Consider the following 72089-nt stretch of genomic DNA (forward strand, 5'->3'; position numbering starts at 1 on the left):
GAAAGAATTTGATCTTGATGGTAATCGGGTAAGAGTTGAGTACTAATATGTAAGCAGTCTTTTGTTTGTATTAGTTTGTATTTTATTGGGAAAATTAGCAACATGTGAAATATGTTTTGCTTGATGGATTAGTTCTTATAGGCAGCATTTGGAAGTTGCAAGTCTTGAACATCAAGTTGGTCCTGAAATAATCTTGTGATCTTATAGGTAAATCAAGGATTGACTGTCTATGGAAACAAAGGGAGCACAGATCAGCATGCGTGAGTTTCCATTCTCTAAAAACAAAAATTGGTCACTTCTGCCTTGATGTATACTCTATTCTCAGCCAGATAGTAACTGTTCTTTCCTGCAGCTACATACAACAACTGAGAGATGGTGTGCACAATTTTTTTGTGACTTTCATTGAGGTGCTAAGAGATAGGCCCCCTGGTCATGACTGGGAGCTTGAACCAGGTGTTACATGTGGTGACTACCTTTTTGGAATGCTACAGGTTATATTTTATTATAAAACACTGTCATTCCTTTTTTTTTTTTTTGCCTGCTAATTGCTATGCTTTTTCTTTCATTTAGTAGTAACTCACACACACTGAATCCTCTACAGGGCACAAGATCAGCTCTATATGCCAATGATCGGGAATCAATCACGGTTACTGTACAAGAAGTGACACCTAGAACTGTAGGTGCCCTAGTAGCTCTCTATGAAAGAGCAGTAGGAATATATGCCTCAGTTGTCAACATTAATGCGTACCACCAACCTGGTTAGTATCCATGATTTCAGTTGTTGTAGATATTGAGTCTTGAGTGTGAAATAGGGATTTTGTTCTCTAGCATCATAAATTTAGTAACTGATGTTTTAATTTGAAAATTATTTTGTGTTACATCCTCATTCACCTCATTGTGTTTAATTGATTTCTCAGGTGTGGAAGCTGGGAAGAAGGCAGCCGGAGAAGTGTTGGCTCTTCAGAAGCGGGTTTTGGCAGTACTTAATGAGGCCAGGTACGATGTCAAATTTTGTCCTTACGATGAAGCGACGCAGTTGCGTCATGCCAAAGCATGAGATTACAGTGTGAGAAACATTTTTAAAAACCAGAAATCTTGCTCCATTGTTGAAACTAAGCTTTCTTTCTTTAAATGATTCAGCTGTAAAGAGCCTGTGGAGCCGTTGACTTTGGACCAAGTTGCCGAACGTTGCCACGCTCCTGAAGATGTACGTATACATATGTACTTTTTTTTCTTTTACTCTTTTATCTTGCTCTTCGTACGGTTTAGTTTTGTATTGCAATGAAAATATATGTGCTAAAAATCATGACATGGGAAAAGAGGGGTTCAAGGATTGGATGTTTTTCTAACTTTTTTATAACTTAAATTGTGGCAGATCGAAATGATTTACAAGATTATTGCCCATATAGCTGCAAATGACAGAGCACTAATCGCGGAAGGCACCTGTGGTTCGCCGCGGGGCTTCAAAGTTTTTCTTGGGGAGTGTAATGTGGATGAGTTGTATGCTTAAATTCATTTCTATTTGGTATGCATGCCATCGGGCCTTAATTCGGAAAATAATAACAAAGAGTAGTAATTTGGTCGTCTTTAATCCCTTTTCCTTTCTCACATTTGTTTGAACTCGTGGATTTTTTTAAATTAAGTTGAAAATAAAATTCAATTCAAGCTTTATTTGATATGTAGTTTATGAAACCTGATTCCAGATGGTTTGTACACAAATAAAATCCAAGATAAATGATTTAGAATTGCTTTTGTTCTGCTGTCTTATTTGCTAGTAATTTTTGTGCTAATATTATGATTTTGTTCCAAACACCCATATTGGTCATAAGACACACAAATCTCTGGATATTGATACTGACATTGGTCAATGCAAACCATTGTAGAATTCTTCTGATGTGTTTGAACCACTGAAACATTGTTTGTTTAGTTTTTATTATTTCCATCATAACTATTGTAAAATTGGATAATATTTTGATAAATAGGGAAATTTGACATTTATTAAATTGTGTGATTTGGTTACTGAATTTTATAACCGAATCTCATGTTGTTCCACGGGCAGAAGAGGGCTTGGGTAGCAGAGAGGTGACGAAAAGAATGTGTTCATCCGATTCAATCCGTACTTTTTTGGTCAAACAACATCCAATCCGCACTAAGTGCGGATTTCATATTTTGGATCCAATCCGATCCGCATAAGAGTTTAAATCCAATCCAATCCAATCTGCAATAGTGCGGATTGGATCGGTTATTTTTTTAATAATAGTTTATTTAATATTTCATAGAAAAAGAATTTTTTTAAAAAAAAAACTATTGTTTCTTAATCTCCAATAATAATCTATTTTCATCTCTATTTATATACAAATTAAACCAATACACATATATATCAATATATGTATACTTATCTTTAGATTTACACTAAAATATATATGTATCTATTACAAAAATAAATAAGTTAGTATATACATATTTAAACTTTATGTGTATGTCTCTATGTGAAGAAGAATTATTTTTCTTGTGTTTTTTATTACAAAATAAATAAAATGCACCAACTCAATATATTACTAAAAAAAAATTAAGAAATTAGAAGTTTGTATCTTTTTTTAATTAATATATATTATATATTATAATTTTTTAAAAATATATATAATTAAGTGCGGATTGGATTGGATCGGTTACTTTTTGAGGTCAAACAACATCCAATCCGCACAAGTGCGGATTTTAGATTTTTCAATCCAATCCAATCCGCACAAGTGCGGATATCCGCATTTTGCGGATTGGATTGGATTGGATCGTGCAGATTGGATTGGATCGGATACTTTGTGAACACCCCTAGTGGAGGCATTGACGGAGGGAGTATTATTGTGGGGCATAAGAGCAACTCCAACCATAAACACTATAATTGTGTTAGTTTAATACAAAAATGATGTCGTTTTAGCATCATATTATTTTTCTACTCAAACCATCAATACTAAAAGTTACACAAAAAAATTTTTTGTTATACATATTAATAATTATGTGGATGCCCAAATCTTTTATTTATTACCATTAATTGTAATCAACATTCCTCTTTTCCTTAGTTTCCCTTTTTCTTAGTTTCTTAATATCTCACTCTTGTATTTGTATAAATAGGGGTTCACCCCATTAGAATAAACAACTCAGAAATTCTCATTCACTTTCTCTTTCTCTTTTCATCTTCTACTTCTTTCTTCTCATCTACTTTATATTATTTTATATTATTTTATAACACGTTATCAGCACGAGTCCCTGCCCAAGTTTCAAGCATGAGTCTCTGTCCAAGCTTCAAGCATGAGTCTCTGCCCAAGCTTCAAGCATGAGTCTCTGCCCAAGTCCCAATGTAAGTATCTTGTTAAAGTTCTTGAATTGTTTCAAAGTCAAAATACACTAAATATATATTTATATATATACTCATCTGACTGAAACAATTTCAAGAATCATTTGGTTTCCTTTTCCTTTTTATCTATATATCTATATATTATATATGTATGTATATGTTTTTATATATTTATTATTGATTTCATATATATTTATATATTATGTTCTTATCATTCATAATATTTACAATATATGTGTGCCTATGATATGATAGAGAAAATCTATATAAATTATACATATATCCAGAAGATTATGTATCATCGATAAAACATTGCATATATCCTAAAGATTATGCATCATCGATAAAATATTGCATATATCCTGAAGATTATGCATCATCGATAAAATATTGCATATATCCTGAAGATTATGCATCCTCGATAAAATATTGCATATATCCTGATGATTATGCGTCCTCAATAAAATCTTGCATATATCCTGAAGATTATGCAAACGTAATATTCATTATATAGTTGATGGATATATAATGAAAGAGATGAATACATATTTATATATATGTTCTTGTATTCTTTGAGGACAATGAAAAGTAATCTAATATCGATATAGATTTTGACAAACATTTCCTGAAGTAAATGTTTTATATTTATCGGAAAAAAAAAATGATTGTATTTATGTGAATACAACTAAAGAATCATTAAAAATGATTATTATTGATGCAATTTTATAGTGGGTTTTGAATACCTAAAAAGAATATTAAGAAAATTGCATTGAAACATCAAAGTATAAGAATAACAGTGAGCATGACTAATGTTATTTAAATACATGAGACATGTATTTATTGTTCATCATTCCCTGCAGAGAATGATACGAATTGAATTCAACTACTTTTAAAGATTGTTTGTATTGGTCATGTTACTATACATTGTTATTACTTGCAATGTTGAAAATTATTGCATGTGACATATATTAAAGATCAAATTTTGCATACATCTTAGAGATTATGCAAAAATTGTATTCATATATTCTTTGAAATATTGTAAAAGAAATTGCTGAATAATTTCTTATATTTTTATGGATGAACAAGTAATAAATTTTTAAGAAATTTATAATAATGTTCTACTTGTTCAACGTCATTCCCCAAAGTGAATGTAATGATTTTAAATAATCGATGACATTATTTACCACTCAAATATTTCCAGAATAAAGTGGAAACAACCAAAAGATGAGATACCACACACAATCAAAGTGTATAAAATCTATATATCATGTGTGGAATTGAATAATAGTAGTCGCGTACCTGTAGTACGGACACACTTATAATCAAGATAAAAGTATATTTGATTATTGAATAGAATGTGAATTGTACAAACTTATTGTACATTTAGAATATTTAAATATCATTCCCTAAAGAGAATGAATAGACATGAAATTATATTTCAAAGAATATAAATTTCACATATATTGGCAATGCCAGAAGCAAATTAATATATACATATTTTATTATTTCTTGAAATCAATAGTTTCAAACTATTGTTAGTACAGGATATATATATATAGTTACTATATAATTCAGTTTGCATATTCCCAAAAGTGGATATATAATTTACTAATATTTGTTAGTGATCCAATATAATCAAAGTGATAAAGAATCACAAAATGATTATTTGAAAAGCTTCCTGAAGAAGTCTTACATACAATTGCTACTTGGAGTAGTAAAATATATTTGTATGTACCTAGATGTATAACTTTTATCTAGTTATGAAAGTGATAATAAATAACTTATTATAAGTACTTGTTGTACATTTAAATATATAATATATCAAGTCATGATAATTAGACTAATGAATAGTCTATTAATAAATTAGACGACTTGTTAAAAAGATACCAGGAAAAATGAATGATATATTATGGTTATATCTATTTGACCATTACAATAGCATGATGAAGTTGTCATGTATCTTTAAATTATACACATCATTAAATTGATGATAGTGATTCCTAAAGAAATATAAAGTTTGATAAACATAATAGTGACTCCTGAAGAGTGTATATGTTTTGGAGAATAATATAATTATATTATTCGTGTATATAAAAATGAAACTTGTAATGATTATGTTGTAATGAATTTACATTACCTTTTGAAAGTTTCATTGAAATACAAATTATAGTGAACTTGAAGTTCATGAATTGAATTATTTTGACATGATCAATCATATGTAATAAATTGTCAAATGATTTGACTAAATTTTGTTGAAGAACCAGAAGATTCTTCTCATTGCTAATTTATAAAGCTCAAAAGAAGAATGTGCATATATTTGCACATAGAAAATATTTAAATTATATTTCTTTAACAATCTTGAGCCATTGTTATATTTTTATTGCATAGTTTCTTATCGATGTGATAAGATTATATGATCATGCATTTACAAAATGTGCAAATTTATGTATTTCTTATTATACATGTGTGACTCATTCTTAGAAATGAATTAAGTTCATAAGTATTGAACTTGAACCTGAAGTTTATTGAACCTGAAGTTCAATGTCATATAGTATATATGGGTTTAAATAAATATTGATTCATTGTGATATATTGAAATCCCTACAGGTGTATTAATATTATTAGATATCACAATTTTTAAAAATTCTCTCGATCAGGGGGAGAGAAGCAGTTGGGATCGATGATAATTTTTGAAAAATGATCCTTGCACAAAGTATATAAGAACGATATAGTTCAAAATGATATATACCAACTGCAAATCAATATTACTCAAAGTTGAGATAGAATGAGTTGAAAACGCCTGAAGCGTAAATGAACAACATAGAAATTATTAGTAAATGTTCATTTGATTTGCCCTGAAGTTGTTAAATCTAGAGATACTCATGGAGATACCTTAATGTTATAAAGTATTAAAATGATAACCGTGATGAAAACGGTACTCGAAGAGACTCCCAAGAGAAGTTAGACATAACACATTTCATCATAATTGAATCCCTGAAGTGATTCGTTATAGGTACCTATAAATGATAAACATATTTGAAAATATGTAATTTAAAGAGATCTCTATAAGTTATGTCAATATGGGAGGAAATTATCATTTATTGAAATTTTTGTCGACAATAAATATTGAATGTGTGCATATGCAATAAACTAACATGAGATAGCAAGGATCATTGTATTAGATTTGTCGAGAATTATCGACATACATTTTGATTTTTGGCCAAAATATTATGACGCAATCCAAGCAAATTTACTCACATAAAGTGAAGTAAGACCTGTAGGGTGTGTAAATAAATATTTCTAATGAGAAATTTGCATATATGTATTTGTACATAATGAATTGTTGTACAAAGTTTGCATAGACATGAGATTGATTGAAGTAAGGCTTAAATATTGAGAAAATATAATCATGATTTGATTATAGCCTGGAATATATTTTATGAGGATTTATAAGCGTCACATAAATGTTGCAACAAAAGGTTATTTATTTGGAGCTCCTAATATAGTGAGAATTTGAAAGAAGCCTTATCTAAAAATTCTAGAAGAATTTAATACATGTCTTAAGTGATATAAATTCAAAGTCGCGCGCACTATATGACAAAGATCTTTGTATGAAATAAAGACATGTAAGTAAATTATTGTTTGAAAAATGCCTATGGTTGTCTATGCAATATAAATTCGTAAATTATACGTTGTGATAGACTCTTGAAGAGTTTTTGATTAATAGAAGAACAACTTTTATTTCTTTTGTATATCGAGAAATATTAAATGTATAAAGTTTGTTCATTAGTACTGAAGTCCTGAAGTACTTCATATGCATCAAGAATTATAGATATATGATCATTTGATATGGAATAAATATATGGTCTTGGAGTACCATCATTGTCACAAATAAAAATTTATATTATCATTAATATGTTATGTTCATATCTACTTGAAATGTTAAATTTTAGTATGAACAAGATTGTATATACACATGAATGATACAATTAGTTGGATAAAGATTAATGTTCCACGAACCCCTCATCTATAATTTAGAATGTTAGAAAATTAATAATATACCCAAGATCTATTTGTATATAACATAGAACACAATAATAAGATATAATAATTAGGTATGTGTACCTGATTGATCCATAGCAATTATCTCTGTTTGATCCACAGCAGTTACTCCACTTTGATAGTGCAATACTATCAACTAAGTCTTCCTCCCTAGATCTCTAAATCAGAAGCAGTTTATTTATCTGATTATCAAAAGGTATACAATTGTGATGAGACAATATGTATTTATAGAGTTAGGGAGGGGACTTAGCTACAAAACCCTAGTTGGGCTGGGCCTGCTCATCAAAGGCTTCAGTCAACTAGAAAAACCCACACTTCTGCTTCACCTAGACTTTACACACAGATGCTAAGCCCATTAACAATTGATCACCAACAACATGGGCTAACACAGCAAAGAACTATCCAATCAACCCAAGTTTTAATAAAACCAATAAAATTTAATGTAAGCCCAAATAAAAGTCTAACATTCTCCCACTTGGGCTACATTGATTTTAATACATATATATTATATATCAAAATAATTTTGTTTGAAAACGACTCATGGGTTGAACAACAGAAAAACATTTGTGGCCACTTTAAAAAATGATAGTTCTCTGATAGCATCTCAACATACCGGTCCAATTTAACCTTTGATAATGAACTATGACAATCATATTGTTTTTAACTCAACAAAAGACATTCATAATCACAAATACCAAAGTATTAAATCGACATGGTCAATAAGTCTAGTAGTGTGGTAAGGAATTATGTTCAACATGTGATCAATTTAAAATAACATAATATCCTTATCAGTCCTCAATTTCACTGATACCGTGATGCTTAATAAATAAGCCAGTGAAATTCATCATACACCACTTAAAATAAGTTAGTGTCACTAAATATGCTTAAAGAATTAAGCCAACAACATATCATTGTTATTTAGTAAATATACTTAAAATACAATGATCACAACAAGATATGAACTACATGCTTTCAATTCAATTATTCTCGAGAATATAACAAAGCCTAACTGAAAGCATAAACATCCAATAATCAAAAAATATTGGCCCACAAAGTAGTTCATAACATCAACAAGTAAATTACATATAAATGTAATCTCAAAAGATAAAGCAAGAAACTCCCACTAACCCAAAGGAGCAAAAGATTATAAAATGCCTATATCAAAAACATGTTTATCAAACAATATGGCACTTAATCCTTTGGTTAGAGGATCTGCAAACATCAACTTGGTCTTTCAATATTCTATCACAATGTCTCCTTTCTTAACCAAGTCTTTAATAGTGAGATACTTTATTTCCTTATATTTAGAAGCACTACTAATCTCATTATTCTTTGAAAAGAAAACAACAATACTATTATCACAATAGATTAGTATAGGAGAGGAAATAGAATCAACTAGCCGTATCTCTAAAATCAAATTCTTTAACCATAAAGCTTACAAAGATGCCCCATAACATGCAACAAATTTAACATACATAGTAGATGATACGATTAAAGTCTATTTAACACTTTTTCAAGAAATAGCAGCACCAACAAAAGTGAAAATATAGCCAGAAGTTGACTTTAAATCATCTACATAACCACCAAAATCTGAATCTGAATAACCAACAACTTAAAGATTGTTGACATGCTTATACACAAGCATAAAACTCTTCGTTCTATGCAAATATCTCAAAACTTTATTAGCTGCAACCCAATGATCATGGCCAGGATCAGATAAATATCTCCTAAGAACATCGACCATGAAAGCAATATCAGGTCTAGTGCAAACCTAAGCATACATCAAACTCCCTATTGCACTTGCATATGGGATATTCTTCATTGCTTCTCTTTTTAAGTCGTTCTTAGGACAATATTGCTTAGTAAATTTGTCCCTTTCAAAATAGGAACGAAACCAGCTTTACACAAATCCATGTTGAACCTTTTGAGCACACGATTATTGTAAGCTTCTTGAGGTAAGCCAAGAAATTTTCAATTCTTATCATGATAAATCTCAATCTCCAAAACTAAAGATGCCTCTCCAAGATCTTTCATATCAAAATTGGTAGATAGAAAACTTTTGGTCTCATTTAGTAATGACAAATCACTGCTGGCAAGTAAAATATCATCTACATAAAGAACAAGAAAAAATATGATGACTCCCACTGATCTTCATATAAATACACTAGTCAAACTTGTTCTCGATGAAACCCAACAGTGACACAACCTTATCAAACTTCAAGTACCACTGGTGAGATGCCTGTTTGAGACCATAAATGGATCATTTCAATTTGCAAAACAAATTGTCATTTCCATTTTCCTCGAACCCTTCAGATTGAGACATAAAAAATTTGCTCACTCAATTCTCCATTCAGAACAATAGTTTTAACATCCATTTGATGCAACTCTAAATCAAAATGCGCAACTAAGGCCATAATAATTCTGAATGAATCTTTAGTAGAAACAAGTGAGAAAGTTTCAGTGTAATCAATACCTTCTCTTTGAGTAAAGCCTTTAGCCACTAAACGCGCTTTAAACCTTTCAATCTGTCCCTTTTTATCCCTTTTAGTTCTTAAAAAATCCATTTGCAACCTATTGGTTTGAAACCATCAGGTAATAAAACTAGCTCCCATACACCATTTTTCTTCATGGAGTCGATCTCATCATCCGTAGCTTCTATCTATTTTGAAGAATGTGGACTATTAAGTGCTTCACTAAAAGTAAGAGGTTCCACAAAATGACCAAGATCACATTCACCTTCTCCAAGGTAAATAAATTTATCATCACACCTTATTGACATCTTTTGTCTTTGAGATCTCCATATAGGAGGTACTTCTGGAATAACCTCTATTTATTGACCATCATTTTGAATGACATATTCCACAATTAGATTTCTCTGATAACAAGACCCTCATCAACAACAAAACCTTCTTCAATAATAGGTTCCTCATCAATAGTAGGACCCTCGTCATCTTGGATAGTAGGAGCAATATATTCATCAGCAATGGGAGTGTTATCAACTAGAGTAAGAATAAGACTGCTATTATTATCATCTCTTGAAAAAGAGATAGGAATAAAATTTCCTTTAGATGACTCCCCCATTTCAAAAGATGGTGAAGTAATATTTTCAGCAACATCAAATTCCAGAAATTTAGTACCGAGATTCAACAATTCGCGTACCACGAGTAGGACAAAGAAAGCGATATCCTTTTGAGCGCATTGGATAACCAATGAAATAACAACGATTTGTTCTCGGATCTAACTTTTTCAAATTAGGATCATAAATCTTTACTTCAGCTGGACAACCCCATACACGAAGATGATTCAGACTAGGCTTCCGCCCAGTCCACAACTCAAAAGGGGTCTGGGAACAGATTTACTGGGAACATGATTTAAAATATAAGTTGCAGTCATAAGTGCGTCACCCCATAAAAATTCTGGAAGATTTGTTCTACTCATCATGTTTCTCACCATATCCATGAGAGTGCGATTTCTCCTTTCAGCAACGCCATTTTTCTCAGTGAACTTGACATATTGTATTGAGAAACTACACAATTTTCTGGAAAATATTCAGCAAAAGGCCTCATGTGTTGGTTAGATTCTGTATAACGACCATAATATTCTCCTCCACGATCAGAATGAACAACTTTGATGACTCTTCTTATTTCAAAAAATTTTGAATTTATCAAGGGCGTCAGATTTTTCTTTAATTAAATAGGTGAATCCATAACGAGAAAAATCATTGATAAAAGTGATAAATACTTGTTTCTGCACAACGTGGTGGAATAAGGTCCACTAATGTCAGTGTGGATAATCTCTTATAAAGAGTGACTATAGATAGCAGTCTGCTTTCTTATTTTAGTCAATTTTTCACCAGTACAATCAGCACAAGTATCACAACCAGAAACATCAACAGGAGAAAGAATTTTAGCTAGAAGTAATCGATCAATTCTTTCTTTAGAAATATGACCCGATTTATCGTGCCAGAATAATAAGGATGTTATCTTAATATAAGATTTCTTACCCACAATATTCACAGCATTGAAAAAGGAAGCTAAGGAAGTCAATGATAATTTGAAAAGAATATCAGAGTAAAAACAGTTTCCAATTATTCGGAGTCAAACATAATGTTAACACTATAATTGGCAAAAGGAAAAGAAAATTATTGTTTAACTAAAAGCGGAAGCGAAACTGAATTACTTTAAAAGTAGGAATCAATAAAGTACTGTTCAAAACAATCTGAACACTAAACTGTAATTCAAGAATTAATGTGCCAACATAAATAACGTCAACTCCAATATAAGTGTCCACTGTAAGCATTGACTCCCTCTCACTTGGCTTTCTGAGATCCCTTAGCCCCTGGTTGTGGTTGCTTCTTTTCATATTTTCTTTATCCTTTGTTGGGCTTGAGTTGAGAAACAAAGTGAGAAAATTTATTCTTCTCATTCTATTAGCTTGCTTGTTTCAGCTATATACTGAGAAATAAGGTTATTAACACTCCATATTTTACTATAAGTGTTTAGGTTGTCTTGGTAAAGCTAAAAGAAGTAAGAAGTTCATGAAGAACTTGAAGAATGGTGTAAAAGTCAGGAAGAGGAATATTATGATCTTTCAACTCGGACTGAAGAATAATAATTTTCAAAATAAAATCTAGCACTCCTTTGATTTATCAAACTGAATGGTTGTCATTTTATCCATTAGATGTCCAACTTCAGCGTTTTCACCAGTGTCATATAGTTTTTCTACAGCATTGAAAAACTCTTTGGCATTTGTGGTGTTTGGCAAACCACCAAAAGATGTTCAGGAATTGATCTTTTCATATTAAGAAGACTAAGACGACTTGACTTTTCCCATAGTGCATGATGAGTTCTTCCGGCGGTTGTCTTTGAGTCAGTAAGATCAGCAGGTTTTTCTTCTCGAAGGCATAAGTCCAAATCTATTATGCCTAAAGTAATTTTCACATCTCGTTTCCATGTCTTAAAGTTGGAAGCATTCAGAATTCAGATAAAAACGTTATTGTTGTTCGCAGAAAGGAGACCGAAAAATCCAAAAAATTAAAACTTGAATAAGCAATATGAGCAATGCATTAGAAAATATTGTAGAGTCAACTGGTCATTATAAACTCCCCTTTGGGGTGAGAATATAACACACACATGATCTACCTTCATGAAGTTAACAACAAAGAAAAAAATACATATCATTTAAGAATTTTATTACCTTTGGGCAAATAAATTTCTTAAAAATATGTATTAATTCAAGCAAAAAACTAATAATAAATTTATATATTTAAATTATTACCTTTGGGCAAATAATTAAAATATATACATTTAATATTAACTCACTTCATGGAATGTGAACTAATATATATAACTACTACCTTTGGGCAAGTAATTACACATATAGCCAACCAAAATAAATATTTTCTATAACATATGAAATTTGGTGATAAAATAATCATTAAAAATTTAATAATTTTCAACCAAATTTCTAAAAAGTTATATATAAATTGCTTGTAATATATTGATAATAAAAAAATAAAGTGTCCACCATAACACATTATTTTTACATCAAACAATCAAGTTTTAAAATTTTAGAACAACAAATAATCAAAAGATGTGAATATAAGAAAATTGGTGGAGACTACATAGTCAAAATAAATTAAATAAGATAGTGACTATGTCATATGGAACGAGAAGAAATTCAAAAAAATTTCTATGATTTACGGATTTTGAAAAATCATCAAAAATTATTTTTAATAATTTTTTAACTGCATAATTATCATTAAAATAATAATAATTATTAAATTGCGTCAAAAAATTAATTAAAAATCACCAAAAAATCAGAAATCAAATTCTAATAATGCTGGAAAAAAGAATCGTTGAAAACGGAGTCACGAAACTACCTCACTCTCTCTCACTCTCCGGCAGCCGCGAGTGGGCTTCGTCCCAGCGGGTTGTCTTCAACCTCCAGCAACCTCCATGGCTGAAAAAATGGGTTTTGTGCGACCCGGTTCAGACCCGAGCGGGTCGGGACGAAATTCCGGCCAAAAAAGTGACGAAACGGACGGGAAAAAGAGGGATTTTGATTGGTTTACAATTTCTAATAGATCTATGGTATTAATTTCATGCAACAACACATAAACTTAGTAGATCTAAATTAAAACGAATCCAAAAAACTAAAGAAGCAAAGTAACCCGAAAATTTGATCCAATTCGGAAATTAAACTTTTAGAAACCTTTTAAATCAATGATTGATGAGATATGCACAATTAATTTCAGATTATAATCAATAGAATTAAAAAACACAAAATTAATTTCATAAAGAAAATATATAAACCCTAAAAGTTTAATCTTAAAATTCTCCTAAATCACTCAATAATTTTATGCAAATAATATATCAAAAGAAAGATAATTTAATGAGGAATAAAACCCCTAAACTTTTAAGATTGAAAAATAAAAAATTCAACATAAAATAATAACGAAATTAATATGTAATTGAAGAAAAAAAAAAGTAACATATACATATTAATTGTTATATAAATTATAGGTTCTAAATCATATACAATAGGCAATCTGATACCACATGTTAGAAAATTAATAATATACCCAAGATCTATTTGTATATAACATAGAACACAATAATAAGATATAATAATTAGGTATGTGTACCTGATTGATCCATAGCAATTATCTCTGTTTGATCCACAGCAGTTACTCCACTTTGATAGTGCAATACTATCAACTAAGTCTTCCTCCCTAGATCTCTAAATCAGAAGCAGTTTATTTATCTGATTATCAAAAGGTATACAATTGTGATGAGACAATATGTATTTATAGAGTTAGGGAGGGGACTTAGCTACAAAACCCTAGTTGGGCTGGGCCTGCTCATCAAAGGCTTCAGTCAACTAGAAAAGCCCACATAGAAGTCCATACATACTCTGGAAGAGTTATAGAAAATATATGATCAAAGATTATATATGGTGATATTTTAAAAGTGATAACAATAATCTTATGAGATCTATTATCACCAAAAGAATTATGGATCATATGTGCATGAGGGGGAGACATATTTATGTTGCACTCTTTTTCCCTTAGTTCAGGTTTTGTCCCACTGGGTTTTCCCGACAAGGTTTTTAATGAGGCAACTTGCAAATAGTTAATGAATATGAAATATATATTGTACTCTTTTTCCTTAGCTCAGATTTTGTCCCACTGGGTTTTTCTGACAAGGTTTTTAAAGAGGCAACTTTAAATCATGTTAACATACTTGCATTTTATGAAGCAAGTAGAGAATGTGTGTGAGTGAGATCATTGACATAGCATATTCGGGAAACATATGGATTGCACTCAATAAAGAAGTATCAACCCAAGCAATTCTCTATGGATAATACTGCTTGCATCGCTCAACTAAAAGGATGGTACATTGAAGGAGATAGAGTTAGAACACATTTCACGAAATTCTTCTTTATACGCTTCAAGAAAACGCATATTGGTGTTCAACATATTCAATCAAGTGTCAATCTTGCAAACTTATTAACAAAGTTATTACCAACATCAATATTTGAGAACACAGTAGACAAGATGGAATTTCGTCGATTAGAAGATCTCCACAAATGCCTAAATGAGGGGGAGTTAGTTTACAATATACTCTTTTTCTTTTTGATCAAGTTTTTCAGCAAGATTTTAATGAGACAGTTATTATGGACATCCAAGGGGGAGTGTTATACATATTAATAATTATGTGGATGCCCAATCTTTTATTTATTACCATTAATTGTAATCAACATTCCTCTTTTCCTTAGTTTCCCTTTTTCTTAGTTTCTTAATATCTCACTCTTGTATTTGTATAAATAGGGGTTCACCCCATTGGAATAAACAACTCAGAAATTCTCATTCACTTTCTCTTTCTCTCTTCATCTTCTACTTCTTTCTTCTCATCTACTTTATATTATTTTATAACATTTTTTAATTAAATATAATATTTTTATATTATTATATTATTAAATATGGTCAAGAATATATATATATTTAAAAACTATAATATTATATAGGAATAAAAAAAGTAATTAATAAATGAAAAGAAGTTTTAGTGTGGTTTATAGTGCCTCACAAAATTTGATGAGATACTATAAACAATATTATATATAAGATAGGTTTTAGAGTTGGGTTGAAATGAATTTAATGCTAAATCTATACAAATTTAACATTATAGAGTTTATTTCCATTGGAGATGACCTAAATTATTAATTACTATAAATAATTATGTTTTAACTACAGCCCCTAGTCTGAAGAGTGGCTCCAAGGGGATCGGAGTGGGAGATATTTGGCTTCAATTTTTTGGATGGTATGGCTCGAAGTAATTTTTCAGATGCGTTTGTTGTTGATATTGTAAACGCAAAACTTGATGCTTTGGCTGATTTTTGTTTTTGTCTCATATTTGAGTAAAATTTATATAGTTTATTTGATGGTAAATATTATTTCGTAAAAGTTAACGATCGGATTTTTTATTTTGTTAAATAATAAATTAGATTTTATATTTTTCAAAGTAGTATAAAATAGTATCATGATTTTAATTTGCGTTAATTTTTTTTAACATAAATTACATGCAACTAATTTCTAGCATGAACACATAGAAAAATGTAATCAGTTTGGTCATAGACACCTCTAGGTTAAGTTATTATTAAGTTTTATTTCGATAAAAATTAAACTCAAGTACTATTTTGAAAATTACAAGATTCAATTTGTCATTTTACTAAACAAAAGATCCAATCCATAATTTTTGTAAAATACAAAATCCAAAACAGTTTTTACATTTTAATTGAGATTGATTGTATAGTTTAATTTGTACAATATCATTATTATAATGTCAATTTCTTCTCCAATGTAGCACTAAACTCTTCATTATTTTGATGTATATATTATAGTGCACGGCATACTATAGCACACACACCATTTTTTTTTAATTTCTTCATTATTTCATTAATATATATTTATATTATTATTTAAGTTTATAAAATTAAGAATTTAATTTAGTAAAATTTTACAACGCACTTCACTTTATGTGCTGATGTACCCCTATTTGTTTCGGAATCGGAAAGACTTTTTTAGTCTAATTTTTTCATGTTGTGAACTATAGCACACACAACACATCATACACTTATATATATACTAGTAAACAGGCCGCGCTTCGTGTGCGGCTGTTTATATAAATTTTAAATTATATATGTGAAAATTCATTGAATAATAAAATTGTATCAAATAATTTTAAATTTATTTTATGTATAATCTTAAAATATATATTTATTAAAAAAAAAATCTATATAAAGAACTCAAAAGAACTTTTTTTTAAAAAAAAAAAAAACTCAAAAATTTTCAAATGTATATTATAATGAAGAAAATTTGAAAATTAAATAATACTCACAAAAAATATAAATTTAAAACAAAAAGAAGACCATAAACTTATTAAAAACTATTTCAAAATAACTGTCATCATCGTATCTCACTTATAGTCATCATTACATTTAAAGTTAACGTCACTATCTTATGACTCAGCTTGATATAAATATATAGATAGATAAATACAGCTAACTAACTACCAAAAATTCGTACCGTAGTTGAATTCATAAATTTTTTTATATAAATTGTTTAAATAATTTTTTTGTGGCAACACCCACCACTCTTGTCCACTCAAAACAATAATAAAGACATTGTTGACTAATGTATAAATACGTTATAAGAACAATATTTGTAAATGTAATCTCTCACTAAAAAATTTAAATATCAAAGTAATATAATTGAATCTACCTAATAAAGTAGGAATAAAATAACCTTTACAATGCAAAGTAAAAAAAATAGATAAAAAAAATAACAAATTAACAATAAAATATATGAATCTACAACAATAATATTATCACGATTATATATATATATAAAAGAGATATTATACTACTATATAAATAACTATGATGATAATTTTAAATGAGATCAACATGCCGTATATTTTAGATTTTTTTTTAAAAAAAAAATAAAAGTTATTAAATTATATGTATAAATGTTTTTTTAATAAAAAATTAAAATATTTAGAGAATTAAGCTAAAAAATTAAAAAAAGTAAGAGAATTAAGTAAAGAAGAAATAGAGTTATTTAAAGTTATTTTAGAATGTCATGTCGTCGTCTCATATCTCTCATTTATATATACATATAGATTAGTAAATTCATATTTGTTAGAATAAAAAAAAAAAAAACTGGAATTTTTCTGTTGTTGTAAACGATTTGTGATTCATAATAGCAGCTGAATTTTCTAAAAAACAAAATAAAATTATTTAAACATATTAATTATTCATATTGTAAACTAATTGATTAATATATAAAAAAATAAAAGATAGTTGTTATAGATATTTATAACTATACAAGTTTTCAAAAAAAAAAAACATCTATAACTATACCAAATATACAATTGTAAATTATTTATTATAATTATTAGAAACGATCTCATTTTACCATGATAACAATCTATTTAGATTGAAATTACTTCTTCTTTATATCAGTAGATGTAGAAATCAAAAGAGGGTGAGTTCACTTACCATGAAATCTTGTTGCTCGAAACAATTAAAGGTAGAATTTCCATCCATGCCTTTAGGTAGGGATGTAAACGGGGCGGGGTGGGTGTAGGGATTGCTCCCCCACCCCCATACACGCTTCTTAAATTCACCCTCATACTCGCCCCAATACCTTTTTAAATTAAAGCGGGGCGGGACAGAGATTACCCGACGGGGGAAGGATTCCCATCAGGTACCCATTACATATATAGTTTTGAGAAAAAATGATGTCTCAAAGAGAATTAAAAAAAAAAAAATCATAAAAACTTAGTAAAACAATAAACTTAAATGGAATAGTGTGTATAGTAAAAAAAAAAGAGTATACAATAAAAAGCCGAAAGCATGAAGTTATTTTAATTGTAGTAGTTATGATTTTAAAACTTAAATATATACATACATCATATCGGGGCGGGTTCGGGGCGGGTTCGGGGCAGGTATCTATTCCTCCGCCCCCGCCCCGTTTCTGACTTGGGTATAAATCTTTAAACCCATACCCGCCCCCGCCCCCGCCCCCAAAAGTCAACCCCCATACCCGTCCCATTAGGGGCAGGTACCCGCAGGTACTCGAACCCGCGAGTATAATTGACATCCCTACCTTTAGGGAGTAGAGCCACTACTTGGTGCATTGAATCAGATCGAGATTGACTCCATGGATAGGCCTAGAAAAAAAATCATTATTAATATATAAAAAGCTATATATGTCACTTAAAAAATCTACATTATAAACACAAATAGATATATTATCAACACAAACTAATGGAGCATAAAAACATCATCAATTGTTAATATGATGATGTGTAAATAAAAGCTAAAAGTTGATTGCACTGAAAATAAAAATGATATAGATGTGAGAAAATAATTTTCCATACAAATTAAAGTGTTATGAAATTTTGAAAAAAAAAATAATAGGTAGAGTGAGAGAAAGAGATGGACGAGTGATTGATAAAAAATAATTAGATTTGACAAAAGTGAATGATAAAAAATAATAAAGTTTATGATTATGAAAATTTATCCCTACTCGGTGTAAATCATCTATAGAGGATCTTTGATCATTGGGATTAGAACGATGGTTAAATGTTTATAGCGTATGTATATCGTGGAACATATAGAGCGTTCTATATGACTGAGAGTTCATTTCCAAGTTTTATGGTGGATGCAACAAGGAATTAATAAGTTAGGGAATTTACTTAGTAAATACTAGATCTACTTATTGGAAGCTCGGTTGTATAGGCCCATGGTTCCCGTACTAGTTGAGACCATACTGGTTGTAAGACTCAGTTAATTGATTTTAATTAATCAATTATAATTCTAAAATTAAACTATGTCTAGTTTAAGAATTTTCACTAAGGGCTTAATTGTGAAGAAAAGAGATTCTAATGTTTATTTATTAATTAAGAGACTTTATTAAGTCTAATTAATAAATATATTAAATGACAATTTTATTTGATAATTAATTTTAATTATTAAATAAATAGTTTTGGAATTTAAGTGGTTGAATTGAAAAAAATTGTGTTTTTGAGAAAATAAGGAAAAATTGGAAAATGGCAAAATTGCAAAGTGGGGGCCCACATATTGTTGCGATATTTTGCACACGCAAGTGTACGTACCGTTTCAAGTAGTAAACTCACTAGGAGTGAGGTCGATCCCACAGGGAGTGCAATTAAGTATGTTAAAATTAAACCTTTACTTCTATTTGGTTGAATGAAAATTAAGAAAATAAGGAACTAGTAAGAAGCAATTATTCAAGAAAATTAACAATTAATAAAAACTAGGGCTTCAATTTCAATTGTTTCGATTGACTATGGCCTAATATGATTATTTTCTTAATATTAATTTCTATGCAATAACAGGTTTACTAAGGTAATTTATAGTCTTCTTAGATATATAAATCTCAATTACATGCAAACTTTCTACTCTCGTGATAAATTTAACATGCAACAGACATTAAACACAGAAACCCTATAAGCTATCTAAACCATATAGGTACTCTCGTCCTATATCGAAATTCAGTATTTCACTATAGCATAATTGACACTCACTTCTCAGATCTCGCATCAAAATATAGACAGTTAATTGGTGGCCAGACAATTAAAAGTAAATAAGTACGAATGAAATAAAATACATAGAAATTAGAGGGGAAATTAAATCATATTAAAACCATAGAAACAATGTTAAACAATATCCATCTAACCCTAATAAAGTGTTTAGCTACACATGTTCATGGAAGCACAATTACACATATTAACTTTAAGAAAAGAGATGAAAATAGAGAAGGGAAGAATGTTGAAATCCCTCTGCAGAATGCCTCCAGTATTGACTTATGTCTCTGAAATTTGTACTCCTTTTCCCTCTAAAATTGCTTGACTGAAATTGACTCCAGTTCACCCTTTATATAGGCTTTCAGGGACTAAAAAGATACAAAAATGCACATGTTAAATGCCTATTCGAACTAGAAAACCCCCAACACCCACGTGAGAGATAAATACGATTTTTGTGCTGTTTAGGGGGGCGGGCCGCGGCATGCTAAAGCCATGTCGCGGCCCGTGTTGGATGTGATTTTTCTACTGCGTTGACTGATAGTATTTTGGCCATAACTCTCTCGATATTGCTCGGAATTGGACGATTCAAGATGTTCTGGAAAGATAAAAGAGAGATCTAGAACGTTTATGTTTTGAATTTTTCCAAAATATAATCAGAAAATAGTCTAATTTAGGCTTAAAGTTTTAGCTTTATTTTCTTGCACAATTTTCTCTATTTTAAATATCATCTTTTTGTGAGATATTTTTATCTTTTTTCATCTTATTCCTTTGATATTTTCTAATCTTCTTTTATTTTAAATCTGCAAAAATAAAAGATAAAAGCGTAAAAATGCTCCAAACACGATTAAAACTCAATTAAAAATATACTAAACTTAATCTAAAATTAATACTAAAAATAACCTAACACATATCCATGGCCGGCCACTTACCCCTATTTTACCATTTGATTTTTTCAATATTTTAATGCCAAATAATTCTAACCTAAACCTTGGTGGGTGGTTGCCTATAAATAGATAGTGATGGCATCAAATCAAAAGATGATGAACATTCACGCCTTCAGTAAAAAGTTTGAGCCATCTATTCTATGCCATATCCGAACCTCTCTTCTCTCTTCCTCTCTTCATATTTTCAAACCCTATAGTGATAGAGTAAGTGCCCACACACATCAAGTGGTACTCAATCATAGTGTGTAAGGCTGTGAAGAATCCAAATTCAAGAGAAGGAGATTCGGGCTCAGATCTTGGTGATACTCTGCTACAGACAGGATACAAGGGTTAGAGATCTGAGTGGAAGGAGCCATTATTATTCTGATGCACCCACTGTAAGGTTTCTCAAACTTTATATGTGTTTACTTACATTGTTTTAGAGATTCATATTTAGGATGTTAAATAACATACATGGTAGTAAATCTAGATCTTGGTAAAACATATTCCAACAGTAGGGACACTATGAATTCCTAGTGATGTCCTTCAGATTAACTAATGCTTTGGCGACATTTATGGACCTGATGAACCGAGTATTCAAAGATTTTTCTAGATGATTTTGTAATTATCTTCATTGATTACATTATGATCTTCTCTGATTCAGAAGAGGCACATGAATTACATCTTCAGATGGTGTTGCAACATTTCTGGGAGCATAAGCTCTTTGCCAAATTCAAGAAATGCGAGTTCTGGCTGCCACAAGTAAGCTTCTTAGGGCATGTTGTAAACAAAGATGGCATCTTGGTGGACCCGGTGAAGATTGAGACAGTTTGGGATTAGCCTCGACCCAAGTCTGCAACCGAAGTTAGAAGTTTTCTAGGATTAGCAGGATAGTACAGAAGGTTCTTGAAGGGTTTGCCAAAATTTCTACACTCTTAACGGAATCTGTTGGAAATTATTTTACCAGGATCTTAGATCTACTCACAAGTATGTTGATTAACACCCTAAATATGAACTTTCTAAAACGATGAAATAAACACATATAAAGTTTAGGAAACCTTACATTGGTTGCAGCGGAATAATATGACTCCTTCCGTTCAGATATCTAGCCCTTGATTCCTTTCTGTAGCAGAGCATTATCAATATCTGAACCTAGATCTCTTTCTCTGAATCTTTGATGCTGAAACCTCCTTCTTGCTGAAAGTCTTTCTTCACAATCTTCCTCACTATGATTGAGGTATCACTTGCTGTGTGTGGGCACTACTCATACACTAAGTATTTCGAAATTTGAGGAAGAAGAAAGAGAGAGTGGGTTCGGCCAAAGATAGGGAGAGAGAGAGGCTCAGTTTATTCTGAATCAGAAGTGTCAAAAGAAAAGTGCTATTTTCCTGAAGCCTTCACTATCTATTTATAGCATTCCACTAGGGTTAGGTTTGAATTATTTGGCATTAAAATAATGAAAATATCAGAGGGAAAAACCCTACAAAAGTGGCCGGCCCTATACATGTGGATTTGGGCCTCACTTTTTACAATTTTGCAGTTTTATCTTTTCTGCATATGATTTTCTCAAAAACGCCAATTTTCTAATTCAACCATTTAAATGCCAATTCTAACTATTTAATAACTATAAATAATTATTAAATAATATTGTCATTTATCATATTTATTAATTGAACCATACAAAGTATCATAATTAACAAATATGCCCCTATAAACTCTTTCTTTACAATTTCGCCCTTACTTAGTGAAAAATTCACAAATAGACATAGTCTAAATTGAGAATTATAATTGATTAATCAAAACCAATTATATGAGTCTTACAAGCAATATTATCTCAACTAGTGCGGGGACCATGGGTCTATATAACCGAGCTTCCAATAAGTAGATCAAGAATTTATCACTAAAATTCACTAACTTATTAATTCTTCGTTGAATCCACGCATAGAACTTAGAATTGCACTCTCAGTTATATAGAATGCTCTATATGTTCCACCATATAGACACATCATTAGTTATCCATTGTTATAATCCTAATGTGATCACTGATCCTCTATATGAATGATCTACACTGTAAAGGGATTAAATTACCGTTACACCCTACAATGTATTTATTCCTTAAAACACTTGACTGTAACGTCCCCGCTTCAAGCCTCCATTGGGCCCTTACACCCACGGACTAATGGCTCTTATACACGAGTACGCCACTCTGGCTGCTTCCTGGATTGATGACTGACCCTACAGACCAACACAAGTGTTTCCAGCGTGCTTTGTCCTCACTCACACGCATCCTGGGAAAACTTCCCAGGAGGTCACCCATCCTTGAAATTACTCCCAGCCAAGCACGCTTAACTGTGGAGTTCTTTCAAGATGGGCTACCGAAAAACAAGATGCACCTTGTTGATATAGGTAGTACCAATCAATCCATTTAAGCTCTCTTCAACTGTGTAGTGCCATACCTACACAGTCTCAGAATCATCCCGCTTGACCTTCCCCAGGCGGTGTGGAATTGTACAGCTTACCCGGTATTTCCCCTTACGGATCACGAGACTACTGACTGTCACAATCACCCCCCCTTTCGGGGTCCGACGTCCTCGTCGACCACACTTCCGGCTGGGTCAAGGCTCTGATACCATTTGTAACGCCCTTACTTATGTAAAATAAGATGCCATAAACAAACTGGCGTTAAGATACTGATGTTGCCTTTATTAAAAAAAATAACAATTTTCAAAACATGGGTACCCAGTTGAAAATAAAGTATTACCACTTAGGGAAAAGTAATAGAAAATTTAAACGATAACATCCTCGATAAGTTTAATAAATTAAAAAAAACTTTCAGCGGAAGATGGCCAAGACCACACGCAGTTACATGATCACACGAGATACACCTCATGCTGCCCAGACTCAACTTGTCACCGAAAGCTTACAGGCTTACTTATCTGCACATAGGGGGTAAATAAGGGGTGAGCTGCAAAGCCCAGTAAGGAAAAATAATTATACTTTATACTTACTCTTTATATGGTTTGAGTACCTAGTATGACTGCTTGAATAAATTGTATTGAAACTGTGAAATGTGATAGTTTCGGTGAAATATTAGTGTTTTGTCGATGGATTGTATATGGCTGTTTAATCATGTTCCAGGTACTTGGAAGTGGTTGGAAACCACACATGTATGGTGATGTGGTAAGTGAAGCAGTGTACGTAAGGGTGCACTGGTTATTGGTACTGCGTTCCGGTTAAGAACGTAAGACACTCCAGATTTGTATGGAAGCTGGAGTGTGAGTGTGTGGTATTTCAGTATTTGTGTGGCTGCCTCTATCTATACTTATGATTAGTTTGTTGTATGTTTGATGTATATGTTAGTGCTATGATGTGTGAATGCTGGTACATGGTATTTTGTTTTTCCTTACTGGGCTTTGCAGCTCACCCCTTATTTACCCCCTATGTGCAGATAAGTAAGCCTGTAAGCTTTCGGTGACAAGTTGAGTCTGGGCAGCATGGGGTGTATCTCGTGTGATCATGTAACTGCGTGTGGTCTTGGCCATCTTCCGCTGAAAGTTTTTTTTAATTTATTAAACTTATCGAGGATGTTGTCGTTTAAATTTTCTATTACTTTTCCCTAAGTGGTAATACTTTATTTTCAACTGGGTACCCATGTTTTGAAAATTGTTATTTTTTTTAATAAAGGCAACATCAGTATCTTAACGCCAGTTTGTTTATGGCATCTTATTTTACATAAGTAAGGGCGTTACATTGACCCCGTATAAATGATATTTCAGCTTATGTGAAATGAGTACTCCACCATTTATGTTCGTTTGGTCAAGCTCGAAGGAGATCATCCTTTGCTTACTATTCGCCAGATAGAAGCTATAGATTCTATGTTTATGATAGCGCTCCCACTCAATTGCACTACCGTGTTCCCAAAATGTACGTATCACCCTGACCTAAAAGTAGGCTTAACTAACAAATCAAAGAACACGAATAGCCTCTCGAGATTGAGCCTAATCATATCAGGATTAAGATCATTTGATCTAGGATCAACTAGGCGATATTGACTTGAATAGATATTACGGTAACTTTAATAAATCTAAGTCAAAGTTCAATATTGGTCCCTTCCGATGCATACTCCATGCATCTAACCTGAGCTTTACTTTAACCAATGCCCTGGAAAGAACATAGCACTTCTCCAAATGCAAGTAAACTCTGTTGTAGATTATCATATCAGTAAAACCCTATGTCTGATAAATCTAGGAAACTTTATTCACATAGTCATGTTTACTTTCCAATGTGTTGACATCACAATAAACAGGATCAAGTATGTGAAAAGGGTTTTAGATGAATTTATACATTATGTACATATAATCATGAAATAAATCATGTGAACCATGCAACATTAAATGTTATTTCTGATCTATATTTATAAGTAAATCTGATTATATTGAAATGAGTTTTATTTAGGGCATAAAACCCAACAGAATCAACCTAAAAGAATTGTAAGTTTGTTTGGACTGACATATATGAAAGTAGCTTCTAGGAGTTAAAGCAGAGGTTAATTACTGCACCAGTGCTAACCTTGCCAATCAGTGATGAGAAAATTGTGATTTACTGTGACACTTCAAAATAAGGGTTAGGTTGTGTTTAATGCAGTTTGGTAAAGTTATTGCTTATGCGTCTAGGCAACTGAAAGAGTATGAATATCAGTATCCCACACACGATATTGAACTGGCAGCGATAGTCCTCACATACTTTTTCACTCAGAAGGATTTGAATATGAGGCAACAAAGATGGTTGGAATTAGTTAAGGACTGTGACGGTAAGATCCTCTACCATCTTGGAAAAACAAATATGGTAGTGGATGCTCTAAGTAGAAAGGGTCTGGGACAAGTATATGAACTGAAGAAAATCTCATCAAAGTTGGCGAAGGATATGACCAGAGCAAAGATTGAGTTTGTAGTTGGGAAACTAGCCAATATTACGTGACAGTCTGATTTGCTAGGAAGAATCAAGACAACCCAACAAAGTGATCCAGTGTTACAAGAGTATAAAGAGAAGTTTGAAGCTGGGTCAGTAAAGAATTTCTCAATTTCATCAGATGGGTTATTGTGGTATAAAGACCGGGTTTGTGTACCAATTGATGATAGTATTAGACAGAAGATTCTATATGAGTCTCATACCACGCCATACTCATTACATCTAGGAACAACTAAGATATATCAAGATGTGAAAGCATTGTATTGGTGGCCAAGTATGAAAGTGATATAGTGGAATACGTGTCAAAATGCATAACTTGTCAGCAAGTTAAGGCATAGCATCAGAGACCAGTGGGATTATTTCAACCTCTGAAGATTCCTAAGTGGAAATGTGAGGATATAACCATGGACTTTGTGGGTGGATTACCAAGAACGGTAGGGCTCTATGATTCCATCTGGGTAATTATGGATTGATATACAAAATCAGCTCACTTTTTACCAGTGCGGACTTCGTATACAGTGGATCAGTATGTTGATCTATATGTTAAAGAGATAATTCGACTTCATGGTGCTCCAAAGTCAATCGTCTCAGATTGAGATCCAAAGTTTATATCCAAGTTATAGGAGAGTTTACAGCGAGCAATGGGTACTAAATTAAAGTTCAGTACAACTTTTCATCCTCAGACTAATGGTCAGTCTGAAAGGACCATTCAGATACTTGAGGATATGCTACAGGCGTGTGTGATGGACTTTGAAGGTTCCTGGAACAAGTACCTTCCTCTGATTGAATTTTCATATAACAATAGTTATCAGAGTACTATTGGTATGGCACCGTATGAAATGCTATATGGAAGAAAATGTCATTTGCCCATTCATTGGGATGAAGCCGGTGAACGAAGATACCTTAGACCCGACGCAGTCCAAATAATTAGTGAGGCCATTGAGAAAATTCAAGCTCGTATGTTTGCCTCATAAAGTAGACAAAAAAGCTACGCTGATCCGAAGCATAGGGATATTGAGTTCCAAGTTAGGGACTTTGTCTTCCTTTGAATATCACCAATGAAGGGGATTCAGAGATTTGGAAAGAAAGGAAAACTATGCCCCGGGTTTATTGGTCCGTTCGAGATAATTGAAAGGGTAGGTCAAGTAGCCTATCGGCTAGCCTTACCCCCTACTTTATCTGGAGTTCACAACATGTTCCATGTCTTAATGCTTCAGAAGTATATGTCTCATACAACACATATTCTGAGTTACGAGGACATTGAACTTCAGACGGACTTATCATACAAGGAGCAACCAGTTCAGATCTTGGATAAGAAGGAGAAAGTGTTGCGGAACAAGACTATTCTGCTAGTTAAAGTGTTGTGGAGGAACAACAAGGTTAAAGAAGCGACTTAGGAGTTAGAGTCGCAGATGCGGGTGCAGTATCCCGAGTTATTTAGGTAAATTTTGAGGACAAAATTTCTGTAAAGAGGGAATAGTTGTAATATCATGAAAATTATAATTATGATAAATTAGACATATTTTATTAAATATGTAATTATATGAATAATTAAGCGTAATTTATTAATTACAGAGATTTTAGCGGATTATGTGGGTATTTTATATACTATTTTTAAAATAAAATGTTTTTGGGTTCGACGACCGTGAAAACTCGACGGATTGGTCAGAAATATTACGGAAATAAATGATGAGATATATTGGGAATATACTGGACTAGTTTAGAAAGTTAAGTTGTTAGTTTACTCGGAGTAGTTAGAGATGACAAAAATACCCTGGGCTTTATTTAACTTGAGTGTTTAATGGAGGGGCAAAATAATCATTCATTAGGTAGTATATTAGTTTGTCTTATATAGAATTATCTAGGCTGAAGTAGTGTTTTAATGTTAGGTTTATATTATTAAATTTAACATTTAGTTAGATAATTGAAGATAAACTCAACTAAGGAATATCACTTTATCTCTCTCTCTCTCTCTCTCTCTCTCTCTCTCTCTCTCTCTCTCTCTCTCTCTCTCCCCCTTCGAGCCCTAGAAACCAACTGAAGCAAAGAAGTTTTGTTCATCAAATCCACTATTTTCTAGCTAAATTAGCTAACCCTAGGTGTTGTTCAAGCTTTGAGGTAAGTTCTCCTTCTTTTTCTCATTAATTTCTTAAGGTTTAGGTTAGATTTTATTGGGTATTTCTATGGTTTTGGGTCTGTGGTGTAAATTGAGTTCAGAATATGTTTCTAGGTTTAATTTAACATTGTTTGTGAGTGAATTGGATAATTCCTTGGTTGCTAGGTCTTGAATTAGGTGAATTGAGTTTAAGAACTCAAATTTCACTCAATTATGGTGAATTGGTTATTTTGATGTGTTTTTGAATTTTGAATGTTTGGATATGTTAATTTTATGATGTTGAATTGTTCTAGAAATTTTGAATAGGTTTGAAGACGCTTTGGTTGGGTTTTGGTTCAAAAAACCAGAGTTTTTCTTTTCTGCAGCAGGAACCGATCAACCGGTTGGCCAGTAGGGGGAAAACTCTAGTTTTTTCGAAATTGGTTTTTTTTTTTTTTTTTTTCAGGGTGTTTTCAGAATGTAGTTTAGGATGTTTTATCTATGTTAGGCTGTTTCGAAACCCATAATGATTAGGGTTTGTCCAGTTGTGAAATTAGGGCTTATTTTGGGATTTGGTTAAGTTATTCACCAAGTTTTATTGTTGTGACATAAGAACCGGGATCGTCGAGCATTATTCAACTCAGGTCGACCCACACACCTAATTTTGGATTCAAGGTAAGAAAAACCAATTGCACTACTTAGCATGTCAAATGTGATACAATTATTATCGTTTGTGATTGGATTATAATCGAGGTAAAGATACGGTAATTATCGTTGTTAGAAATGAGTTATTACTCACTTTTGAAAACTGCTGATAGGTTCTTCATAAGCAACGATAGTGACATATAAAACTCGTTGGTAACGAGTGGTAAGGATACTTTATAAAGCATCAAGGTCAGTTTGTCTTATAAGACAACTAGTTGTTTATCTTTACTGCATTATGCTTGAATGAGTATTTAGTCTATATGATGCATTATTTTGAGATTATGCTTTATTGTGTTGATCATGTTTTATCTGCTTTTCTTCCTGAGTCTTCGTCACTCACGAGGTGCTCTGTGGTATAGGTAAGGGTAAAGGAAAGCTGGACCAAGCATGAGTCTGAGGTCTCTCGACAATGTACATATCAGTCGCTGCATCTTGGCTCTCAATGGACAGGATCCATCTTTTGGCTGTATTTTGAAAATATAACCTTATTTTGTAATAGCTATTTTGTTACATGGTGTAAAAGTTTATAAACAAGGGGATCCTCGAAACCAGTAGTATTTTGTAAGAAAAGTTTTAATTATGAAATTAAGTTATTTTATTAAAACTTTTAGTTAAACAAAATTTTCTTAAACTGTAAGTTTATTATTATAAATTAATTGATAAAAGCACATACGTGGCGCCTTTACGAGTTAGGGCGTTACATTGGTGATCTCTAATTTTTTTTCGTAGTGAGGTTGCAAACATTATCTTCTCTTTGTTGTTGTAGAAGTCATCTCCTAATGGTGTTTTCTCTTTGAAAATGGCTTACTGGGATTTGAACAAAACTAGATTTATGCAGTAGGATGAGATTTACTTGAAAATTTAGTCTTCTCAAATTCATGATCGATTGAAATTATTTTTGTGGAAGATGTATAAGGATTCTCTCCCTTTTGGAACACGTCTAGCTGTAATTTTGGCAATACGGTGGGATCTTGTTCCTTATGTGGAGAGGATTATAGTGATTCTGCAGAACATTTCTACACAAGTGTCCCATAACTAAAGGTATTTGGTTCTCTAGTGTGTGCAACATTCGCACTGATGAAATTCCTTTTCATTTGTGGAGAGGTTGTTAATTGGATTTTTAATTCAAGGATTCTTGATGCTAATAATATACAGGGTAACAATGATGATTTTGTGGTTTTTGCTGTTGTCCTTTACTATTATCTTTGGTACTTTAAGGATACTAATTACCATAACGGGGAGAGATGGCTTACAGGAGAGATCAAAAACAAGATCAATGTGGCTTTTCTTCGCTATAGAAAGGTTCTCATGACTAAAGGAGTCAATGGCAAAGTTACGGGCAGAATACATGACATTCGCTAGGTAAGATTGTCTCAAGCTTCAACAAGGCCTTAGGCAAAGCTTGAACAAGGCCTTAGGCGAAAATTAAATTAGACTTTTTGACAAAATTATTAATTATATCAGTTTATTAAAATTTTATTTTTAGTTAGAGATATATTAATTAATTAAATTCTTATTATTAAGATTTTAATTTTTATATTAATTTCATTTTATTCTTTACATGTTGTATTAATAATCATCGATTTTTTTTTTTTTGTCTTCATAAATGAACTTCAATTCATTTATAAGAATCTTTCATAAAAAATTAAACCAATAGTCATACAAATGATCACAATAAAATAAGTATAATTGTAAAAAAACATTATAATATTATTTAGAGGTAATTTATATATAAAATTTCTTATTAAGAAAAATTCATTAATTATTAATTGATAGTTCCAAAATTTTAGATTAATTGAAATGTAATATTCACATTTAGTAGTAAATATTAATGTTTAAATTTATTGAATTTAATTGTTTCAAAAAAAAATATTGAATTTAATGTTTATCACCTATATTTAAAAAAAAAAATGTATATTACCTTTAAAATGTAAGTCTTAAATTATGTGAGGCCTTAGGCAATTGCTTAAGTTGTCTTATGATTAAGCTTCCACTGTTGTTGAGGTATCCCTAGGTCTGTGAAAATTCGAGTTTATGTGGCTTATACTAGCAAAGCGGGTATTGAAGTTGTCGGGGTGGTGGTGCACGATTGGAATGGAGAAGTGCTGGCTTTGAGTGCTTTAAAGGTGACTATCAACTTTGCTATTCTTAGCGAATTAGCAGCGACTATTTCTGGCCTTGAATTGGCTCTTCAGTTTAATTGGGGTGACGTGAATCTTTTTACTTATAATTAAAGGATTGTAAAGGTTGTGTTAGATAAGATTCCACCTTAATGACAGTGACAAATTCAAAATTTAAAGTGAGAGAGGCGTAATTTTTTTAATAAGATAAGAGGCAAAATTAAACTTAAAAAGAAAAATAAATGCTCTTGGTGAGATTTAAATCCTTGACTTCTATAATATATGTAATTTAGCTTAACCATTATACAAAAGCTAATATTATATTTATAAATATTATCTTTTATTACAAATATATGTTGTAACTAACTAATATATATATATATGAAACACTTCTTAATGGGTATTACCAATTGATGGTTACTAAGCCATTTAATTATAAATATTAATTTTAAAAATATTAAACTATTAGATTATTATCCAATGACAAATAATAAAAGAGAAATTTAAATTTTTGTGCTTAATTTAGCTACTTAATTAAAAAAAATGTCAAAAATCATTACCATTTACACTATATTAAAAATATATTTATATAAAAATACTTAAGTCAAATTTAACTTTTTTTTTTCCGAAAAACTTTTTTTTTTTTGATTTTTTCTTAGCTAATGAAACAATCTTAACTCATATAATATAAAAATGAGAGATTTTTTTAATTAGATAGAAAACTAAGCATACAAACTCAAATTATATCTTTATATATTAAAAGTGCCTATCTAACGGCATTTCTTGGTTTAACAGAATATACTTAAAAATAAAAAGAATATTCTGTTAAATTTGATCTCCCGTTAACAAATAAACTCAATAATTAAACCCAAAAAATTAAACAATCTTTTAAATATGAGTAAATACCATTTTGGACTCTCTGTTTTACAAAAGTTACCAATTGGACCCTGTATTTTGTTAAATGACAAAATGGACCCTGTATTTTCTTAAATAGTACAGATAGGACCCTGAATTGATTTTTTGTCAAAATAAAGTTAAATTATAATCCGATCTAAAAGTGCTATGACAAAACTGTTTACATTTTTTGTATCTGTTCGTATTAAGCATTGTCTTCAAGTTGGTTGTATTAAAAAAAAATTTGTCAAAAATTAAGCTCATGGTCCTATTTTTACTATTTTAGAAAATACATGGTCTATTTTGTCATTTAACAAAACACAAATTCCAATCTGTAACTTTTGCAAAACACAGGGTCCAAAATGGTATTTACCCTTTAAATATTAATAATCTCTTTTTAAATTAAAAAAATCATCTTAACTATATCTCTCTAACAAACCTATTTTGGGAGAATATTAATAATTTTTTTTATTTATTTTTTAAAAAAATCTTTATTTTTTTTTTATTCCGATGCATAATGTGATGTTATTCTTTTTAATTGCTTTATTAATTTCTTTTCTATTCTAATGAGAAGAAATTTTTGGCAATAGAGAGTCATCAAATGTAGTCCAAGTGTTGGTGTTAATTCGGCCCGATGATTCAAGTGTCATGGTTTAGCAAAAATACCACTTCTATCTTTGTGTGATTGCAGATATACCACTTCTGTTATTGACCCACTTTTTAGCTTTATAAATGAAGATGTTCATATAATATTAACACTTTACAAAATATTTATAGATATAAACTTACATTACAATACTATGTTAAAAAAAGAACTAAATAGAATAATCTACTACTCCAATAATAAATTTATTTATAATTTTATAATTACACTAATATTATTTTTAATGCATTATTAAATAATATTTCAAATATAAATATTTAATTTTTTCAAACAAAAAATTTGAAATCTTTAAAAATAAAATATATTCAAAATCTTAAAAAGACTAAAATCTTAAATAAAACTATCAATACGTGGCTCGACACGTACATTCACCTAGTATATATATATTTCTGTTTTTTTTTTTTTTTTTTTTTTCAGGAGTGACTGTCTCGTCTCGTTTCTACGTAGGTCCATCCCTACTCAATGGGAGTTGGCTATTTTAAGCTGTTAGATTTGGTTTCTTATTTTAATTGTAATGTTGTTTGGATTTCGAGAGACCTTAATGATTCAGTTCATACTTTGATTAAGTGGAGGCTGGATGACTTTTGTAAGTTGTAATGGTCCTCTTAATTCTTGGGAGGTGAGTCCCATGTGCTCACCAGACTTCTATCTTTTGCTTAATGTAATTTTCCATGTTTCTCAGCTAAAAAAAGGAGTCATGCCTTAAATCTACAACAAAGAGCAGCAAAACGTTTGTGCATGTTCTATCTGCGCCCCAGCAAAATTTGGTGGGCGGGTGGGGGTTCATTTGTGGCCCATTTAACTTTACGAAGAAGAAGCACCCAATCACACTTCACAAACAAAACAAAAACACATTATCATAATCATATAACTAAACATATTTAATTGTACAATATCTATATTTCTTTTTTTGAAAAAGACGTTGTTCCAAACTAAAGAATCAAATTTCAAAAATATTCAAATTAAAGTAAAAGTCCCTTTGGACCCCATTTTTTCTACTCTACTCGTGATTTCTTACCAATCAACGTGCTCCAATGAGTGCATTTTATCCCATCTTTTTCAGTTATTTTAAATATTTCATATCACAACAAAATAATTAATATATATTTTTAAACTTTGGACGATATTTGCTCAAATCGGCTTCTAGAGAAGGGTATTTTAGATATTTGGTTTAAGAAACTTAAGTCGGTCACACACACTAGTAGAGGAGAAAACAAAGAAGGGATGGGCAGAGGATTTTACGTGGGACCCACCGAAACCCATGTGATTACTGATTAGAGGCAAACTAGAATAATAGCGTCTCCACTCTCCACTACAAACGTTCGACCTATTTATTTTATTCAAAAAGAATATTATTAATTTAGTATTTCAAATTTAAAAAGTAATTAATGAAAACAATTATAAAGCTTAGCCCTTGTTTGCCACGTAGACTTCCCGTTACTCTTTTCTATCTCTGGGTCAGCTACGTGTGCTTTATTCTCGGACTTTCTTTTATTATGTTACATTAATAAACAATAATTTAATAAATAGCATTGGGTTTTGCAGATTTCGATTTACAGCGATACGATGTCGTATTCAGTTATTTCTTCTCTTTCTTGACCCACGACGTCGTTTCGTGTGGGATTATTATTTGTTGACCCGATTATGTCATAATATTTCTCATTAGTTGAGAAATATTGAGAAACAAAGGAAGCTTAAATATCTGTTTCAAAAAAATAAAAAGCTTAAATATACATAAATTTCGTATTCGTATAACTCAAAAAAAAAAAAAAAAAAAGCATAGTAGAGCGAGCTGACCAAACCAGTCCTTTCACCTAAAGAAACCCCACAGATTTGTACAGGGAGATTTAAATAAATAAAAAAAAAGCTTTGTCTGATTTTTTCTCAGAGCTGAAACAAACATACTTTTGAGAGAAGCAATCCTTAGTTATTTAACTTTTATTTTTTCTTTTTCATTTTGGTTCTAAAGTTTGAGGTCTTGTTGAATGTTATATAGTAAGTACGTATATTTACTTTACAAATTTCTCGGCTTCCGGGATTGCTGTTCTTGAGCTCCTTTTTGGTACTGAAACTCAGAACTTGATTTCATATGTAAGTTGCTGCTTTTTTACACTATTTGGGTTAAAACATATGAGTGTGTTTCCTGGGTTTACGTTTTATGTTTTTTTTCCCACTTTGTTTCCTTTTCTGGGTGATTTTCCATTTTTGCTTGGAGGGTTGCTGAAATTGTTTTCTGGGTATAGGTAAAAGTAAAAGTAAAATTGTCGAGAATAATATGTTCACTGAAGGACTTGATAGAAGTGCTCTTCGTTGGGTTAGAGAGGTTAGCTATTCTCCAATCTGTTTCTATGTTTTATTTCTTGTCTATATTTTCTTTTTCTCTAAAGAAAAGAGGTATTTTAAAGTTTTAGTCATTTTTCCTCTGAAATCAGAAGGAGGAGGTTCCTTTATCCAGTTCAAATCTGAGAACCCGAGTTGATCCCATGTCTAATATTCGAAGTGGCGGAAGAGCCTTTGGATTACCTCCACCCTCGAAATTCAGAAGTGGGCATTTGCCCGCTAGTGCCATTCCGGTGTCTAGAACCATTCCTGGTGATTTGGATGCTAGTGGGTCAGGCTCTGAAAATGATATGAGTACTGATTCAGAGGAGGATGTATATGGAGGAAACTCAGTTGATTCGTCTCCCCAGATGAATAATGGTGGTGCTGTTCGTAGATATGGCAACCATTTGAAAAAGGATTCCCACTATAGCAGTGACTATACTTATTCCGATGTTGGTTCTTCCATGGAGACAGTGGTTGGACTTGGAAAGCATAGGTTTATGGCGGAAAGAGTAGTAGGAGTTGGAGGAGCTGGTAGGTACCAATCTAGGAATGGGTTTACGGAAGATGAGTCTGACGACTCCGCTGCAAGCTCGGAGTTTTCTACTACACAAGTGGGAGGAAGCATTAATGGTGGTATGAAACAACATAGATTCTCGGAAGGATATGCTTCCAGTGTTCCATCAACAGTTCAAGTGGAAAGTTCTGCTGTAAAGGTTCGTTCTTATACTTTAGAATTTATTTCAATTGCTCTTGCTAGCTCGATTGATTCTGATTGTGTAGGCTTTCTTTAATTTACATGTGCCACATAAGATGGTGGTGTTACTAGTATAGGCAATGCAGTGATTCTATTAGTGCTGTTCATGTCTTATAAATAGCTGTTCTTACTATCAACCAGAATTATGGAGCTGTTACTAAGTCTACCGACTTTTTCAGGGATTGCATTCAAGAAAGATGGAAAATGGTAAGTTCTCTGATGATGATGATGTTCCCAGTGCACCGCCAATTGGTGGCAGCTCTGCTACTCAAGAAATCAAACAAGCTGCCGACAGAAATCCAACTCCTGGGGTGCACAGTACTCCAAATGCAGCAGCTTCACCTGAAAATAAAACCACACCCAATCTTAAGCCAGAAAGCAAAAGTGGAAATGAAAAATCTGACAATTTTGTAAGGTGTGTGCTTATTGCTCCCTTTACAAAATAATAATATATATGCTGAAGTTTTCTGCTCAAATTTTTATATTATTTTACACTTGGTTTTACTTTACTGAACACAGTAACCTGAGAGGCACAATATATATGTTTATATCTATTTATATATTTTGCCCATGATGTCAATGTATTTCACATTTTCTAATCTTTCTGTTTGTAGAACTACTACTGGTTTAGAAACTACTACATCATCTAGCCTGGCTCGACTCCCAACGTTTCATGCAAGGTATTCAAACCAAACCCATGGTTGTATATGATGTAGATGATGTAAAAGATCTTTGTTTCAGTTCTTCAATTTATTGATTTACTGTGTTTGTGTAAATTATAAACCAGTGCACTAGGGCCATGGCATGCTTTTGTTGCTTATGATGCATGTGTGCGCCTTTGCCTTCATGCTTGGGCAATGGAATGCATGGAAGCACCAATGTTTTTGGAGAATGAATGTGCACTACTAAGGGAGGCATTTTGGTGAGTTCATTGTCTTTCTCTTGTTCTCAATCATGCCTAATTTCAAGATTTTGTTTTATGTTTTTGATAAATTGCACGAACGTGTTATGGAAGGGAACATCATGTGCACTCTAGGAACAAAAATAAATTGTACTTCTAACAGGGTAATATATTAAAAACACCTATGCCTCTTGGATTTAGCTTAATATATTGTAGTTTAGTACTTAGAAAAACAATTGAAAAATAAAATCAAGTCTTTTTCTTAATTCTTTCGAATTCGCACACACATTTATACATATAATATCATTTTTTTTAAATATGTATTATTTTTTAATATAAATACATGTAGTTTGGTTTGTAATATTTTTGCTGACTATTTGTCCTTGATAACTTGTCAATGAAACTTTTATGTAATAATTCTTACTGGTTTTTGTAAGATGGAATCAGACATAGATAATGTAATTTGAGTGGTATTTATACATCATAAGTTCAGGGGATGAAATAAGCATTGAGATAAAATTAGGAATAGGTGTGGTTAAGAAAATTTAAATGTGAAGTCATTATTTGTCTCCCCCACCCCCACCTCGTTTTCTCTTGGAATGTCTATTTGTTTGTAGTGTTTTCTTTTTCGCTTCTACTTAAGAGATTTAAAATCGTCTTCTTTGAACTCTAGTTTACGGCAAGTGCTTTTACAATCAGAGGAAGAACTGATGGGAAAGCAAACCTCAGAACTAGCCAGTGAGACAGCTGCACCCAAACCTAAGAAAGTTGTTGGCAAGATGAAGGTCCAAGGTAGTATTAAATGTCACCTTTACTTTCTAACACTTCAAGCATTTGGTTATTAAGTGTCACCTTTAACTTCAAAAACCTCAAGTGTTTTGTTATTAAATGCCACCTTCAACTTCAAACACCTCAAGTGTTTTGTTATTGAAGATTACTGAGTGAGTTTTCATTGCGCAGTGCGTAAAGTGAAAATGGCCCTGGACCCACCTACTGGCTGTAGTATAATTACTTACAGGCCATCAATAAAACTGGATTCCATCAAATATCGCTTCTCCAACTTGCAGTCAACGCTAACTTCAGGATGTCATGCTCTTCGAAACATTCGTGTTGCTCCTCGCATGCCTGCAAATGGTTCTTTTTCACGCCAAAGCTTGGCATACGTGCAAGCCGGCACACATTATATAAAACAAGTGTCTGGACTCTTAAAAACTGGTGTTGTAACTACTCTACGCAACAGTTCGTCATCATATGAAGTTGCGCAAGGTATGAACTATGAACCATTAAAGGATTTGATCTTCCTATTTTATGCTGTTGTGTGTGCAAGTAAAGTATATTAATATTGATTTGACATTTGATGCTGAAAAGGTAGTCCATCTTGTTTTTGTTATAGATGTCATGTGAATACATATGTGAATCTTGTGATGTATGCTTGATAGACTTGAAAAAAAGATATCCACACAATTGTGATAGTGTTATGTATGAGAACTAGAGACATACACTTTGTTTTGAAAGGTGAATTAGAGACGTACATTTATCTTATATTATTATTTGGAACTTCTCTGTTTTGATATTCTGTTTTGTTTTTGTTTGTATTTTGTGTCATTCATCTGTAGTATATCTTCCTGTCCTCAAAGCTCCTCAAAGCTTCTCTACTTTTTTGTAGATGCTTTGAAGAAGATATAAAAAAAGGAGCACTTTAATTTTATGTGTTAGAATATTAGCTGTAAAAAATTAGGCTAATTTCTATTTAGTAGTTTCCTATTTGTATTTAGTAGCTTTTATTTATCTTCTAGCTTTGTATGTACTATTATATGGAATACAATACACAATTCAATCACCATATTTTGCATGGTATGAGAGCAGATTGGGATTGGGAATTTAAAATTAGGGTTTATCACAAATTGGGGTTTTCAATTAGGGTTCTTTTTTCGGAAACCATATTTAGAGGGATCTTTTGTTCTCATCGCCCACTCAGAAGGATTGCCTAGCCGCCGATCTGCCAAACCCCAAAGTCCGATCGCCGGATTCCTCGCGCGTGTCTCACGCGTCGCTCGTTTCTTCTGCCACGTTCCCCATGCACTAACGCGTGGAGGCGCGTGTGACGGAGGTTTCGACGGCGATTCTTCTCCGATTCGTTTTTTTGGCTCCCCTTAAGCTGACTTGCATCTGTCTCAGGTTGTAGTTTGGTATTTCTCCATACTTCGTATTGGGGTGTTCTTTACTTATTTTTAATTAGTCGATGCTGCGTTGTCTCTTTCGAAATTTGTTTCTGAGATTATGGTAGAGACGAAATCAGATCCAAAACCACTAGTTGATTGGTTCGAATTATTTGGAATGGAATAAGACAATTCGACTTTATCTAAGGAGTATTGACAAAGATGATCACTTGATTGATGATCCTCCCAAAGAAAAAGACGATTCAATGAAAGTATGGTTACGTGAGGATGCTCGCTTGTTTCGTCAAATTCGAAATTCTATTGATAATGAGGTAATTAGTTTGATTAATCATTGTGAATTGGTTAAAGAACTAGTGCTTGATTGGTTTGAAATTTGAAAACAATTTTATGTTTTTGAAAACTTAAAAGGTGGGGGCCACATAAAAATACTTGATTGGTTTAGTGTTTTCAAAAACTAAATCTGAATATGATTTTGAGTTTTAAGCTTAAAAATGAAAACAACAATTTTATGTTTTCTATGTTTTCAAATCATTGAATCTGAAAACTCTTCAAATACCCTCTTACTTTTCTATTTTGAGGTTCCCAACCAATCACAAATCCAACTTTTAAAACTCAAAGACACAAAATTACACTACAACTAATCACATTTTTAGAAACAATTCTTCACATACAAAATTCAAATTTTTGTTTCCAAAACACTCTTTTGGAAAACACAATTTTTAAATATAATACCATATATAAGATGAATGGGCTATACCTCTCATTGCTCCCACACCTTTGCTCACTTTGCCATCAGTCTTACATTTATCTAATTTGTCCTTTAATTTCTTTTTGTGAGTCAACACACTTGTAATCTAAACTGTTCAATCTCATTCTTTCCCGATCATTGTTTGTTTTAAGATCTTATGACGAAGAATATTATTGGTAAAGGATATGAATCTGGCGGTCTGTATGTTCTTGATCCACTTCCACCAGCCTCTATCTATTCCTCTACTTAAGAAACTTTATCCCCAGTATAGTAAGGTGTCTTCATTACATTGTGAGTCATGTCAGTTTGTCAAACATCATCGTATTAGTTTAAGTCCTCGAGTAAATAAGCGTGCTAGTGTTCCTTTTGAGTTTACCTGGATTCAAATATTTTGTTACTTTTGTGAATGATTATTCTCGTGTAACTTGGTTATATTTAATGAAAAATAATTTTGAGTTGTTTTCTATATTTTTGTACTTTTTGTGCTGAGATTCAAAATCAATTTATTGTGTCTGTTCGTATTTTGCGAAGTGAACGCCAAAGAGTACACATCTGTTCAATTTCTATCTTACATGACCTCTAATGGCATGCTTCTTGAAACTTCTTGTGTTGATACTGCACCTCAAAATGGTGTAGCAGAACGTAAGATCAGACATCTTCTTGAAACTGCACGTGCCCTCTTGTTTCAACTGAAAGTTCCTAAACCTTTTTGGGCTGAGGCAGTTTCCACAGCATGCTTTCTTATTAATCGCATGCCATCTTCTGTACTTAATGGTGAGATCCCATTTAAAATATATGTTCTGGGTAAGTCATTGTTTCCAGTTGCTCCTTGGGTATTTCGTAGTGTTTGTTCTGCTCACGATGTCCATCGACATGTCACGAATAGGCCCCAAGGCACTAAAAGTGTCTTTCTTGATTATTCTCGTCCTCAGAAAGGGTATAGGTGTTATTGTCCTGATCTCAACAAATATCTTGTTTCTATTGATGTTACCTTTGTGAAAAATACACTTTATTTTTCATCTTCACCTACTCCTACTCTTCAGGGGGAGGATGATGATTTGTTGGTGTATTCTGTCACATCGTCTGCGCCTGATACATATTCTGACGAGTCTCTTGTTCCTTCACCTGACTCGGTTATAGCTCCCACAATGCCTACAACTCCACCACCTCCACCACCTTCACCACTTGCTAGGCCTCCTCCTATAGTGTACACTAGGCATCCACCTCATCCACCTCCCGTTTCATGTCCTGCACCTGCATCTTTGTCATCAGATTCGGACTCAAAGATGATTTTCCCATCACCTGCATCTCTTCTCTTCTTCTTACTCTTTTATTGCTTCTTTTGATTCTATCACTATTCCTGAAACTGTTCGTGAAGCAATGTCTCATTCTGGTTGGCTTGCTGCAATGATAGAAGAGCTGAATGCTTTAGTTGCAAATGATACTTGGGACTTGGTTAATTTACCTTCAGGAAAACGGGTCATAGGGTGCAAATTGGTGTTTACGGTTAAATTTAATTAAGATGGAACAATTGCTTGCTTAAAGACACGTCTTGTTGCCAATGGTCTCAAACCTTTGGAGTAGACTATTGTGATACTTTTTATCCTGTTGCTAAACTCACATCTGTTCGACTGTTAATTTCCATGGAAGCTACTCATCATTGGCCTTTATATCAGCTTGATATTGACAATGCTTTTTTTTTTTTTTCATGGAGATCTTGAGGAAGAAGTGTATATGGAGCAACCTCTTAGGTTTGTTGCTCAAGGGGAGTTAGCGTGAGTTTTTCGTCTTTACAAATCTTTATAGGGTAAATACTATTTTGGACCCTGTGTTTTGCAAAAGTTACCAATTGGATCTTCTGTTATGTTAAATGACAAAATGGACCTTGTATTTTCTAAAATTGTACAAATATGACCCTAAACTGATTTTTTGTCAAAATAAAACTTAATAATAATCTAATTTGGAGATGTTATGACAAAACTGGTTTCATTTTCTGTATTCATTCATGTTAAAAATTGTTATAAAGTTGGTTATATTAAAAAATAAAATAATTGAAAATTGAGTTCAGGGTCCTATTTTTACCATTTTGGAAAATATAAGGTACATTTTGTCATTAACAAAACAGAGAGTCTAATTGGTAACTTTTGCAAAACACAGGGTCCAAAATGGTATTTACCCATCTTTATATGGATTGAAACAAAGTCCTTGTGTTTAGTTTGGTAAATTTAGTCAGTCTGTTGAGAAATTTGGTTCGTTGAATAGTAAGTGAGATAATTTTGTGTTCTATAAAAAATCAACTGCTGGTATCATTTTGTTAGTGGTGTATGTTTTTTTTTTTTTTTTTTTTTTTTTTTTTTCTGAACATTGTTAGTGGTGTATGTTGATAACATCATTATTACTGAAAATGATACTGAAGACATCTTATCCCTTAAGTCTTTCATTCATACCCAATTTTACATGAAGGCTTTAGGGGTGCTCAAGTATTTCTTGGGTGTTGAAGTTACTTGGAGTAAACATGGTATTTTTCTGTCTCAAAGAAAGTATGTGCTTGATTTGTTAACTGGGCAGAAAAATTGGGAGCAAAATCTTGTAACGCTCCAATGAATCCAGTTGGGCATCTTACTCGTGATGGGGAACCATTTGAAGATCCTGAAAAATATCGCAGATTATTTGGAATAGTTGAATTATCTAACCGTGACTCGTCTAGCTATTGCATTCCCAGTTAGTGTAGTTAGTCAGTTTATGTCTTCTCCAACAATTCATCGTTGGGCAGCATTAGAGCAAATTTTTAAAAGGAGCACTAGGACATGGTATAGTTTACAAGAATCATGGACATACCCAGAGTGAGTGTTTCTCTGATGTAGATTGGGTAGGCTCCAAGGTAGATAGACGATCTACTTCAGGATATTGTGTATTTGTTGGGGGCAATCTAATCTCTTGGAAGATTAAGAAACAAAATGTTGTGTCTAGATCTAGTGCTAAATCAGAATATAGAGCTATGGCACAATCTGTGTGAGGTAATATGGATTTATCAACTTTTCATTGGATTCGGGTTTAAGATTTCTATTCCAGCAAAATTGCGGTGTGATAATCGTGTTACTCTTCATAATGTCTCAAATCCCGTGTTCCATGAGCAAATTAAGTACATTAAGATTGATTGTCATTTTGTTCGTGAGAAAATTCAACAAGGTCTGATCTCCACAGGATATGTGAAGACCAGAGAACAATTAGGAGATATTTTTACAAAAGATTTTAATGGAGCGTGGGTTGATTATTTTTGTAACAAGCTGGGCATGATTAACATCTATGCTCCAGCTTTTTATATAAATATATAATATTCTATGGAATACAATACACAATTCAATCACCATATTTTACATTTTGTATGCTATAATAATACAATTAGGAGATATTTTTACAAAAGATTTTAACGGAGTGTGGGTTGATTATTTTTGTAACAAGCTGGGCATGATTAACATCTATGCTCTAGCTTTTTATATAAATATATAATATTCTATGGAATACAATACACAATTCAATCACCATATTTTACATTTTGTATGCTATAATAGTACAATGCTCTGATCTGTACTATCCTCCATTATTACATAAACTTTTTGCTTATTCCAAGAGCTTTATTTTTCACATGAGTTAGTTGAGAATTTTTATCTTGCTCATACTTGGCAGCAGAAACATACTCTTGTTTATTAAGACTGAAAAGCTCACCTGAAGAAGATGCAATGAGAATGCAGCCTGGATCTGGTGAAACTCATGTTTTGTATGTTCCCTTTCTCAGTGTATTCTTTTTGTTTGTTGAATCGTTTGAGAAAGGCGCTGACCACTCTACAGCTTACCAGATAGCTTGGGAGATGATCTAATTGTTGAAATCCAAGATTCCAAGGGGAAACATTTTGGCCGTGCACTTGTTCAAGTGGCGACAATTGCTGATGATCCAGTAATATTATCTTTATCTTTTTAGCTGCCAGGTTGAATTCCTGGTAATAATTCTGGTTGATGATTCTTATTTAAATGGAAATGCAGTCTGACAAAGTACGGTGGTGGTCTATTTACCGTGAACCAGAACATGAGTTTGTTGGAAAGCTACAGATTTGTATACACTACTCAATGAGTTCTGATGATAGTAGTCATCTTAAAGTAAGTTATTCTGTGGAACCTTTAAATTTGTTTGCCACACTTTTATTTTGTTTTCCCCTAATGTCTATTGTTTTTTGACATCAATGCACCACATTATGTGTGTGTATGTGTGTTCAAGTAAATATTGTAGACTTGGATTTGTGGAGATATATTAGTTTCGTATTTGTTCAATTTTTTTAATGTTTTGGATGGAATTAGAAACATGTTAAACTATCTATATGAAGGAATAAATGCATGGTTGTTGAAGACATTTGGACAGTGTGCCTTGTAAAGTGCAATGTACCCAAGGAAAAAGAGATTATTGTTGCTAAAAGAAAATAGATAATAAGTTTTTGCAATGCATTGTTCTTGAAGAAGAATAATTGCTTGCATTTTGGGAGCAAGGAAGCCTTTTGTACTTTAGAATGTGTTACAAAGTTTTTTGATTTGATTTGCTTTTACTGGTGGGCAGTGCGGCTCTGTTGCTGAAACAGTTGCTTATGACCTGGTATTGGAGGTCGCTATGAAAGTTCAACAGTTTCGCCAAAGGAATCTATTATTGCATGGTCCTTGGAAATGGATTTTGAGGGAGTTTTCTTCTTATTATGGTGTTTCTGATATATATACGAAGCTCAGGTATTGCAATGTGGTTATGCAGTAGTAGATTTATTTTCTTTTTCATGCTCTACATTATGATTGTTGTCTAATATTCAATGGCAACAGATACCTCTCTTATGTCATGGACGTTGCAACACCAACTGAGGATTGCCTCAAATTGGTTTATGATTTGCTAATGCCAGTTCTTATGAAAGGCCATAGCAGGAGCACATTGAGTCATCAAGAAGTATGTATCAATCATTTTATGATTTCGTTTTGTATTGTTGATATGGCTTTATTGAATCCTTTGTGTTGAACTTTTCTCATCCATATTCTGTTCTTATGACATTTTTTGCTCATGTTTTATTCCCAAATCACTTCTAACACATGTGAAAAATTGCTGATATATGTATTTATTTATACATGTAGAACCGGATCTTGGGAGAAACCAAGGATCAAATTGAACAAGTGCTAGCTCTAGTTTTTGAGAACTACAAATCATTGGATGAGTCAGTACTCTCGGGTATTGTGGAGGTCTTTAAACCTGCATGTGGGCGTGCTGCACCTGCACTGGAGCCTGCCATAAAGCTTTACACTCTTCTTCATGATATCTTGTCCCCTGAGTCACAAAATACATTATGCCACTATTTCCAGGTTAGGAATTTCTCTAATTGTGATCGTGTAAGTTGGTACATATTGGCTTTTCTAAGTGTGTGATGTGCTAGGTTGCTGCAAAGAAGAGATCAAGAAGGCACTTGACAGAGACTGATGAATATATCAGCAATAACAGTGATGACACTTTGATGGATACCTTAACTATGACTACTGCTTACCAGAGGATGAAGTGTTTGTGCATAAATATTAGGAATGAAATTCGTACTGATATTGAGATTCATAATCAACATATACTTCCAAGGTATATTTTCTTAAATCATTATCTAAATGGTGAAAAGTCTAATCTATAATACTTTTGAAATTTTTCATTTTGTCTTTCATTCTATAGTAATTAAGGAGAAGTATAATCATTCTTTGTTAGACTCGCTCCCAAAAGACTAGCCTATGGGAGAAGGGTGCCCAAGTAGTTATAAACCACCCACCACCAACCAATCCCTTACTATTGCTGATGGATTTTTCCCATTAGTTATCATGTGAGTTTACGAGTTTGTACGGTAAAACGAGTTTCCTCTATTTTTCATTTGCTGTGGTTTTCATAACATAGACCATTCTTTTGTTACATTCTTCATGAATATGAAAGTGGTACATTTCGATTTTTGATATGCCCCTAATTTACTACACCTACGCTTAGGAAAGTGGTAGTGCTGGGTTCTTTTGGAAATGGGATAATTGTGGAATGTCTTAGAATCTGGTTATAATTGTCCTAGAATCAATCTAATTGTAGTTGTCAGAAGATCCAGAAGTCAATTTATTTAGAAAGTTGTAAAAATAAAAGAGAGGAGAGAGTATGTGTTGGACAGGCCAATTCTTACTGTGTATTTTGCATAGCTGTAGGAGAGAACCAGGTCTCTCAAATTGCCTGGGATTGTTAATCAAATCACTCTGTAATCTTGCTGCAATTTATGTGCTTGGGTCTGTCACATTTACAACAAGTTTTCAATGTCATCTGAACTGCAATCTCTTTTTTTTAAAGATCTGAACTGCAATCTTAAAGGAACGACTTTTATCATCATACCAAACACCATCGTGTTCCATTTTACCATCATACTTTTTCTCTCCTAAACTGCAATCAAAAGGGAACAACTTTTATCATCATGTACCAACATCATTGTGCTCCATTTTGCTTATCTGAATTGTTTCTTATGGCCATTTGTGTGGTACTCTGACATAAGATTAAAATGCTCTGCTTGTCTCTTTTTTTTTTTTTTCCCGGGGGGAACAGTTTCATAGATCTTCCAAATCTATCTTCATCAATATACAGCACTGAACTGTGCAGTAGATTGCGAGCTTTCCTCATTGCTTGCCCCCCAACAGGCCCTTCACCTCCTGTAGCAGAACTTGTTATTGCAACAGCAGATTTACAGAGGGACCTTGCAAACTGGAACATCAAGTAATGATATTTTTGTTCTAGTTTCTATTGTCAAAATACGGCAGCAGCCATAAACAAAATAGAATAGACAATTGTTCTTACAATTTTTTATGCTTATGATCTATTTTCTGCTCTTCCAGTCCTGTAAAAGGTGGAGTTGATGCAAAAGAATTGTTCCACCTTTATATCATGGTGTGGATTCAGGACAAGCGACAGTCTTTGCTTGAAACGTGCAGATTAGATAAGGTATGTTTAGTTTTGGGCATCACTTATCCATGAATATTCTTGTGCTTGTCCATTGGAGGTTCGAGGATATCATTTCCAAATTACCAAGTATTTTTCTTTTATCAGAGAACAAGATTTTTAAGCAATCTTATTTTATACATTTTTTCCATGCTCAATAGAAGTAATCATGAACTTTCAGGTAAAATGGTCAGGAGTTAAAACACAACACTCTACAACTCCATTTGTTGATGAGATGTATGATAAATTGAAGGAGACTCTGAGTGATTACGAGATCATTATATGTCGATGGCCAGAGTACACTCTTGTTCTAGAGCAAGTATGTGACTTCTTGTTTAATTTAGACTTAAATTTCTGTAATGTATGCATGATGGGCCTTTTTTTTCATCATAGAAAATCGCAGTATGGCCTGTCAATCACTTTCAAATAAGTATATATTCTAATCATGTAATTGAAAGATTGGCTGATTAATTCTTTGTTTAGAAAATATGGTTGGTTTATCCATATCAAATAGTTGTAGCTTGTAATAACCAAGCCTTTCCCGAAAAGTGCATGATGAAACCGAGATTAGAATACCTGGGTCATAATTTAGTACCAAATGTTGTACAAAATGCATAGTACATTTTTATTACATGTACAAATTTTGAATTGCAAAATTTGACAAAATAAAGACACAAATCAAATAAGAAGCTTCATCTTCATTAATCATATTAACTCCTCAACTTTTCTTGTTTGCTTTTTCTCTCTTTTTGTTTTCCTTGAAGTTGGCATTGAGCCTTAACTTTAGTTTGCACGAATCATATGTGAAATACTCTTATTTGAATCCAACATAAAGTGTTCTTTAATCATGTCAACATCCAAGCTGGGCCCTTACAACTATTGTCTTTACTGGCACGGATAACTTAAGTGATGACCAGCTTTGATGTAAATACCAGTAGACATGTAGGAGGCAATGGGCTGAATCGGTTATGAACTTATGATACAGTTTATATACTATTTGGGTCGTTCATTTGTGGTAGTCAATGGTTATATATTATTTGATTCGTTTCAAAGTACAGCATATATATTATTCCCAATAAATGCTAAATTCATGAAAAGACATTCTTATGTAGTCATCCCAGCTCTCCCTTGACTAAATATAAAAGAAATGTTGTAATGTGTAAGCCTAGAAGACAGAAATAATAAATTCATCTTCTTATTGTTAGTACCTGGTTTTTCTGTTCATAATCTTATCAAAATTTCCATGTAGTTTTAAGCTTTTCTGTATCAAAATTTCCATGTAGTTTTAAGCTTTTCTGTTTTCTGAAATCAATTGTTTGCTGTTCTATTTGAACTTAACAAACTCATAATATGTATTATTTGACATATTTAATTTTCTTTCCACCAAAGGCTGTTGCTGACATTGAGAAGGCAGTAGTGGAAGCTTTAGATAAGCAGTATGCAGATGTATTAGCACCATTGAAGGAAAACTTGGCACCTAAGAAATTTGGCCTCAAGTATATGCAAAAACTTACCAAGAGATCTGCTAGTGCCTATGTGGTCCCCGATGAGGTTTGTGTAACTTCTCATTACTTCTTGGCTCCTTGTAGGCTTGCACATTATAATGAAATTTGAATATCTCTTGTATTTCAGCTGGGCATTTTGTTGAATTCACTAAAAAGGATGCTTGACGTCCTGCGGCCTAAGATAGAAGTTCAATTCAAATCGTGGGGATCTTGCATCCCTGATGGTGGAAATGCTGTTCCTGGAGAACGTCTTAGTGAAGTAACAGTCATGCTGAGGGCGAAGTTCAGAAATTATCTTCAAGCGGTTGTAGAAAAACTGGTGGAAAATGTGGGTACCACTCTGCACATGGTGCATTTTTCATTGTGATTTATTTTTATTACATTATACCTATATGTAAACTACTCGGAAATTAAAAGGAAGATGATTTGATATTGTGACTGCCTAGTTCATGGCGAATGAAAAAGCTATTTTGTCGCACGGCATTGAGGAATTATAGAAACTATGTTTCTGTAAAACGGCAGGGCTAGTTTAAATTTTTGGAAAAATGAAAAGGAAAATGCAGGTGGAGCAGATAGGCAATCTGTACAAGTAAATGACAAAATGGGGCAACAAAGGACTAAATCACCAAGAGTACCTGAAAAATGAGAGAAAAGTAGAGAATGGTTTTGTGTATTTACTTTTGATACATAAAAGAGAACATAAATACAAATGAGTATTTATACATGAAGCTGTGTTCGAGATTTTACTTGAGACTTTTGATCTCATTGCATTATCTTCATAAATTGTTGTAGCTCGCAATCTTGCATTTAGGAGACTATTCTATTGAAAACTCATTCGCCTTTAATATTTTGCTCTTCATTGTTTTCAGGCTAAGTTGCAGAGTGCGACAAAGCTGAAAAAAATTCTCCAAGATTCAAAGGAAAGTGCGGTAGAATCAGATGTTCGAAATAGAATGCAACCTTTGAAAGACCAGCTTACTAATACAATAACCCACCTTCACTCTGTCTTTGAGACTCTTGTGTTCATTGCTATCTGTCGAGGTTACTGGGATCGAATGGGACAAGTATGTTACTTGTAAATTTGCTCAATCTGGCCCTGGCCCATAATTTTGCTTCATCTTATTTGGGGTTTATTGTTGTTGTCTTAGGATGTTCTAAGCTTCTTGGAGAACAGGAAAGAGAATAGGTCATGGTACAAGGGATCACGAATCGCTGTGTCTGTAAGTAGAAGGCTTGAAAAATTCCTAGCTATATTTCTCCTGATTTATCCACTTTGTTTTGCTACTTTTGGTGTCTGAGATATAATCATTGAGCTGATTTTGCTTGATTGAAAGTCTGATATTTGATGATTTATTTTTTGTTACATTGCACAACCTTTTGTAGCTTTAGGACCATATTGTGTGTTTGGAGGTAGAAAGTATATTATCACAGTTAAATCCCTTGTGGAATTCCTGCATGGGGACCTGATATCTTTATTAGCTTAGATTTTCCTGTCATACGGTGCTGCTTTGTTTAGATATATTGAGATTTGGCAATCATGTTCAAATAAATGATCCGTTAGGTTGATTTGTGTTCAGATCCTGGACGACACCTTTGCCTCTCAGATGCAGCAATTGTTAGGGAATGCACTACAGGAAAAAGATCTAGAGCCGCCAAGATCGATCATGGAAGTCCGATCGATACTCTGCAAGGATGCTCCGGATCTCAAGGAGAACCGCTACTACTTTTAGCTCCGGATCACGTATATATAATGAGTTGAAAAGAAAGGGAAATTTGATCATGATTTTGATAAAATGCTCTGATACAAGGAGGATGAGGAGGTGTTACCACACATTTTACCACCAACCAAGTCTACATAACAGAATGTTACTTATTTGCTATATCCAAATGTGTATAATAACATCTTATCTAATTCATATAAACGTACTACTCGTGCTGCTAATTTTGTAGAGAGAGCAAGCATCTAGCTGCTCTGGAATCCATTTAATCATTTTTTCGTAAACATTTTTGTTACCATAATATCATATCTTTATATATATTCTAGAGGAAGTTTAAATTTTATGCTTACAATTAAAACAATAATTGGGAGCTGACATACACCACTTTAAGAGATTAGAGACATTAAATTATTCAATACACAATTTAGGGTAGAGATACAACATTTTGTGTAGAACACTTTGAATCTTAAACTTAGGGAAGAATATCCTTAGGTTCATACACGATTGAGATGTGTTTTTTTATTGTCATTGTTTTTGATAAATTTCAATTATGCATATAACATTTATTGTCTTCTGTCACGGCCTTTTTTGTTTTTTGCATTTTTTTTCTTTTAGTTATCCAGTTTTTTGTAATATTTTACGATATTTAGCGATGTATTTGTAATGATAGATTAAATTTGAGATTAGGAATGAAATTTAGTGATGATTCGCGATATTTTGTATTTGTATATTTAGCGATAATATTAGCGATGTATTTGTGATATGAGACTAAAAATACACAGTTTATCGTTAAACATCGCTAATTATCGTAAAAATTTGAGTGTGACTTTGCAATATTTAGCGATGTGTTTAACGATGCTGTGAATTAGAAACATTTAGCGATGTTTCGTAATATAGCGACATTTAGTGACGTTTCGTGACATCGTCAAAACTAAAAAAAAAAACAAAAAAATGAGCGAGTTGAGAACTCCAGATGGGAAAGGATTTTGAGAGTTTCGAGGTGATTGAGCTCTTAAATTTTAGGGCTTTGGGGTGGAGACAACAAGATTTAGAGTGAGAGAGTTAGAGAGGTTTTTTTTGAAATGTAAGTATTTTTGGGAGAAAAAGAAAAGTATCCTCTTTTTAGTTGAATGGTATATTAAAAAGACTTTACATTTAAGTAGGCTAAACCAAGTTCCCCTTAAGCAATTCTCTAATTCAAACTCTAAACAATATCTTACACCCTATGAGAGTATTATATTTGGAGGTTAGTTGTAAATCAAGACTTTCTAAAAGCCCCCCAACACAGCGGGGAAAAAAGAGGCACACTGCTGCCCAACTTTTCAGATTTGTGGGGATGAGAGTTAAAACGTTACAAATCATGTCTCTAACCTCCACTCACCTATCTAATATCCAAAGGGAAATTTACATGGTAGACTAACTTTTGTCATTTTTTTACAAAAATACTGCCAGGCGGTAGTTTTTACTTTTTTACTATGTTTTTTTATAAGTTTCATACTGCAGTATACTGTGTTAAGTTTTCACTGGTGTTCTACTGGTGTTTTACTAGTGTTCTACTGTTGTTTTGAGTTGTTCTACTTTGTGTTTTACTGGTGTTTTATAAAAACACAGTATTTTTGAAAAAATTTCCGTGTGACAGTATTTTTGTAAAAGTTAACCCGAATTCTAGTATTTTTGTAAATTTCCCTATCCAAATAACCTCATAACACCTACAACCCAATGTAAGTCATAAAATTCAAAATTATGATTGTGTAACATCTTTTACCCTAACATTAGGGTGATTTTGGAGTTGCAAAATAGTAACCAGATTTTGTACACCCTAAAATAATATTACAAATTTGACCAAATCTAATTTTGTCCCATTTGATTATATTTGGTCTGTATTATATATTTTAATAAAAAAAACATAACAAAACAATTCAAATCAAACCAAAAAAATTAAATAATAGCAAAGTAGAAGAAATGTAACAAAGTAATTACATTAGTGAAGATATAAATCTTACGACTTAGTTTTGCTTCACCACAAAATTCATTGTGAAAACCAAGAACAAAGTTTACACACATAAACAGTTAAAATTATAAGATAGAACAAAGCTTACTTGAGATTATCAAGGTTAGTTTATAAATCAATAAGATAGAAAATGTAATATTTCGATAAGCCTAATGGTAAATAATTAGAGTTTGTATTTATATTATGAGTTAATCAAATAATAAGTGGGATTATAATCTTATTAATCTAATTCAATATAAATTTTTAAATTCGCTATAAGTAAGCAAATAAGCGTAATCTATAAATTACGATATAGCATTAGTGAATGTAATATGAGCTATATGTGGAATAAAAATATTTTTAGATTTGACGACTTGGAAAACTCGATCCGGAGCCAAAAATGTCATAACGAGTTTAATTGATAAAATTGGTGGAAATATTGTGATAAGTTGATAATATAAGTATTGCGATAATTAGGAGTATGTGGAATTTGACTTAGCGCCCTAAAAATTTAGATTTCTTAGCAGTTAAGAAATGATAAGATAATTATGAATAATATAATTTTTATTAATATTATTATATTAATATTAATATTATATTATTATTAATTTTAACGTATCAGTATATTATATATATAATATGTTATAAATTTATAACAATAAAATAAAATGAAACAAACCCTCGTTCTCCTCCTTGAATGAAACCCTTTCCCTTTTATATTCTTTTTTTCAATTTTCAATCTGAAACCTAGTGATCTAACTCCAGTAATAGGGGGATTGCGAATTCTCAGAGCGTGAAAGTTTAAGGTAAGGTTTAATTTTGTTTTAAGTTTAACACAATTAGTTTCATATAGGGATTTTGTGAATTAGAATAGTTATGAAGGTTCTGACCTTAAAAAATTATTCTCGGGTAGTCATGGGACTAGTTCCGATGTTTTCTTGTTGAATTTGGGGTGTTTTTGAGTTAGAAATTGAGTTTAGAACTTTTTAAAGCTTAGGTCCAAGCTTTAATGGTGTTTTCCGTTTAAGGGATCGATTTTAATTTCTGTTACGTAAGGACTGTTGTATATATGGTATATATGTGTCCTGTGAAGTTTAGAATAATTTGGATAGATTTCAGGGGTATTTCGGTAAGTGCAAAATTTGAGATTTTGGTGCCCAAAAACGGTCTACCGTTTCTAGAAATTCCAGTGAGATCTGAAATCGTATTTTTATCATAACTTTTCACCCGGGTGTCTATTTTGGACGTTCTATATACCGTTTCGAAGCTTGCGACATGCTCTACCATATGGTTTATGTTTAAGAGCCAAAATATAAGTTTTATTTTAGTGTATTTGAACTACGGAGTTTGGTAGGAAACTCTAAGTTGTCCTTTGCAACTGTTAAGCAGTGTTATGGGATAAACAATTATTGGTTTATCATTGTTATGACATAAGGCCTGAGATTATCGATCGTACTCCAAGTAGGTTGGCCAACATACCTGAACCAGAACTTGAGGTAAGAAAAGTATATTGTACTGCATATTACGTTGAATTGTAATACAATTAGTATTGTTGTGAATTGATTGATATTGAGATTAAGATATGATTATTATTGTTATATAATGAAAATATTTATTGGTTAAGTAATGATAATGTGATGATATTGTGAATGTGATATACGGGCTCACCTAATTAGGTGATGCGATACTCCTAGCGACATGTAGATACGGGCGTCAGCGACATATGAGTACCGAGCGTAAGTACGGGCTCACCTGATTAGGTGGTGTGATACTCCTGGCGATGTGTAGATACAGGCATCAGTGATATGAAAATTGTCAAGTTATGGCATAAAATGAAATTGTTGTAGGGTTTCTTCCTGGCGACGTGTAGATACAGGCGTCAGTGATATGAAAATTACCAGGTTATGGCATAGAATGAAGTCGTTGCAGGGTTTTCTCCTGGCGACGTGTAGATACAGGCGCCAGTGATATAAAAATATCTGGTTATGGCATAGATCGAAACCATTGTTGGGTTTCTTCCTGACGATGTATCAGGCATAAGTATGGACGTTGACATATGATAAGTACCGGGAGTAGGTACGGGCTCATCTAATTAGACGATGTGATATATTGGTGCCAAGTTGTGGCACGGGCTCACCTGATTAGGTGATGCAATTATGTACCGGGCGTAGGTACGGGCTCGTCTGATTAGACAATACGATATATGGGTGTCAAGCTATGGCACGGGCTTGCCTGATTAGGCAATGCAATACAGGATTATTAGACTAAAGTATCAACTTGCCTAATTAGGCAATGTGATGTGATGAAGATGGTTACTTTATGAGGTAACATATATATAATTTATGATATTAAATGAATATGATTCGTATTATTGGTAGAATAGTTTTGTATTACCAAATATTTGTATACTGATGCTTATTTATGGCAGATGCCAGTAGTAATTTGGATTTTATATTATGAACAATGCGTGATGGTTTGATTCTAATTGTGTATAAATGATTATATTCGAATACTAAACTGTATGATTATTATTATTGATTTTCTTGCTAAGTCCTTGTGACTCACGGATGCTATGTGGTGCAGGTAAGGACAATGAAAAGTTAGAGCTTCCATGAGGTGGCTACCTTCTCCAGCAATGTACATATTGACCCCACCGACCTGTGTGCTGAGTTGCAAGAGTTGTTTTGGACTGGTTGTATTTGCTGTATTTTGAATTGCTATTGTCTATAATCTTTTGGGTAAAACTTTTTATAGCAAGGATCTCCGAAATACGATTTTTATGCTGTTATAATGTCCATTTTTAGTATTTTATTTAAGTTAAGTTTTTAATATTATCACGGTTTTTAATAATTAATTATTCTATTAGTATTAAACTAGTTTATAAAATCACACATGTGGTGTCCTTATGGAATAGGACGTTACAACTTGATATCAGAGCCAAGTTAGTTTTGAAGGTCCTGAAGACTGGTCGAATATGTACATTTGCTGCGAAGACAGGTCGACTCATGGTATGGTAAGTGTTTATGTTATTCACTATTGCTTTACCTGCTTAGATAATTATAGTGTATGATGGGAAAAAAGTAGCATATTGACTATCTATACTAAGAATATGCGTATGGTATATGTATTTTAATATTAATATTTGTTTGAGTTTTAAGTGTTTGTAAGATGTGGATTAAATGTGTGATAAGTTATACAGTAAGGGCAATTGAATTGCCTGATTAGCGAGCTATCTAGGCTCAGGGTAAACGGTAAGGAAGAGAATCCTTTATTGCCGTAATACTAGAAACATGTAAATTTTACTATGCAGGATATGATAAGACAACAAGGTATAATAGATCCGAGATTTGAAAGAACAACATGCTCATCTTATGTTTGTTCTTGTACTAGCGACACTTCCTGTTGTACCAATGGATGTGGTGAAATATATGGAGTCAAATTACTAGCAGATCAGGGAGTAAAAACTAAATGAACCACCAATTATGGGACAGAACAAAAAGGCTCCAGGTTGACCAGACTAGTGGTCAAGGTGAGAACAAGAGATGGTGACCTTATCCTGAGTGTCAAAGATGTGAAAAGCGCCATTTGGGCTAATGTAGAGCCAGATCTTGTTATTGTCGGGGTAGTGGGTCATCTGAAAAGAGCCTACCCACAGTTAAGAAAGACTGATGTTAAAGAAGAAAAGTGTACAAGTCATGCCCAAGGGCCAATTATGATTCAAGGGGACTCGAATATCGGTCCTTCGGCCAACTCAAGTTAGAATTTTATGGGCAATATTATAGTTGTTGTTTCAATTGATATTGATATTAAACATTGTACACTCAATGAGGGGATATTAAAAGATCTGAATGGGCAGTGCGGTATGTTATTTAGTGGTTACTCATCTGACAGGGTAGACAGATTAGAAAAATGACAATATGAGTTAAATTTGCTAATATTCCCAAATGGAATATAGGACATGAGTAGCTAATGGAGGTATTCATATAATTGATTTGGGGGAAACGAAATCTTTTGATTAAAAGTGATCTAGAGTTAGTATAAGTGAGACAATTTATGAGTATTGTCTAAAACCCTAGGTGAATTAAAGGCGATGATTGTGTGGGTGGATCTATTCACTACTAGGGGGCATGACACTCAGAGCCCTGTGATCTGTGTAGGAAAGACTGTTGTGATATTTAGCACACGCAAGTGTACGTATCGTTTAAAGTAGTAGACTCGCGAGGAGTGAGGTCGATCCCACAGGGAGTGTAGTTAAGTACGTTAAAACTAAACTTTCACTTCTATTTGATTAAATAAAAGCTAGGAAGAAAAAAACAATAAAGTATAAGAAAAATAGTTGGAAGCAACAATTCGAGAAAATTAATAGTTAATAAACTAGGGTGTCGATTTCAATTGTTTTTATTGAATATGGTCTAATATGATTATTTTCCTAATATTAATTCCTATGCAATAGCAGGTTTACTAAGGTAATTTATAGTCTTCTCAGATATATAAATCTCAATTACATGCAAACTTTCTACTCTCGTGATAAATTTAACATGCAACAGGCATTAAACACAGAAACCCTATAAGCTATCTAAACCATATAGGTACTCTCGTCCTATATCGAAATTCAGTTCTATTTTACTATAGCATAATTGACACTCACTTCTCAGATCTCGCATCAAAATCATAAACAGTTAATTGGTGGCCAGACAATTAAAAGTAATTAAGCACAAATAAAATAGAATACATAGAAATTAGGGGGAAAATAAATCATATTAAAACCATAAACAATGTTAAACAATATCCATCTAACCCTAATTAAAGTGTTTAGTTACTCATGTTCAATGAAGCACAAATACACATATTAACTGATAGAAAAGAGATGAAAAATAAAGAAGAGAAGAAAAGAAGAATGCTGAAAAACCCTGAACAGTATGTCTCCAGTATTGCAGCTGATCTCTCTACTCTGTATCTTAACTCTCACTTTTCTCTCTGGAATTGCTTGATGAAATCAACTATCTTCTTCTCTTTATATAGGCATTCAGGGCCTAAAAAGATGGAAAAACGCACATGTTAAATGCCTATTCGAACTAGGAAACCCCCAACACCCACGTGAGATAAAAATACGATTTTTGTGCTGTTTAGGGAGGCGGGCCGCGGCATGCTAAAGCCATGCCGCGGCCCGTGTTGGAAGCGATTTTTCTGCTGCGTCGACTGATAATATTTTGGCCATAACTCTCTCAATATTGCTCGGAATTAGATGATTCAAGATGTTCTGGAAAGATAAAAGAGAGATCTAGAACTTTTATGTTTTGAGTTTTTCCAAAATCCAATCAAAAGACAGTCGAATTCAGGCTTGAAGTTTTAGCTTTATTTTCTTGCACAGTTTTCTCTATTTTAAATATCATGATATTTTTATTTTTTTCCCATCTTTTTCTCTGATATTTTTCTAATCTTCTTCTATTTTAAATCTGCAAAAATAAAAGATAACAAGCGTAAAAATGCTCCAAACACGATTAAAACTCAATTAAAAATATACTAAACTTAATCTAAAATTAATACTAAAAATAACCTAACAAAGACTAAGAGTTGTACAGCCCCACGTCGCCTAGGGGAAATGTCATATGTAGTGATTCTGAGATTATGTAGGTGTGGGACTTCATAGTGGTTGAGGACTTGAATGGATTGCTTGGGACTATCTATAATTGCAAGGTGTATCTTGTTTTGGTAGCCCACTATGAAGGAACTCCACGGTTTAAATGTCCTTGACCTTGGGTGATTTCATTTAGGAAGTTTTTGTTGGAATATATTTTACCAGGACTTAGATTTACTAACAAGTATGTTTTTAAGATCCTAAATATGAACTTCTAAAACGATGAAAATAAACACATATAAAGTATGAGAAACCTTACATTGGTTGCAGTGGAATTAAATGACTCCTTTCGCTCAGATCTCTAACCCTTGTATCCTTTCTGTAGCAGAGTATCATCAAGATTTGAGCCCGACACTCCTTCAGTTGTTTGGATTCTTCACAATCTTACACACTATGATTGAGGACTAACTTGCTATGGGTGGGCATGCACTTAATCACTAAATGTTGATTTTTTTTTTGTGAAGAAGAGACTATAGGGTTCAAAAAATTAGAAGGGAAAGAATAAGAAGTCTCAAGCTCTCTAGTTGTTTGACAAGAAGAAAATTAGGTCAAGAGTCATTAGTTGGATTATGAGACCATTCTTTTCCTTTTATACTAATTCACTTAGGGTTAGGATTGAATTATTTGAAATAAAAAAATGATAAAATAAAAGCAAAAGTTGGAGTTAGTGGCCGACCCTATGTGGGTCCATCACTAGTTAGATTTTTGCCATTTTTCTCAACCATTTATCTATTTTTCACAAATACCACTTTTTACAATTTCAATCCTATAAATGCCAAAACTATTTATTTAATAATTAAAATTAATTATCACATAAAATTATCATTTATATTATTTATTAATTAGACTCCACAAAGTCTCTTAATTAACAAATAAACCCTAAAATCCTATTTCTTCACAATCAAGCCATATCTTAGTGAAAATTCATAAACTAGACATAGTCTAATTTTAGAATTATAAATGATTAATTAAAACCAATTAACTGAGTCTTACAAGTAGTTTGTCTCAACTATTATGGGGACCATGGGCCTATATAACTGAGCTTCCAATAAGCAGATCTAGAATTTACCAAGTAAATTTCCTAACTTATTAATTTCTCCTTGCACCACTATAGATTTGGAATTGCACTCTCAATTATATAGAACGTTCTATATGTTCCACGATATAGATACACTATGAGTTATCCATTTGTTATAATCTTAATAATCAACGATCCTCTATAAATGATTTACATTGAGTAGGGACAAAATTACCGTTACACCCTTCAATGTAATTTATCCTTAAAACACTTAGCAACCTATAAGTAATATTTTAGTGAACTAATACAATCACTAAAATGAGCGCTCTATCATTTATCTCTATTAAGTCAAGCTTGAAGGAAATCATCGTTTCACTCATATGTCCGGATAGAAGCTATAGATTCTGTATCTATGATTAGTGTTCCCACTCAATTAAACTACCATGTCCTTAATCTATATGTCACGAGAAGATCCATTGGTCGACTTTAACGAACAATTGAAGAACACAAATAATACAATTGAACTAGTGGCCAGGAAGGCTACTAGATAATTATTCAGTCTATGGAAAGTTCTATACATTTTTTGGCAATATTCCAGCAAGGATTAACTACTAGTGTTACTTCCTGACTAACACAGATATAGTTGCCAAATAGTAAAGAATCTAGTATGCCAAGAGGAGTAGAGATATAGAAAGAAATTTCACAATATCAAGGATTTTGTGACTAAGAAGAAGTAAAGGTGGAGAAAGTTTGTATTTAATACAACCTGTCAGATCCTATTACAAAGATAATACTACATACTACACTTCTGGATATCAAGGTATTGAGATTAATTTAAATGCACTTTTAGTTTTATATTAGTGCAAGTGGGAGTTTGTTGGGTTTTGTGCCCTAAATAAAACTCATTTCAATATAATCAGATTTACTAATTAATAAAAGATCAGAAATTATCTTATGTTGCATAGTTCACATGATTATGTTTAATGTATAAATTCTATTAAATCTAGAATACATAGTTATTCATGACTATAGTGTTGTCAACACAATAGAATATAATCATGATTATATGTTTCAAAGTTTATGTCCCATGATTTGTCAGTACACTTGATTTAGATTGACATGATAATCAGCGATAAAAGCTTACTTACACTTTGGATAAGTGTTATGTCCTTTCTAGGGCTTTGAAAAAGTATGCTAGGATTGAATGTATGGAGTATACATTGGATTGGAGTGATATTGAACTTGGATAAGATATCAAAAACTTACCGTTATATCGATCTAAGTCAATAGATCTGAGTCCTGATATGGTTAGGTTCGATCTCAACTGTATTATCTATGTTCTTAGAGTTGTTCGTTAAAGCTCGATCGATCGAATACTTACATTTTGGAAACATGATAGTACAATTGAGTGAGAGAGCTAATCATAGATATGTAATCTATAGCTTCTATAAGTATTTAGAAGTGAAACGATGATTTCTTTCGAGCTTGGCTTAATAGAGATAAATGATTGATGCCTCATTTCAATAATTATATTAGTTTACTGAAATATCATTTATAGGTAGCTAAGTATTTTAAGGATAAAATACATTGAAGGGTAGAACGGTAAATTTGTCCCTATTCGATGTAGATCATCTATAGAGGATCTTTGACTATTTAGATTAGAACGATGGATAATTCATAGTGTATCTATATCTTGGTATATATAGAGCGTTAATGAGTGCAAATCCAAATCTATATTGGCGAAAAGAGGAATTAATAAGTTAGAGAATTTACTTGGTAAATTCTAGTTCTACTTATTAGAAGCTTGATTATATAGGCCCATAGTCCCCACACTAGTTGAGATAATACTGCTTGCAGACTCAGTTAATTAGTTTTAATTAATCAATTATAATTCTAAAATTAGAATGTGTTTTATTTATGAATTTTCACTAAGCAATGGCTTAATTGTGAAGAAAAGAGGTTTTGGGGTTTAATTGTTAATTAAGAGACTTTGTATGGTCTAATTCATAAATATGATAAATGATAATTTTATTTGATAATTAATTATAATTATTAAATAAATAGTTTTGACATTTATAGGATTGAAATTAAAAAATATGGCATTATTGAAAGAAAAGATAAATAGTTGAAATAAAGTGGCAAAATTGTAACTAGTGAGGCCCACATGTGCGACCATCCACTTAGTGTATTTTTGCCCATTATTTTATCTTTTTTAATCCATATAATTAAATCCTAAACCCTAGTTGCAATACTATCAAAGGAACATGATGCTCTCATTCTCATCCAACCTACAACCAATCTAAACCTAGTTTTCTAACTCTGTTAGACAACTAGTAGATGAGGGACTCCTTCTATAGTGATTTCGAATCCTTCTTGATGTTCTTCTATCAATTCAAGCCTTTAGTACCATGCCCTCACATAGCAAGTCAAGTAGTCAATCATAGTGCGGAAGACGGTGGTTAACCAAAATGAAAGAGAAGGAGATCCAGGCTCAAATCTTGTTACTACTCTGCGACAAAAAGGAACAAGGGTTAAAGATCTGAGTAGAAGGAGACATATTATTCTGATGCCATCAATATAAGGTTTTCTAAACTTTATATGTGTTTATTTTATCGTATTAGGAATTCATATTTAGGGTGTTAAATTATAGTTAATAATCAAACATACATGTTAGTAGATCTAGATCTTGGTAAAATAAGTTTCAGCAGTCAACACAGTGGAATATAATCATAATTATATGTTTCAAAGTTGAAGTCTCATGATTTGTCAGTACACTGGATTTACACTGACATGATAATCAGCAATAAAGTTTACTTACACCTTGGATAAGTGTTATGCCCTTTCCAGGACATTAGCAAAGTATGCTAGTATCAAATGTATGGAGTATACATCGGACTGGATCGATATTGACATTGGATAAGGTATCATAAACTTACCGTTATATCTATCTAAGTCAATATCACTTAGTTGATCTTAGATCAATAGATCTTAATCCTGAGATGGTTAGGTTCTAGCTTAAATGTATAATTTGTGTTCTTTAATTTGTTCGTTAAAGATGGTAGTACAATTGAGTGGGAGCGCTAATCATAGATATGGAATATATAGCTTTTATAACTTCTAGAAGTGAAACGATGATTTCCTTCAAGCTTGGCTTAACGCGATAAATGATTGATGCCTCATTTTAATAATTATATTAGTTTATAGAAATATCATTTACAAATAGCTAAGTGTTTTAAGGATAAAATACATTGAAGGGTAGAATGGTAAATTTGTCCCTACTCGATGTAGATCATCTATAGACGATCTTTGACTATTTGGATCGAAATAATGGGTAATTTAAATTGCGTCTATTTTTTGGCAATAAAGTGTTCTATGTAATTAAGAGTTCAATTCCAAATCCAAAGTAGAGTCAGGAAGAATTAATAAGTTAAAAAATTTACTTGGTAAATTTCATATCTACTTATTGAAAGCTTGATTACATAGGGCCATAGTCCCTGCACTAACTGGTATAATTTTATTTTATAGTCTCAATTAATTGGTTTTAATTAATTAATTAGAATTCTAAATAAGACTATGTCTTTTTTGTGAATTTTCACCAAGGAAGGGCTTATTTGAGAAGAAAAGAGGATTTAGAATTTATTTGTTAATTAAGAGACTTTGTAAGATCTAATTAATAAATAAGTTAAGTGACCATTTTATTTGATAATTAATTATAATGATCAAATAGATAGAATTGAAATTTATAGAGTTATAATGAAAATATAGCATTTGTGAAAAGAACGATGAGTTAAATAAATGACAAAATTAAAACTAGTGAGGCCCATAATATGGTCAGCCACTTAAGTCCAATAAAGCCATTATTTTATCATTTTAATTTCATTTAAATTCTAAACCTAACCTTAGAAGGAATACTATAAATAGAATAAGATGGCTCTAGTTTTCTTAATTGACTTCAGACTACTTTGTTAGGCAGAAAAATAGAAAACAAAGAGAGAGCTTCTTCTTCTTCTTCTTCTTCTTCTTCTTCTCTATTTCAAAATTGTTCTTCTTATATACTGAATAATTCGAAGTCCATAGTGATTGAGAGTATGCCCACTCAAGTCAAAGCAATACCTAGCATAGTGAGGAAGATTGTGTCTAACCAAAGCGAAGGAGAGAAGATCCAGGTTCAGATCTTGATAATGCTCTGCTACAGACAAGAATCAAGGGCTAGAGATCTGAATTGAAGGAGTCCTTATTATTCCGCTGTCACAATGTAAGGATTTCTTAATCTCTTATGTGTTTATTTCATTGTTTTAGGATATTCATATTTAGGATGTTAGCTTATAGATTATAATCAACATACATGTTAGTAAATCTAGATTTTGGTAAAATAACTTCCAACAGGAAATCCTCAACCTTTCCTAGAAGACCCTCTTCGTAGAGATTGGTCAATCTCAAAAACTTAGGATGGATAGTGGAGAGACCCACCTGTTGGATTATGTTTTACCAGAATCTAGATTTACTACCATATATGTTATTTAACATCCTAAATATGAATTTATAAAACAATGTAATTTAAACACATATAAAGTTTGAAAAACCTTACACTGGGTGCAGCGAAATTAAATGACTCCTTCCGCTCAGATCTTTAACCCTTGTATCCTTTCTGTAGCAGAGTATCACCAAGATCTGAGCCTGATTCTCTTTCTCTTGAATTGGATTCTTCACAGTCTTACACACTATGATTGAGTACCATTTGATGTGTGTGGGCACTTACTCTATCACTATAGGGTTCGAAATATTGAAGAGAGAAAGAGAGAGGAAGGATTTGAAAATAGAGAGAATAGATGGCTAAAGATTTGACTGAAGGCAAGTGTATTCATCATCTTTTAATTTGAGGCCATCACTATCTATTTATAGGAATCCAACTAGGTTTAGGTTTTAATTGCACTCTCAGTTATATAGAACGCTCTATATGTTCCACGATATAGATACGCTATAAACATTTAACCATCGTTCTAATCCTAATAATCAAAGATCCTCTATAGATGATTTACACCGAGTAGGGATAATTTTACTGTTTCACCCTTCAATGTATTTTATCCTTAAAACACTTAGCTTCTTATAAATAATATTTCAGTAAACTAATATAATCACTGAAATAAGAGCTCTTCCATTTATCTTTATTAAGCCAAGCTCAAAGAAAATCATCGTTTCACTTCTATGTCCAAATAGAAGCTATAGATTCCATATCTATGTTTAGCGCTCCCACTCAATTGCACTATCATGTTCCCAAAATATACGAATTACCCGACCAAAAAGTAGGCTTAACTAACAAATCAAGAAACACAAATAACACTCTTGAGATCGAACCTAACCATGTCAAGATTAAGATCTTTTGATCTAAGATCAACTAGTGATATTGACTTAGAAAGATACAACGATAAGATTATAATATCTTTACCAAGATCAATATCGGTCCCAGTCCAATGTATACTCAATACATCTAAAACTAGCATACTTTGCCAATATTCTGGAAAGAACATAACACTTATCCAAGGTGTAAGTATACTTTATCGCTGATTATCACATCAGTGTAAATCCAGTGCACTGATGAATCAAGGGACATTATCTTTTGAAGCATATAATCACAATTACATTCCACTGTGTTGACATCACTGTAATTGTGAATAACTATATGTTTTGGACTTAACAGATTTTGTACACATTAAACCATAAACACGAAAACTACATGTAAACATAAATGATTTCTAATCTTCTATTGATAACAAATCAGATTGTATTGAAATGGATTTTATTTAGGGCATAAAATCCCAACACCACCAAGCACCTCTTCGACCCTTATTGTTTATAGGACGAGCCTCAGTATATTCCTCCTCAGCATAGTCCAAGCCAGCTTCCGGGACTTCTCAGATCTTAGAGATAGGTTCTCCCTCCTCGTTGTAGCCACCAAAAGTCAGCACCCGAACTGCCTCCTCCTCCTCTTCCTCTTCTCCCTCAGCCTTAGGAGGGGTAGCAGGACAAAGCTCGCCCTGGTCCTCAAATTCTTGGACTTCAAAGTCCCTTTCAGTTATCTCTCCTTCTTTGATCAAAGGCCTGGCTTGTTCCACAACAATTGCAGAGAACAGACTAGCAAAGTGTGGGTCACTCTCTAAAGCTTTCCTCATTGTTTGCTTTGTCTGTGCCATCATTGTATGCTTGGGATGAGATTTAAGTTCAGTTGTATGTCGAGAAATGATTACAACAAACTCAACAATAGCAGTTCCCTTAGCACTGGAGTTGGACGGGCTTCGGGCAAAGTGTCATCAACACCAGGTTGAACCTTGTACGCTCAATAAGCAAGAAAATAATGCCTCCAACCTTTCTTTAACTCCCAGACGAAGCATCTCTACCCTTATCCACATATTTGGTTGGGGTACCAGTGATATTGCACCTCGGGCTCCGGCGATAGCGTGTGTTCACTACTTTTCTCCCAATCCTCAAAACTAGAATTTGAGATATTGTCACTGGATGAAGATGAACTGGCACGGAGTCGATGATGGCCTTCGTATAATAGTTGGAGTAAATCCTGATCAATTTGGTGTTTGCCTCCCCAAATATTACTAGGGTTCATCTACAAAAGATGGGAGATAAGAATGTAAGAGTTGGACGGAGGGAAAGATGAAAAATAGATTGTATATGCCACCAAGCCAGATTAAGAACAAAAAGAAAGGGTGATCTAAGAGAGAATTACTCAGAGATCCATTGTAAGAGCTTTAGAGAGAGAATACTTTGTTCTTTGTCTCACAAGTCAATACAACTTAAAGGGGAATAGACTATTACCACTAACCGAACTTCTAAAAATTCTGGTATTTTCTTTATTACAGTATTTGCTTTCTATTATTTATTTTATTTAATCGCGTTAATTTATACTCACTGTTGTTGGCTAGAAGCAAGGTAAACACTAAGATATATAAGAAAAAGAATATTAAATTAAAATTAAAATAATATTATTAATTTAACTTATTGATAATTAAAAGAACAGTTTACATATTATTAATATTATGAATAATAATGAGAATGGAAAAAATAACAAATCATAATTTATTTATTCAAATTAATAAATAATATTTATAATATATATGTCTCTTATACAATTAAAAATATTTAAATGTATATAATAATCAATTATTATAAAAGGAAAAAGATGTATATTTTACTATTAAAAAATTAAGATTTTTTATAAATAAATATAAAAAATAAGTTTTACTATTAAAAATGCTTCTATATTTGAAGAGAAGAGTGTAAGATAGAGAAAAATAAAATATATGGAGTAGCTTTTTAGTGTATTTTAATTTTAGTTTTGATTAAAGATTTGTAAAATAGGAGAACGAAGTAATGACGATTAATGGCTAGAGATTATGGTTACACTATGAGAAAAGGGCACTAACTATAATTCTGATTCTAAGTATAATTTATTATTAATAGTTATAAGGATCATTAGATCGTGTTTGATTCGATGGTATGAAAATAGTGTAAAAATTTGTATCCAAAGAACATGTCTTATTATGTAAAAACTTGTGCTATTCTTAATATTCAACTTATTTAAAATTATAGATCTAATAGTTTTTAATTATTTTAACAAGTACATCTTTATGTGAGATGCCCTTTTATTTCTATTGTATTATAATTAATATTTGTAATAATTATATATATTAATAATATACATACATTACCTAATTTTATATTATTTATAAGAAAATTAAAAAAAATACTTGATTTGAAATGTTATTCGTAATTAATAAATTAATTTTTTAATATATAGTTTTAAAAAAATTATTAAAAATGCGCGAAGCGCTGATTTATTCCCTAATATTTATATAAAGGAAAGTACAAAAAAATATGATACGACATCCTATAATATTTTTCATCTATTTATATTATAAATTTGTAAATATTGAGTAAGTTTCTATACCCAATCATCTATTTTCTTGCTTTTTTCCCTTTATATAAAATAAAACAAAACATACGAAAAGCCATGAAACTTTGATTTTTAAATTTTTTTCATTTAGTTACTTATTTTAAAACTTATTATATATATATATTTTTTTTTTTTGAAGGAAAAACTTATTATATATTTTTATTCATTTGCTTATAAATTTTTACTCCAAATATTTTTATTTGGAGGGATTAAATTACTTGTAATAGTCGAAATTATACCCCATTAATTTGCATTGTAAAGTATTTGTAATACCAAAAGCTCATTTTTTTTATTCATAAACAATCATCATTCTTTTGATTTATACTAAACTCTGGCGGGTGACCTCTCTGTGACCTTTCTCTCAATTCTATTTCTTAAGTGACTATTCTCTCACTTTCAATTCTATTCTACTCTCAATTCTATATAAATATATATATATATATTGACAATCAGCTCAGTAGCATAAATCTTCAAATTCTTGAAATTTTATTCTAAAATAGAAGAATATATCTCAGTATCTGTTATGTATTACATGCTTTTGTTAATTTCATTTTTGGCATATTTAATTGACAAAAATATTTTATTATTTATTGTATATTTCGGCTGGTATGCTTTAATATGATTTCCTATTGTGTGTATCTAAACTTGGAAGGAAAGTTGTCTAGCTTTCCTATTTTTGGAAAAAAGGTAAAAATGGTAAGTTTGGTTACCCATTTCTTTTTTATCAAATCAGCTGGTATATTCTGATGAGTTTTCCATTTTCTTAGATCAGATTTCTTGAAGAGAAAACCGGAGCTAAACTTTCCTTTTCTATAAAAGGAAAGTTGTACTTACTGCCCACGATTCTGTAGGTACAGAAACAGAATTTCCTGGACTGATTGAAGAATTATTTTAGGGAAGTTTCTAGTGGGTTGGTGTCTGGTTCAGACCGTGTGTAAGCTGTCAATAAGGTGTATATTGATTATAAATACACCTTATAGCAGCTAGGTTTTGTATCTCTTTCATTCACTTTCATATCTTAAGGAAATAGTGTCTTTGTTATGTAGAGAAGAGTTGTTCGACTCTTACTATGTTTATTTGTTGTTTGTATTGTCTTGAGTCTGTATTCAAGTCTACAACGAAGAAGAAAATCAGTGCAACCTTCGGGAGAAGGTATTTACAAGCTTTCGGGAGATTGCTTTTGAAGTCTTGCATCGGGAGGATACAAGCACACCTTCGGGAGAAGGGTTTTTACAAGCTTTCGGGAGATGGTTTTTGAAGTCTTGCATTGGGATGATACAAGCACACAACTTTCGGGAGATGGTTGTATAGGCTTTCGGGAGATAGCCTTTAAGTCTTGAATCGAGAGGATTCAAGCACTCTTCAAGGTGATCGAAGGGAGTTCGAGCTCTTGGAGTTTTATCAAGATTCGGTTAGTAGGTGGAATACATCAAGCTTGCGGCATACAATAAGAGGGAGTCTATGTATGCATAAGTCAATTACTTTGTATTTTTGATACCGATCTAACGAATCTTATCTCTGGGCGTGGCCCCGTGGACTAGTAACAATCTGAAAGGATTGTTGAAACCACGTACAAAAATCTTGTGTGTTTTTACTTTTATGCACTGTTTGTTTTTCTGGGTTTCTCTGGAGTTACAGAGTTGTATTCTGTAACTACGGAAAAACTATTTTCAGTACCAGTTTCATTATTCCGCATTTAATTAATCACTTAATTAAATAATTAAACTGGAAATATTAAAATACAGAATTTCAAAGAATCTTGTTCAACACTCACGCACAAAGCACATAGACATCCGTCATCACTTTATTAGAGAGCTTGTGGAAAATAAAACTCTTGTCTTAAAATATGTTGAAACTAGCAAGCAAATTGCAGATATTTTTACTAAAGCTCTTGAATCGGCCGTTTTATTTCTCTAAGGAAATCCTTAGGGGTTTGTACTGTTTAATGTTTTTGTTCTTCTTGATCCTTGATATTTGAGTTGACTTAGAGTTCATAATGTCTTGTCCTTGTCCTAGAAGAAAATCTCAACCTTATAAGAATTATAGTCATTATTTTATTGGTAATGTTTGTAATGTTATGGTGTCATACAGGTTTGTTCGGGAAAATTGTTCACTCCTCGCAGGAATATTCAGGTTCATCAAACAGTGTTATGTAAGCTACCATTTTCGAATAATAATGTTTAAAAACTGTGTGTTCAAGCTCCAGTGGATGAATAGAGCTACCTATCTCAATGTGTGAAAGCCGTCTCTGAGTAAGTTGGAACTATGTAATTAAGAGTTATGTAGAATATACGCTACCATTGAAAAGGGCTACCATTGAGGTAGTGTGACAGCGTCTCCTATGGTTACAATTTATCAGAAAAAGTCTTTTTGACATATTGGGCAATGTTCCCTGCTTACACTTTCACACACTTATGCTTGACACATTTTGTGGTAAAAAATTTTCTATCCTCGAAAATGGTGTTATAAAGCTGTTACATACTGTTTGATTTGCTTTAATATTCTTAGTGACTGAGTCATTTTTTTTTTCCTGTGTAACTAGTATGACCTCATTCTACTACTTCATTAGCTTGATAAAATAATTTCTGACTATTCTTCTGGGTTTGATTTTTTCATTAGGGACAAAGACAACCAGACATTGTGAATTTTAGTTGCAAAAATATCAAGGTTATTATATTTTTCTGTCTTTTAAATAAAAAAAACAAAAAAACTTTTTTTGACCGATTTTGTCAATTGAGCTTTCTTAAAAATTCTTGTTATTTTTCTTGTTATGTTTCATTATTTTCTTAGGCACTATTTTTTGCTCTTAAGTGTTGATTGGTGCTTTATGTGTCTCTATGTGCTCTCTTGTTCGTTCTTTGCACATTATTTGGGGGGCATATTTTGAAAAAATTAAAGAAAAAGGGGGGCATAATTTTCGATTCTTTAGCAATATTTTTTCTTTTATGGAAACATGTTTTTATTGCATTCTTTATATTGTGTTTCTTTTATTTTTGGCATTTTTTTTGGTGTTTTAGGAAACTTGTTCTTAAATAATTAATTATTTTGTGGTTTCCTTTTTGGTGGAAATTTTGGTTTTGGTAGGGTGTTTAATTCTTAGATTTTGTGGGGATATGTTGTTTCCTTTTTAGGAAACCTTGACCAATTTTTGAAAAATCTTTTTGGTTTCCCTTTTTCCTCTCCACACGTGGTGTCTAAGGTAAGGAAGTTACTTTCCTTTTCCATTTTTTTTTTCTGATTTTGGGTAAGTAAAATCAAAGTGTATATATTCTCAACTACCCACTCACCCACGATCACCACTCTCTCTTCTCTTTTTATTTTTCTCAAAAGTCTAATCTTTTTCAAGTGTGAGAGTGTGTTTGTGTTCTAGGGTTTCAAAGAGAAATGGAAAAAACCAAAAATGATTAACCGACCAAGAAGCCCTCTCCTGGCTCTGCTTCTGCATCTCCGATCACCCCACTTATGTCGCCTGCACCAGTGACCGGAGTTCCTGGTTCGTCCTCTGCTCCGACAAAATCTGCCAGAAAATCGAAGACCCAAGCTCGAAAATCGGTCATCAATCTCGCCTCTCCACCAGTCGTTGCTTCTCTAATTGCTTCTTCAACACTTGGGTTTGGTGATCATGATGAATCTCATTCATCCGATCACACATTGTCGAAGTCTTCTTCTTCGAATGGTGCTCCTAATGTCGACAAAGCTATGGTGACTTTGCCCACGGTGAGTTCTCGAACAAGGTCCAAGGTATCCACTCCTCAAAAGCCCAAAGTGGTTCGACCTAAAAATGTATCCAAAGGTAAGAGTGTGGTGTCTTCATCTTCAAAGGCCAAAAATCTCAAGGAGAATCCCCCTTCCGTCTCATCCTCGGATTCTGAACCTGAAGAAGAAACTGAGGAGGATCATGATTCAGAGGACTTGTCCGATTCAAGTGAAGAATTTGTGCCCAAAGATCAACCTTCTATTGATGATTCTGCATCCGAAAGAGAAGAACCTGAAGTTGATCCTGTCACTACAGAACCTGTTCCTGTCCTTGCTGCAGTTCCAAAGAAGGACAAAGGAAAAAGGCCCATTGTCTCTCCAAGTCCTGTTCTTCCTCAGAAAAGAAAGAGGCCCTCTGGTATTTCTCTTGATAACTTCAAGCCCCACTCTCATTATTTTTGTTATAATGATCATGCTAGAGATATGAAATTCTATGAGAATAGGAATTTTACTGTGGAAAAAAATTTTAATGTCATTGCTCATAAGCCATTTGGGGTTTATAACATGTTGAAAGAAAGAAAATGGGTAGATACTTTGATCGGTTTTGATGGCTATGTGGATAGAATTGTGAAGGAATTTTATGCTAACATCACTGATGAGTTCCTCGATGAGGACTCTTTTATGTTTGGCAAAGTATTTGTCAGAGGACACTGGTATTCCTTTACTGTGAAGGATGTGGCTGAAGCTCTCAATCTGCCAATGGGAATTGAGCCAACTTATGTGGAGTTTGATCGTCAAAAGGTGTTCGGTTATCCCACTGGTGATAATGACGTGGAACTCTCCGACACCATGCATATGTCTCAACTCACCTATCAACATGCTGCTCTTATGAGGTTTGCCCTATCCAATTGGTTTCCTTGCTCCAATCCGGTAAATGTTTCAAATCAACTTACTTTCTTAATATTTATTGGAAAATTAATACTAAGATGGAATTAAATTTAATTTTATAAATATTAAATTAAATTTTATTTAGAACTTTATTCTAAATTTAAAATTTAATTAAATAAATATATATTTAAAATAAATAAATAATAGAAGAAAATACATTTTAAATAATGAGCTTTATTATTATTAAGATATTCGATCTCCATTGTTAGTTTTACATAGCTATTGTTTTAGTGAGTAATCCTCCCTAATGGAGGAACGTTCATTAGCAAGTTAGCACCGTTTAATCTCGAAAGATAAGTATATTTGTAAGTTTTTTATATTAGTATTGATCACCCTAATGGTGGCGACTGTATAAGACTTACAAACGTATGAAACAATGGTGGAAGCTCATGAAATAGGAATGACCTTGACCCTCTTCTAAACGGGACAACATCGGATTCTCTTTTCGATCGAATAAAAGGTTGCTAGAATATTTATTATTTTAGATGAGCTGACAACTCTATTCAATGGATGATAGCTTTGACTCTCGCCTAAACGGGACACTGATATCAGTTTGTTAAAAACCTTGGAAATTATCATAGGATTGTATTTTTTAGTATTTTCTCTAGTCATTCCTACTTGCTATGTGCTAATAATTTCTGAATAAGATTTTGTGTTAAACCATAATTGATTTCTATTAATTATTTTGTAGTATCCTGAATTGCCATGTCCAATCCCATGTTATCACTATTGACTGAAAATAAGCTAAATGGATCTAACTTCCCAAAATGGAGAGAGAACATTAATATTGCTCTCATAGGTGAAAGTGCCCTGTTTGTGTTGACTGAGCCGTCTCCTGAACAGCCAGGTGACAATGCAACCAAAGCTGTTAAAGAGAAGTTCGAGCGTTGGCAGAATGCTAACAACAAAGCTCGATACTTCATGCTTTCCAGCATGGTTGACACCTTGAAAACAAGGTTTGATAACGCAGTCACGGCTGCAGAAATTATGACGCAGTTAACTGAGCTATTCGGTATGGCATCTATCCAGTCTCGCTTTGACGTGACTAAGAAATTCATCAACGCACGGATGGAACCCCATCAGAATGTGCGTGATCACCTTCTCCAAATGGCAGGTTATTTCCAGGAAGCCCAGAATCATGGTGCTGAAATGGATCAGACTACTCAAGTGAGTCTCATCTTGAATATTCTGACTCCAGATTTTCTGCCCTATACATCAAATTATGTCATGAACAAGAAGAAACAAGACTTTCACACGTTAGTCAATGACCTTCAGACATATGAAAATTTGATT

General features: G+C 32.5%; 3 protein-coding genes and 1 long non-coding RNA gene across 5 annotated transcripts in view; all 4 read left to right on the forward strand.

The window, feature by feature from the left end:
* The window catches only part of LOC115711259 (glucose-6-phosphate isomerase 1, chloroplastic), a 4764-nt gene extending 2999 nt beyond the window's left edge, over positions 1-1765 (forward strand). The window contains exons 8-14 of the mRNA XM_030639599.2: positions 1-28; positions 208-260; positions 353-491; positions 602-758; positions 918-996; positions 1141-1207; positions 1376-1765. The exon at positions 1-28 is cut by the window's left edge and continues 80 nt beyond it. Coding sequence (XP_030495459.1) covers positions 1-28; positions 208-260; positions 353-491; positions 602-758; positions 918-996; positions 1141-1207; positions 1376-1510 — 658 coding nt within the window. The 3' untranslated portion in view covers positions 1511-1765. The remainder of the gene's footprint in view (positions 29-207; positions 261-352; positions 492-601; positions 759-917; positions 997-1140; positions 1208-1375) is intronic.
* A 25209-nt stretch (positions 1766-26974) lies between these two features.
* Positions 26975-27313, forward strand: LOC115720859 (uncharacterized). Its single transcript, XM_030650046.2, has one exon. The coding sequence runs from the start codon at positions 26975-26977 to the stop codon at positions 27311-27313; it is 339 nt and encodes a 112-aa protein (XP_030505906.2).
* A 331-nt stretch (positions 27314-27644) lies between these two features.
* Positions 27645-30188, forward strand: LOC133032449 (uncharacterized). Its single transcript, XR_009685086.1, has 3 exons — positions 27645-28034; positions 28625-28686; positions 29076-30188. It is a non-coding gene; the product is annotated as an uncharacterized LOC133032449 (long non-coding RNA).
* A 3872-nt stretch (positions 30189-34060) lies between these two features.
* On the forward strand, positions 34061-49861 carry LOC115711246 (uncharacterized). Of its 2 annotated transcripts, none has more exons than XM_030639582.2 (23): positions 34061-34485; positions 34638-34717; positions 34827-35432; positions 35653-35888; positions 36088-36153; positions 36261-36395; positions 37048-37166; positions 37335-37640; positions 42990-43080; positions 43152-43257; positions 43344-43457; positions 43909-44072; positions 44160-44280; positions 44463-44687; positions 44759-44949; positions 45931-46098; positions 46218-46323; positions 46502-46639; positions 47710-47871; positions 47953-48153; positions 48695-48889; positions 48974-49045; positions 49403-49861. In XM_030639582.2, exons 2-23 carry the CDS (start codon positions 34670-34672, stop codon positions 49553-49555), a joined length of 3723 nt encoding a protein of 1240 aa, XP_030495442.2. In that variant the 5' UTR covers positions 34061-34485; positions 34638-34669; the 3' UTR covers positions 49556-49861. The 2 variants fall into 2 exon arrangements, with proteins under 2 accessions (XP_030495442.2, XP_030495450.2); XM_030639590.2 differs by having other exon boundaries at positions 42993-43080.
* The last annotated feature ends 22228 nt before the right edge of the window (positions 49862-72089 follow it).

This window comes from Cannabis sativa, chromosome X, assembly GCF_029168945.1.
Source record: "Cannabis sativa cultivar Pink pepper isolate KNU-18-1 chromosome X, ASM2916894v1, whole genome shotgun sequence".
In the NCBI taxonomy this organism is placed as follows: Eukaryota; Viridiplantae; Streptophyta; class Magnoliopsida; order Rosales; family Cannabaceae; genus Cannabis; species Cannabis sativa.

Excerpts from the sequence above, each read along its gene's own strand:
- LOC115720859 (XM_030650046.2), top strand. The coding sequence starts at position 26,975 with ATGAAGGGGATTCAGAGATTTGGAAAGAAAGGAAAACTATGCCCCGGG.
- LOC115711246 (XM_030639582.2), top strand. The coding sequence starts at position 34,670 with ATGTTCACTGAAGGACTTGATAGAAGTGCTCTTCGTTGGGTTAGAGAG. Across the intron at positions 46,324-46,501 it reads AAACGTGCAGATTAGATAAG|GTAAAATGGTCAGGAGTTAA; the intron begins GTATGTTTAGTT and ends ATGAACTTTCAG. Across the intron at positions 48,154-48,694 it reads TAGAAAAACTGGTGGAAAAT|GCTAAGTTGCAGAGTGCGAC; the intron begins GTGGGTACCACT and ends CATTGTTTTCAG.